Source organism: Trichomycterus rosablanca, chromosome 2 (assembly GCF_030014385.1).
Source record: "Trichomycterus rosablanca isolate fTriRos1 chromosome 2, fTriRos1.hap1, whole genome shotgun sequence".
Classification (NCBI taxonomy): Eukaryota; Metazoa; Chordata; class Actinopteri; order Siluriformes; family Trichomycteridae; genus Trichomycterus; species Trichomycterus rosablanca.
Window position 1 is genome coordinate 60,694,958 of NC_085989.1, and position 64,564 is coordinate 60,759,521.

Consider the following 64,564-nt stretch of genomic DNA (forward strand, 5'->3'; position numbering starts at 1 on the left):
GCATCATAAAGTGGTTAGTGACAGTTACTTCAGGTTTTCTTGCTCAAAACCTATTTGCAGACTGCATAAGTGTTCTAAAAGCAAAATACTTTATAGGACAAAAGCAGTACAACGGAGAAATAACGCTTTTGCTCTGAGAGCAGGATTTTTGGACATGGCTGAGGATGCAGTAACAACCCATACTGTGCATTTTAAGGCTGTTTTGCCTCCGGATTTCACTGGGGATGGCAATGAAAGCTTTTCTCAGTGGGCTAGACGGTTCCAAGTGTGCTGTGAGACCTCAGGTATGGATAAGGCTCAGCTTGCAAAAGTACTTCCATCTAGACTGTCAGGAGCGGCTTTCAGCTATTGGGATAGTCTCTCAGACGAAGTTAAAGCTGATTATGACAGAACATGTAACCAGATGCAAGCTGTTTTTGGTCAGAAACAACAAATAAGGACTTTTCAAACGTACTTGAATGCACGGCCTCGTCTTGCCAATGAGCCCTTAGAGGTCTATGCTGCTGAATTACGCCGTCTCGTGCACCAAGCATTTCCAGATTATGGAGAGTCTGCTATTACAGGAGAAATTCTTAGACGTTTCGTTACAGGACTTGACTCTGGGTTGCAAGCTAAGCTGTACGAGTTTGGTGTTACCACTCTTAAGGAAGCTATTAAAGTAGCCGGTCAGTGTGAAAGAGCACGTTCAACAGTCCATGAACTTTGTTCACCATCTGTGCTCTCACCACTGCAGCCTATTTCTATCCATAGCTTCGCAACCACACCTACTGACATGCTTGCAGCCCAACTTAACGAACTAACTTTAAAGGTTGACAAACTCCAGTCGGCTGTAGCAACACTGACTCAAACACGGTCACGTCAGACTGGTCCTGCTCAATCTCCTGAACGCAGTGTTTCACATCATTGGAGACCACCTTCGGCAGAGAGGGGCAATGATGATTCTTACACCACACGTCCCAGTTATCAACGTTCCAGTGTGCCTGATGAATACTACACCAGAGGGCGACCTTCCTCACGTTTCCGTGAAAGCCGCAGCCATTTCTTGCGGAGCCCCAGTCCAAGGCATTTTCAACGACAGAGCTACGAGAAATCTTCACGGAGAGATCACGTTGATCGCTGCATTAGTCCTCAAAGAGGATCCAGTAAATATGATGACTCTGAGTCATCCCAACATACCCCGGGTCATTACTCTAGGCGTGATAGCAGCCCGAATATCAGATATGATCAACAGGGGGCTGAGCGGTATTACAAACATCGCTCTCCTAGTCCACAGCCTACCCATTCGCGCCATGTACACTTTGCTGACAGTCAGCATTCGGGAAACGAATGGTAGCTGAAGATAAGGGCCAATCTTCAGCTGAGTATACTGCGGTCCAACTTCACACTGAAAGTTCTAAATTTGAGACAATAACATTGACACCATACATTAGAGGACTCATTGAGGATCAGGAAGTTAGTATTTTTTTGGACACTGGTGCTGGCTTGTCACTCATCAGTGAATCATTATGTCAGCACATTCCTGCATTAAAACATCGTCCCTTGCTAAAGAACTTTCAAATGGCGCATACACTCACAGGTCAGCCATTAGACATCTTGGGTTCTGTGTCTGTCCAACTGCGCCTTGGTTCTCATATCCTAACTGTGGACATGTATGTTGTTAGGGACTCTAGACAGGATGCCCTCCTAGGGTGGGATTTTTTTAAGACACACAGGGCATTAATTGACACAGCTTCAGGTGCCTTCATGTTTCGGCATGAAAGGATTCCCCTACTTAGCTCCTCTCAATCTCTGCCCTTCTGCTCCAATGTGTCCCTACTGTCACCAGTCTCAGTACCCCCTTTGACTGAAATTGTGGTGCCTGCCTCAGTTACATGCCCCAATGATATTGGAGGTCAGCTCCATGGATTCCAGGGCATTCTTGAACCCAATGTGCCCTTGGACAAGGACTTAGCCATTGCACGTAGCTTCTCTATGGTTGAGAATGGTCTCACAGTAGTTCATTTACTTAACCCCACTCATAGGGATGTTGAGCTACCCAAAAACACTCAAATAGGTCAGTTCTACTCTGTGCGTAATATGCCATCTGATTTCTTTGTGCCAATTGAATGCTCTGTTTCTCAGGTTAGTCTGTCTTCTCCCACATGCAGCTTAGCAGGGATTAACATTGATAGGGACACTCTTACTCCTGATCAGTTGAAACAAGTACAATCTCTCCTAAGTGCTAATCAAGATATTTTCAGCACTCATCCCACTGATCTGGGAAGAACAGATCTGATTAAGCACAGCATACGTACTACTTCCACATCGCCAGTGCGCCAAAGAGCTTATCGCACATCGCCTATAGTCAGGGATGAAATCAACAAACAGGTTCAAACACTTCTGGATGCAGATTTGATTGAACCTAGTCATAGTCCATGGGCCTCTCCAGTTACACTGGTTCGTAAAAAAGATGGCTCACACAGGTTTTGTATTGATTACAGACGTTTGAATTCTGTCACCGTTAAAGATGCACATCCTTTGCCACGTGTAGACGACAGTCTAGATGCCCTTTCTGGAGCCACCTTGTTTAGCACATTAGATATGTCAAGTGGCTATTGGCAAATTGAAATGGAGGAGACTGATAAAGACAAAACAGCGTTCACAACAGGTGACTCACTATACCATTTCAAGGTGATGCCAATGGGGCTTACTAATGCACCCCCAACATTTCAACGCCTTATGGAGTTGGTTTTGCGTGGTCTCCATTGGTCTAAAACTCTAGTGTACTTAGATGACATTATTGTCTTTAGTAAGACTTTTAATGATCATCTCAGTGAAGTTTTTAGCAGGCTGCGCCAAGCGGGTCTGAAACTTCATCCTCTAAAATGTCAGCTGTTCCATTAATCTGTACTGTTTTTAGGACATGTGGTGTCGAAGGATGGCATCAGGCCTGATCGTAAACTAACTGAAAAAGTGCTGAATTGGCCTCGTCCTACTACAGCCACTTAAGTTAGAGCTTTCATAGGCCTTTGTTCATATTACCGTCGTTTTATCAAAGGTTTTGCAGAGAAGGCAGCCCCATTACATAGACTGACTCAAAAACACACCAAGTTCTCTTGGACTGACCAGTGTGAAGAGGCTTTCCATAACTTTCGCTTTGCTCTCTCATCACCTCCCATTCTCACCTACCCTGATTTTACACAACCCTTTATACTCTATACTGACGCATCTCATGACGCAATTGGCTCTGTCCTCGCCCAGAAGCAACATGGTGTTGAGAAAGTAGTAGCCTATGCCAGCCATGTATTAAATGCCACTGAAAGGAACTGGTCCACCTTTGACAGAGAGTGGTGGGCAATTGTTTGGTCAGTTCGACATTTTCTCACATTATCTACAAGGGCATCCATTTGTAATAGTCACAGACCACCGTCCCTTACTCAGTCTCAAGAAGATGCCTATTGACCGAGACCCCACAGGACGCAGAACACGTTGGGCTCTGGAGCTTGACGTATATGACTGGGTCATCAAGCACCAAGATGGTCTAAGACATGGAAATGCAGACTCTCTTTCTAGGCGTCCAGACAACGATTACCCACGTTCCACATCTGAGGTGGGCTTCCCGGGCTCTGCCAATGCAATGATCACACAGCCTCCTAAGTCTGAAGTTGCAGTAACAGCTAACTCTATCCTAGACTTTTCGCAGATATTCTCAGTGGACATCCTTCAAAATCAAAAAGATGATGCCACACTGAGTGTAGTGTGACAGTGGTTAGAGGAAGGAGAAAGACCCCCAGTAGGGACTTTAAGAAAAGGTTCACCTGAGTTAAAAGTTTACTGGCGACAGTTCAACAGACTGTGTTTGCAAAGTGGCACAATCTATCGCCTTTCTTCCAACAAGCCAGGTGAATTGCCCACTCTTCACATTGTCCTTCCATCCAAACTCATTCCTGAAGCGCTACGATTTCTGCATGGACACCTGTCAGTGGGTCATCTTGGTCACAAAAAGAGCCTTTCTAGAGCCAGAGAAAATTTTTATTGGCCATTTATGGCTAGGGACATTGAGAATTATTGTCAGCAATGCGTTGCATGTCAGTCTAGGTCGATGCCTGTGCCTCACAATCTAGCTCCCCTTCAGACTGTTCCTGCTGATCGCCCATTTCAAAAAGTGGCTGCAGACATCACAGAGCTTCCTTTGACACCTTCAGGGTATAGATATGTGTTAGTTATCCAGGACTATTTTACTAAGTATGTGAACTTGTATTCAATGAAAGACCAAAGAGCTGTAACTGTTGCACAGTGTATTTTTGAGTCCTACATCACCGAACACGGTGTTCCTGAATGTCTTCACACGGATCAGGGAAGGCAGTTTGAAGCTGACTTAATCAAGGAGCTTTGTTCCAAGTTAGGTGTGACCAAATCCAGGACCTCCCCTTATCATCCAGAGGGGGATGGTTTAATAGAACGATTTAATCGCAGCTTGAAAGATCAACTTGCCAAGTGCCTGTATCAGCAAAATGAACCATGGGACACAATGTTGCGGTCCATTCAGTTTTCGTACAACACTAGCGTTCACACAAGCACTGGATATACTCCATTCTTTTTGGTACATGGTCGTGAAGCAAGATTGCCAGTTCATCTGCTCTTCCCTGCCCCTGTGGAGACACCATATGCTTCCCCGGGTACCCCAGCAGAATATGCCAGATCTATCTGCAGGAAGCTGCTGATTGTCCATAAGACGAGTCAAGAACAACGTGCTCATGCTCAACAAAAAGCACAGTATGACAAAAAGGTGAAATACACATCCTACAAGGTTGGGGATTTTGTGTGGCTGAATGATCCTGCACATTCCAGATGTAAGCTAGCACCACGCTGGAAAGGACCTTATGTTGTAAAGCAAGCAATTCAGCCTGCTGAAGGCCATGGCGTACTTTATGCCATTCAACAAAGGTACTCTTCAAATGGCAATGCACAGATTGTTCATCACAATCGTCTTAAACCATACCTGACACCTACATATCCAGAGAGTCAGATGGAAAAAGAGGCACCTCACCTCCCGTTACAGGCAACAAAGGAGGTATTGTCTCATCATGGTCCTTCAGACTCATCTACACCAGCTACTCCTGTACACTCACCGTCAATTGTTTTTGCCGGTAGTAGACAACATCGTGATCTAGCTGGGAGTCATGTTCAAAGACAGTCTTCCCCACAAGAACTGCCCGGTGTTGAGCCTGATATAGCAGACTCAGCAGTATCAGGGGTGGACTGTGTTCCTAGTTCATCACAGGACACTGTTCGGGTCCCTGGGTCTATAGGTCGCAGGCCAGTTAAATTGCCTGCTCGGTTTAAAGACTTTGTTGTGCCATAAGAACTTGTTTTAGTTAACTGTGCAGAATGTGTTTATGTACGTATTTCTTGATATGTTTTGTGTATGTTACTTCCATAGTTTGGTTTTACAGTTTTACTGCTGTGTTGTTCATTTACAGTAATGTAGAAACATGGAAGTTTCTATTTTTTCGCGATGAGAGTAATGTGAGACGTAAACTTCAGTTCTAATCCATATGGTAGGACTTTTATTTTGACCTTAGAGATAGCAGGTTGTGGCTGGTGGAGCAGGGGTTGTTTTAGCGCGCTGGCCCGTTCTCGCTGATGAGTGGGGTCGTCTGAATAAAAGTTTATAGTCCAGTCCATTGTTTCAGACTGAGTTTCTTTGAGTTTGTTTCATTTATACGAAGACCACGACTACCCACGCATACCACGCCTTACACTACGATTTAAATAGACGTTTCTGTGACCACGTACTGAAGCCTCTCTCCACATTGTGCCGCTCTCTGTCGTCGTCCCGCGAATGAAACACTTTTCCTCCCAATCATTGTGAAAATATTAAGTTCTCTTTTGCTTTCTTGTGTGTGTTTTCATTATTATTTTTTCGGGGTAAAACCCGCATCTCGCTCCCCCCATAGTAGCTGCGCTCGCTCGCTCGTCTCAGCGTTCTGCGCCCGATATAAAACTCCGCACCCAGACCAGATCAAAGCTCATATAAACATCAAACAGTTTTGTTCTTGAAATGTTATATTCAGTATTGTCATTTTCAAATCTACATCAATGCAAGTGTTATAGATTCAAAGAGATCAACAACGAAAATATCATTTTTAGACGGAGCTCTGTAGTCACTAGAGCTGTTTAGAACATGCCCTGCGGGGGAGTCACGTGGTGGGGGAGGGAGGGGGGGAGTTGTGTTCAGTGAGGGAGAGGGGCGGGGCAGTGAGGGAGAGGGGCGGGGCAGTGAGGGAGAGGGGCGGGGCAGTGTTGGAGAAGGGCGGTGTGAGTTGTGTTCAGTGAGGGAGAGGGGTGGGGCAGTGAGGGAGAGGGGCGGGGCGAGTTGTGTTCAGTGAGGGAGAGGGGTGGGGCAGTGAGGAAGAGGGGCGGGGCAGTGAGGGAGAGGGGCGGGGCGAGTTGTGTTCAGTGAGGGAGAGGGGTGGGGCAGTGTTGGAGAAGGGCGGTGTGAGTTGTGTTCAGTGAGGGAGAGGGGTGGGGCAGTGAGGAAGAGGGGCGGGGCAGTGAGGGAGAGGGGTGGGGCGAGTTGTGTTCAGTGAGGGAGAGGGGTGGGGCAGTGAGGAAGAGGGGCGGGGCAGTGAGGGAGAAGGGCGGTGTGAGTTGTGTTCAGTGAGGGAGAGGGGTGGGGCAGTGAGGGAGAGGGGCGGGGCAGTGAGGGAGAGGGGCGGGGCAAGTGAACATGTGCAGAGACACACTGGGAGAAGAGAAAGACGAACTGTCGGATCTAATTGGAACGCAACATCTATATCGATATAAGCGATATTGTCTTATCTTATATCGCGTATGAAAATATATCGATATTTTATAAAATCTCGATATATCGCCCAGCCCTACTCTACAGTAACGAAAATTTCACAAATAGCGTACACAACACCGCAGATGAAACACTACGCACACGCGACAGTCAGATGCTAACGTGAAATGGTTACTGAGCCAATCAGCGACTGGTATACAGAGCAGCATTTTCTGGTTGGTTGCGTTCCATCAGTCAACCAATCATGTGTTGTTTACAATCTCACGTCGGCAAGTAGCGTCTCAAGCGGCCGCTGGGTAGGTCCTACTTTGTGTTTATGGTGTGTACAGTATTCATCCTACGCATGTGAAGAACGAGTACCGCAAAAAACAGCGAAAATACCGCGCTAAATATTTTACACTAATATTTAAGTGAAAACCCGCGAAACAGCGAGTCCGTGAAAAGTGAACCGCGAAGTAGCAAGGGACCACTGTATAGGTGAATAGCGCCAGCGCCCTCTGCTGTTTAAATCGATTCATTTTACATGTCATGTCGATTTAAATAGTGGAATTTTTTATTCGGTTATTAACTGTATTAAGGTGAATCATTACATCCCTGTTTAAAACATTCAGTAAGTTTATTGAATTTTAGACTTAAGGTTTGCACACATGCACCAGATTTACTTCTACTGAAGCGACTGTATAGCAACACACAACCACAGCAGCAGCATTATATAGTGAGTATGTGTGTATGTATTATTTTAACTATAAAATATATTACAGAACTGTAAAGATATTTAAATAATAAAATATTTTGTTATTACAAATTTCTAGAGCTGTACCTAACAATTGTTTTATATTTTTTATCAATTAAGCTAACAATTTTTTTTTTGTTTTTTTTTGATTAGTTGATTAGTTGAACAACTAATCCAGTGGTTTCCAACCGGGGGGTCACCACAGGTTTTGATTTAACAACCATTAAATCATAAAAAGTACTTCATAATGTGACATGTATGCTTACTTAATTACCAAACCTCCGGAAGTTGTGTACGCGGAAGTTGTGTCTGCGTGTTTTCTTGTGGGACTCGATGCGTAAATCAGACGACAATATTACATTTTGTTATTTATTTAAAGTTAATTCAAAAGTCGGAACAAACGATTGCTTGTACATTTTAATTGCATACGCTGTCATGGAAATGAACACCAATGGAGAAAAAACTTAATTATTCGGATACTCGGATACCAACGCTGGCTGCCAAAATGTAGAGCCAAACATCACATTAAAGATGGTTAACAATTAATGATTAGTGATGATTACTCATCAATAATTCTGATAAATATTTGTTTAATTAATATTAGTTCTGTTACAGTTTCATATTTGTTTAAACTGTTACATTAAAGAATTGTATTTTGAAAAGACCTAAGAAGGCAAAATTTGTTAGGGTGCCTGCAGTAGCTGGCGAACTTACCCCGGGTTCCCGGCGAAGCAGGCGTTACAGACCCAAACCCAGCAAGGCCTCAAGTAGGAGGGCGGCTAATTAGGGCGATTGCCTGCAGTTGCGCCTGGCCTATTTAATCCGCCAGTGTGCAGCAGCGGGCGTCGCACCTTTTGTTTGTGTTGGCCTGTGTAGCCCGGTGGCGAGAACGTCCTCTCGTCCCCATTTTGCAGGGAAAGACGGTAGCCCGGACGGTTTTTAGGCCGTTCGGGATTGTAAGCGCTGTGCTGAGGTATAGTCCTTTGATTTCCTTCATTCTAGGGAAAGTGGTGCGATTTCACTCAGCCCTCGCGCTGTCTGTTTGTTTATAGCTTTGTGCTAGCTCCCCTGTTGCTAATAGCAGGATTTCAGTGTCTGGTGCCACGTCTCGTCCAAACGCTTATCTTTAGCTTGTGCCTAGTGGCTCTCTATCCTCTCTTTGGCGAGACTGCAGCGCGAACACCCAGCACCGGAGCGATCGGGGTTCGCGCCTCGCATTTATTCATTATTTTGCTTTTTCTTTTTCAGTCCCCCAGCACCTTTTTAAGTGCTTTTGGCAGAACTGTTGACATCCTCCAGTTGGCGAGACTGTAGCGTGATCGCCCAGCACCGGAGCGACCGGGCTTCGTGTCTCGCATTCATTTATTATTTTGCATTTTTTTATTATTTGCCTGCTGAGTCTGCGGCGCAATCAGGGTTCTCCCGATTGCTTTTTTGTTGTTCTGGTCTCTGTCTTTTGCTTTGTTTTTTGTTTCAAAAAATTTTATTTTTGTTAGAATCTGCACCTTGGGTCCTTTCTGCCTCATAACAAAATTACTCTAAGTCTATGTTATTCGCGATAACACACTCCCTCTCATGTTCTATTGCTTAAATGTTTCACTGTTATTATATTTAAATCAGTAAATAAACAATGATTGTTCAATTATTTGCTTGCAGGCAGTTTTAGGCTGAGAATTATTACTTATTATATGTGTAACTATTGTGCATTATAGTAAAGCTATTATAATAATGAACCAAGCGTGCCTGCTGTCTGACTCCTGAAAGTGAAAGTGTGAATCATACTAAACACAAGTGCTGTTCAACTGTTGTTAGGTCCAGTTTCTGATGACTTTAATTTATCTGCTTTGATTCCTCCTGGAAGCTGGGATTTTAAAAAAGAATGGCAACACACAAGATTGTATTTTGATACAAGATCAAGTTTTATTACAAGAACAAAGTGTGTAAATGAAGTAAAAAGTAGGTGGTGGTGGTGCAACCGGTGCAGACAGGTCCAATAAAAATGTTGGTTACAGCAGACAGACAGACAGACAGACAGACAGACAGAAACATGGCAGGTAAATGTGAGGGGTGAAACGTCCATGTCTGTGTGCAGTATAGAATATTTTTAAGCAGAAATATAAAACTGAATCTATGAGGTCAGGGTTTACAATCATTTACTGACTCTGTAACTAAAATTATTATTATTTACTACAAATAAAATAGATGAATAAGAATAATGAGCCGACACGCCCAGTGTAGTGATCATGTTTATAACCTCATGCTAGATAACTTCTGCTGTGTGATGATGAATGTGTGATTGTTGTATTCAGTAGAAGATAAAAGTTCAGAACTGTGGAGTCAGTTTAATAAAAATTAATATTAGATTTTAATGTAAGGATTTAATAGCCTACAGATCATATTAATATTAGATACTGTTTATATTAATATTATTATACATTATACAACAGTTAGTTCCGACCGTACAATCTGATTGGTTGAGAAGCCTTCTAACCGTGCTGATATTCGTGACAACAGCACGGGCTTTTCACACCACGACGGTATTACTCCACTGACGCGTTGCCAGTAACGACAAGCTGCATGCACACTGCTGTGCCTTTAAGACGTTAAAGGGTTAACACAGAATACGGAGTTATGCTTGATGCCGTATACGCATGCGTGGGTTCAGTTTAAGGATGCAATAAAACAAAGCTCTACTGAACAGTTTATCTCCTGTATTTCTTTCCAATAATACTTCACACACAAACGTGCATGCAGGCGACACAGCTCCCGATCACGTTTTAAATCCGTGATCTGATATACAATCTATCGCACTGTATAGGGAACATAACCAATTGTCTAATTCACTATCTAGTGCACTGTGTAGGGAACATAAATCCATGATTTGATACACAATCTAGTGCACTATGTAGGGAACTTTAATGTGTTTGTAACGCGAACAGTTAGCATAATAGCCCAGTTAGCAGCTTCTAAGAGTTATCACCCATAATCCTCTGGTGTGTGCAAGAGGTTTTTTTATTTCTTTTTTTCCCTTCGGAGGTTCTTACCTTTTTCTTCTTGTTCTTCTTACCTCCCTGAAATGAGTTTTTGCAACTTGGGATGTCTGCTTTGTAGTGTTAAACTTTATATTGGTTGTGGAACTACTTTTTGGTGGAAGGTATTGTCAATATTAAAGCATATTTATTATGAAATTCAGGGCTTCTTTGATTTATTTTCTTTCTTTATTTTGTAAAAACTGTTGTATAAAAGCAATAGAACACTCGAGGTCGTGTGTTATCGTGAATAACATCACGGCTGTGATGATCTACTCACCTTCGGCTCGTGCCTGCGACCGAATCACAGCCGTGATGTTATTCACGATAACACACTCCCTCTCGTGTTCTATTGCTTAAATAACACATAAACACGTCCAATAAAATCACGTCTACAGTCTACAAGGACATTAATACACTAAACTGGTTACATCTCATGAAATAAAACCAGCTTTAAAATATATTTTAAATAAAATTGTAGGAAACAGGAAACACAGTAAACTGTAAACAGAAATAAAACGTATTAAATATTACAAAAGTATCAAGTTATTACAAGTTTTAACAGAAAGATTTAAACTCGTATCAGTGTTTGTTTGTGAGATGATTATTAACATTTGTGATATTAAAACTTTCACCTCCTGCTGCTGCTCCTACTGAAGCACCACAAACCTTCATCAATCCCATCAATCCCACTTCCTACATCAATCCCACTTCCTACATCAATCCCATCAATCCCACTTCCTACATCAATCCCACTTCCTACATCAATCCCACTTCCTACACCAATCCCACCTCCTACATCAATCCCATCAATCCCACTTCCTACATCAATCCCACTTCCTACATCAATCCCATCAATCCCACTTCGTACATCAATCCCACGTCCTACATCAATCCCACGTCCTACACCAATACCACGTCCTACACCAATCCCACCTCCTACATCAATCCCATCAATCCCACTTCCTACATCAATCCCACTTCCTACATCAATCCCACCTCCTACATCAATCCCACGTCCTCCATCAATCCCATCAATCCCACTTCCTACATCAATCCCACGTCCTACATCAATCCCATCAATCCCACTTCCTACATCAATCCCACGTCCTACATCAATCCCATCAATCCCACTTCCTACATCAATCCCACGTCCTACATCAATCCCATCAATCCCACTTCCTACATCAATCCCATCAATCCCACTTCCTACATCAATCCCACGTCCTACATCAATCCCACGTCCTACACCAATACCACGTCCTACACCAATCCCACCTCCTACATCAATCCCATCAATCCCACTTCCTACATCAATCCCACCTCCTACATCAATCCCACGTCCTCCATCAATCCCATCAATCCCACTTCCTACATCAATCCCACGTCCTACATCAATCCCATCAATCCCACTTCCTACATCAATCCCACGTCCTACATCAATCCCATCAATCCCACGTTCTACATCAATCCCACTTCCTGCATCAATCCCACTTCCTACATCAATCCCATCAATCCCACTTCCTACATCAATCCCATCAATCCCACTTCCTACATCAATCCCATCAATCCCACTTCCTACATCAATCCCACGTCCTCCATCAATCCCATCAATCCCACTTCCTACATCAATCCCACGTCCTACATCAATCCCATCAATCCCACTTCCTACATCAATCCCACTTCCTACATCAATCCCATCAATCCCACTTCCTACATCAATCCCATCAATCCCACCTCCTACATCAATCCCATCAATCCCACTTCCTACATCAATCCCACTTCCTACATCAATCCCATCAATCTCACTTCCTACATCAATCCCACTTCCTACATCAATCCCATCAATCCCACTTCCTACATCAATCCCATTAATCCCACTTCCTACATCAATCCCATCAATCCCACTTCCTACATCAATCCCATCAATCCCACTTCCTACATCAATCCCACGTCCTCCATCAATCCCATCAATCCCACTTCCTACATCAATCCCACGTCCTACATCAATCCCATCAATCCCACTTCCTACATCAATCCCACGTTCTACATCAATCCCACTTCCTGCATCAATCCCACGTCCTACATCCATCCCACTTCCTGCATCAATCCCACGTCCTACATAAATCCAACTTCCTACATAAATCTCATCAATCCCACTTCCTACATCATTCCCACTTCCTACATCAATCCCACATCCTGCATCAATCCCACTTCCTGAATCAATCCCACTTCCTGCATCAGTCCCACTTCCTACATCAATCCCACTTCGTACATCCCACTTCCTAATTGAATCCCACTTCCTGCATCAATCCCACTTCCTACCTGAATCCTACTTCCTGCATAAATTCCACTTCCTACATCCCAGTTACCACCTAAATAATCCTGCTACCCACCCTGACACCAGTCCTATAATATCTGCTGCTGGCTGGAAATCCTCCTTGAATTCATGCCTGGTTAAGCTCTGTGCTCCCTTAAACATTTACATTTACATTTTCTGCATTTAGCAGACGCTCTTATCCAGAGCGACTTACAGAAGAGCTTCCATAGTAAACATTTCATTTCTCTAGTCTAAGTAACAACAGTCCAAGAACACACATCTGCTGAAACCTGTTAGAACCAGAGTGGTTTTCTTTTTTTCTTCTTTAAATGGAAAAGAAATTTTAGTAAATAAGTACAAGTCAGCTTAAGTGCTTAGTAAAAAGGTGATGAAGGTTTTTAATTGTTTTTTAAAGACAGCAAGAGACTCAGATGTTCGGACAGACAGAGGACCACTTGGGTGCTAGAACAGAGAAGAGCCTTGATGCTTGTCTTCCTTTAGTCCTGGGTGGAGGCTCAAGTCGAGCGAGACTAGTGGCTTGGAGGTTGCGTGGTACAGAGCGGGGTTTGATTAGACCCCGAAGGTAGCTTGGGGCTGGTCCTTTTTTGGCTTTGTAGGCGAGCGTCAGTGTTTTAAACTGAATGCGTGCAGCTACAGGAAGCCAGTGAAGAGAACGCAGCAGTGGGGTGATGATGAGGCAGCAGTGGGGTGATGATGTACAGTAGTGAGGTGAGGATGTACAGCAGTGAGGTGATGATGTACAGCAGTGGGGTGATGATGAGGCAGCAGTGGGGTGATGATGTGGCAGCAGTGGGGTGATGATGTGGCAGCAGTGGGGTGATGTACAGCAGTGGGGTGTTGATGTGGCAGCAGTGGGGTGATGTACAGCAGTGGGGTGATGATGTGGCAGCAGTGGACTGATGATATAGCAGCAGTGGGGTGATGATGTGGCAGTAGTGGGTGATGAGGCAGCAGTGGGGTGATGAGGCAGCAGTGGGGTGATGTGGCAGCAGTGGGGTGATGAGGCCGCAGTGGGGTGATGATGTGGCAGCAGTAGGGTGATGATATAGCAGCAGTGGGGTGATGATGTGGCAGTAGTGGGGTGATGAGGCAGCAGTGGGGTGATGAGGCAGCAGTGGGGTGATGATGTGGCAGCAGTGGGGTGATGTGGCAGTAGTGGGGTGATGTGGCAGCAGTGGGGTGATTATGTGGCAGTAGTGGGGTGATGATGTGGCAGCAGTGGGGTGATGTGGCAGCAGTGGGGTGATGATGTGGCAGCAGTGGGGTGATAATGTGGCAGCAGTGGGGTGATGATGTGGCAGCAGTGGGGTGATGAGGCCGCAGTGGGGTGATGTGGCAGCAGTGGGGTGATGATGTGGCAGCAGTAGGGTGATGATGTGGCAGTAGTGGGGAGATGAGGCAGCAGTGGGGTGATGATGTGGCAGCAGTGGGGTGATGAGGCAGCAGTGAGGTGATGTGGCAGCAGTGGGGTGATGTGGCAGCAGTGGGGCGATGATGAGGCAGTGGGGTGATGTGGCAGTGTTTGGGCTGGTTAAAAAACAGACGGGCAGCTGCATTTTGAATGAGCTGTAAGGGTTTAATCGTGGACATGGGAGCTCCAGCCAGAAGGGAGTTGCAGTCGTCCAACCGTGAGATTACAAGTGATTGCACCAGAATCTGGGGAGCTTCCCTGGAGAGAAATGGTCGAATCTTCCTGATGTTGTACAGGAGGAACCGGCACGATCTCGTCATGTTGGCTATATAAGGAGAGAAGGTCAACTGGTTATCCAGGACAACACCAAGGCTTCTTACCTTATCAGATGGTCTGATCTGGAAGTCATCAAGAGAAATGAGAAGGTCCTGGGTTGGAGACTGATCTCTGGGAATGAGCAACATCTCTGTCTTGCTGGGATTAAGTTTTAGATGATGAGCTGACATCCATTGTGAGATATCTCGCAGACATGCTGAGATGCGAGCTGAGACTTGTGTGTCTGAAGGAGGAAATGACAGAACTAGCTGAGTGTCATCTGCATAGGAGTGGTAGGAGAAGCCATGGGAGGCTATGACCTCACCCAGAGAGTAGATAGAGAAAAGAAGTGGGCCAAGTACAGAGCCCTGAGGAACACCGGTTGAGAGAGTGCATGGGGGAGTTATGGATCCCCTCCATGACACTTGGTAGGAGCGCCCTTCCAGGTAGGAGGCCATCCATTGCCATGCTGAACCTGTTACTCCAAGGTTGGAGAGAGTGGACAAGAGAATGCCGTGATTCACTGTGTCGAAGGCTGCAGAAAGGTCAAGAAGAATGAGGACCGATGACATGAAGCTTCTCAGTAACAGCTACAAGAGCTGTTTCTGTAGAATGTGCTGCCTTGAAGCCAGACTGGTACGGATCGTGGAGATCATTCTGAGTAAGAAAGGCAGATAGTTGGTTATAGACAGCACGTTCAGGAATTTTGGATAGAAAAGAGAGGAGTGAGAAAGGTCTGTAGTTGTTAATGTCTATAGTGTCTAGTGTAGGTTTCTTAAGAAGGGGAATGACCTGAGCCTTCTTAAAAGCAGTAGGGACAACACCTGATGTCAGGGAGTTGTTGATGATGGGTGTGATGAAGGGGATCAGGTCCTGTGAGAGGTCTTTAAGGATGGTGGATGGTATAGGGACGAGTGCGCATGTAGTGGGATTGCTGGATGAGAGGAGCTGTGTAACCTCATCCATGGTGAGTGGGGTTAAACACTCCATTAGTGCAGAATCCTCTATTCTGCTGCGCCATCCTGTCTATCTTCTGCAGAAGTTCAGTGACCTGCTGTCTGTTCTGTGGTTCTGCATTATTAAAGATGTGAAATCTTCCTCCACACTGATCTAAAATCCATCTGAGACGGTCATTTCTAATTCTTTCCTGATGTATAATTTTCTCTCCTACACCATCTCCATGTGTGAAAAGAATAATCATGTGATTAATAATCTGTTCACCAAAAACCTTCTGTAACCTCTTAGTTATTCAGAGAAGAGCTGGGTCACAATGCTGATATATAAAGGATCTCTCCCATTTAAAGCAAAGTATATTTAATTAGGCTCAGATTCTGCTTTTAAAGTACCACTAAAATGTACAGTGTTATTAATTTGTACCTTCATGTACCTGTCAGTCCAGTACACAGAGACCTTAATCTTTATACATAAGCAGTCTGGGCGTGTCTCTGTTTGTTTTGATTATTAAAACTACGTCAGCTGCTATAACTATTATTATGGCTTAACTTTGTGCGTGTTTATGTAAATATTCCGTTTTAAATCTTACTCACTCTTACTGTATATGATGTACGGTACAAACTTCACAGTTTTCATCACTTCCTTTTATAATCTGTTGTACTGCTGTCACTGTTCTCTTCCTAAACAACAAACTGTTATTAACTTTATATACAGAGAGCAGCAGCTTATAAAATAATAACATACTAGTTCAAGCATATACATATACAGTGTATCACAAAAGTGAGTACACCCCTCACATTTCTGCAGATATTTAAGTATATCTTTTCATGGGACAACACTGACAAAATGACACTTTGACACAATGAAAAGTAGTCTGTGTGCAGCTTATATAACAGTGTAAATTTATTCTTCCCTCAAAATAACTCAATATACAGCCATTAATGTCTAAACCACCTGCAACAAAAGTGAGTACACCCCTAAGAGACTACACCCCTAAATGTCCAAATTGAGCACTGCTTGTCATTTTCCCTCCAAAATGTCATGTGACTTGTTAGTGTTACTAGGTCTCAGGTGTGCATAGGGAGCAGGTGTGTTCAATTTAGTAGTACAGCTCTCACACTCTCTCATACTGGTCACTGAAAGTTCCAACATGGCACCTCATGGCAAATAACTCTCTGAGGATCTTAAAAGACGAATTGTTGCGCTACATGAAGATGGCCAAGGCTACAAGAAGATTGCCAACACCCTGAAACTGAGCTGCAGCACAGTGGCCAAGATCATCCAGCGTTTTAAAAGAGCAGGGTCCACTCAGAACAGACCTCGTGTTGGTCGTCCAAAGAAGCTGAGTGCACGTGCTCAGCGTCACATCCAACTGCTGTCTTTGAAAGATAGGCGCAGGAGTGCTGTCAGCATTGCTGCAGAGATTAAAAAGGTGGGGGGTCAGCCTGTCAGTGCTCAGACCATACGCCGCACACTACATCAAATTGGTCTGCATGGCTGTCACCCCAGAAGGAAGCCTCTTCTGAAGTCTCTACACAAGAAAGCCTGCAAACAGTTTGCTGAAGACATGTCAACAAAGGACATGGATTACTGGAACCATGTCCTATGGTCTGATGAGACCAAGATTAATTTGTTTGGTTCAGATGGTCTCAAGCATGTGTGGCGGCAATCAGGTGAGGAGTACAAAGATAAGTGTGTCATGCCTACAGTCAAGCATGGTGGTGGGAATGCCATGGTCTGGGGCTGCATGAGTGCAGCAGGTGTTGGGGAGTTACATTTCATTGAGGGACACATGAACTCCAATATGTACTGTGAAATACTGAAGCAGAGCATGATCCCCTCCCTTCGGAAACTGGGTCGCAGGGCAGTGTTCCAGCATGATAATGACCCCAAACACACCTCTAAGACGACCACTGCTTTATTGAAGAGGCTGAGGGTAAAGGTGATGGACTGGCCAAGCATGTCTCCAGACCTAAACCCAATAGAACATCTTTGGGGCATCCTCAAGCGGAAGGTGGAGGAGCGCAAAGTCTCGAATATCCGCCAGCTCCGTGATGTCGTCATGGAGGAGTGGAAAAGCATTCCAGTGGCAACCTGTGAAGCTCTGGTAAACTCCATGCCCAGGAGAGTTAAGGCAGTTCTGGGAAATAATGGTGGCCACACAAAATATTGACACTTCAGGAACTTTTACTAAGGGGTGTACTCACTTTTGTTGCCGGTGGTTTAGACATTAATGGCTGTATATTGAGTTATTTTGAGGGAAGAATAAATTTACACTGTTATATAAGCTGCACACAGACTACTTTTCATTGTGTCAAAGTGTCATTTTGTCAGTGTTGTCCCATGAAAAGATATACTTAAATATCTGCAGAAATGTGAGGGGTGTACTCACTTTTGTGATACACTGTATACTGTATATATATATATATATATATATATATATATATATATATATATATATATATATATATATATATATACAGTACAGGCCAAAAGTTTGGACACACCTTCTCATTCCTGTGGTTTTTCTTAATTTTTTTTTTTATTTTCTACATTGTAGATTAATACTAAAGACGTCCAAACTATGAAGGAACACATATGGAATTATGTAGTAAACAAAAAAGTGTTAAACAAACCAGAATATGTTTTATATTTTAGATTCTTTAAAGTAGCCATCTTTTGCTTTAATGACAGATTTGCACACTCTTTGAAATTTTCTCAACCAGCTTTATTAGGTTTCCACCTGGAATGGTTTTCAATGAATGTTTGTGCCTTGTCTAGAGTGAATTTTTGGAATTTGTTGCTTTTTTAATGTGTTTGAGACCATCAGTTGGGTTGTGCAGAGGTAGAGTTGGTAAAATATAAAACATATTCTGGTTTGTTTAACACTTTTTGGTTCACTACATAATTCTTCATAGTTTGGATGTCTTCAGTATTAATCTACAATGTAGAAAATAAAAATAATCAAGAAAAAACATTGAAGAGAAGGTGTGTCCAAACTTTTGGCTGGTGTGTCCAAACTTTTGGCCTGTACTGTATATCATGGTTACATTAAATAAGTAAATGTTAAAGCATAAATACTTTGTCTTGTGTTTAAAACTAAAGTGTAAAGGTTACACTCTGGATATAGTTTCTACCACTGGTCTCTGATGTAATGCTGCTCTGGGTTTAAATAGAGGGTTGAAGAGAACTGAAAAGAAGAGAAGAACACAACAGGTAACTAATTTATATAGAACAGTTTATATTTTATTGTAACTCTAGGAATATTTGTATGGGTCTGATAACACAAAGTAATATTTATGTATTTTTCCTCAGTCATGGTGGATCCAGCACTTGAGTGGAACTTGAGTGGCTCAAGACAGAAATCCAGACTGAACAGAGCAGCAATCCATCTCAGATCACCAGTTCATTTACTTTATACAACAGGTAATTACAATCCTGCAATGTATCATATTTAAATCATGTTATTGTTACGTGGGGGGAAAAAGGAGGACCCAAGATGCAGAGTTAAGTAACAGAAAAGTTTATTAATAAAAGTAAACAAATAATAATCAGGGATATAACGTTTCAACAAAGGAAAATGAAACCGAGTCGCGAATCCCCATCGCGGCTTGCGAGGCCGTCGTGACCGGCATTGCAGGACAGGAGCTTCTCCATAGAAAAAATTAGAACAGGTGGCTCTGTCACTAGTCGCACCATGCCGTCACCAGGCAGAAGCTCACATATAGGAAACAAGAGAATGATCCGGACCTGCGTCAGCGCAGTCAGAGGAAACCGGTGGCTCTGTCAATAGTCGCACCATGCTGTCACCAGGCAGAAGCTCACCTATAGGAAACAAGAGAATGATCCGGACCTGCGTCAGCGCAGTCCGAGGAAACCGGTGGCTCTGTCACTAGTCGCACCATGCCGTCACCAGGCAGAAGCTCACCTATAGGAAACAAGAGAATGATCCGGACCCGTGTCAGCGCAGTCCGAGGAAACCGGTGGCTCTGTCACTAGTCGCACCATGCCGTCACCAGGCAGAAGCTCACCTATAGGAAACAAGAGAATGATCTGGACCTGCGTCAGCACAGTCAGAGGAAACCGGTGGCTCTGTCACTAGTCGCACCATGCTGTCACCAGGCAGAAGCTCACCTATAGGAAACAAGAGAATGATCCGGACCCGCGTCAGTGCAGTCCGAGGAAACCGGTGGCTCTGTCACTAGTCGCACCATGCCGTCACCAGGCAGAAGCTCACCTATAGGAAACAAGAGAATGATCCGGACCTGCATCAGTGCAGTCCGAGGAAACCGGTGGCTCTGTCACTAGTCGCACCATGCCGTCACCAGGCAGAAGCTCACCTATAGGAAACAAGAGAATGATCTGGACCTGCGTCAGCACAGTCAGAAGAAACCGGTGGCTCTGTCACTAGTCGCACCATGCTGTCACCAGGCAGAAGCTCACCTATAGGAAACAAGAGAATGATCTGGACCTGCATCAGCACAGTCAGAGGAAACCGGTGGCTCTGTCACTAGTCGCACCATGCTGTCACCAGGCAGAAGCTCACCTATAGGAAACAAGAAACACACCAAACTCGCCGTCGCGATGTTCGGGGAAACAGATGGCTTGATCGTCAGCCGCAGCTGGAATGCAACCAAACCGTTTAGCGCAAGGAATACACCGAACTCGCCGTCGCGTCGTTCGGAGCGATGGCTGTATTCCCAAAGACCGCTTAAGCGGCGGGGGAAAAACAGCCAACCCGGAGCGCTTGCATAACGGGTTCGCAGGCTGAATTCCCAAAGACCGCATAAGCGGCGGGGGAGAACAGCCAACCCGTATAGTGCAAGGAACACGCCGAACTCGCCGTCGCGATGTTCGGGGAATCGGATGGTTTGTCACCAAGCCGAAGCTGGAATGAAACCAACCCGTATTGTGCAAGGAACACGCTGAACTCGCTGTCGCAAAGTTCGGGGACAGGTGGCCATGTCACCGACCGAGCCTCAGCACGATCGGGAAGCCGCACACCTGTTTAGCACACGGGACACCCCGAAATCGCCGTCGCGAAATCCGGGGAACACGTGTGCTAAATCACCAGCCACTCCTTGCTGTGACTAAAAAAAAAAAAAAAAAGCCGACTTCAATCTAAAAGAACCAAACCAAACCAAACGAAACAGGGACAAAGGCATGACAACCTGTGGCTGTAAATAAGCAGGTGCAGCTGCAGGTCGTCAGACTTAATTAGGAGACCTCTAATTTAAGGCCTTTGTTCCTGAGGATCTGTAATTCCTGCAACGCCGGGGACCAAGATAGGTTAACCCCAACGCCACAGGAAACCTTACAGTTATATAGCTGATAACTACACTTGATAACAGAAATGTTTATACTAGCTCTCATTAACTTCATGCTCTGTAATTGTATGATAAACACAACTAAAACAGCTTATACAGCTTTATTTAATGAGCTTTTATGTTTTAATTACAGGGATATAATAAATATATAATATATAACATATAATAAAACAACAAAGAGGCAGCAAAAGCAGTATTAACAGAAACAATCAGTGCTATGAAAAGTATTCACCCTTTTCCAATTTCTTCTGTTTTGGCATTTTTCTCACACTTTTATGTTTTAGATCATTAAACTGCTTAAAATCCTTCAAGCAGACCCAATACTTCTCCAAAAATGATTTCATTTCAAGAAAAAAAAAATGCTACCTGGTCCTATATGAAAAAATCATTCCCCCCTTAGCGACTCCTTAGCAACTGGGATGAATTTGACTAACCACACCCATGTATGAGTACTGCCAGATCTTCACTGCCAGATGCCTTCAGAAGCTTGACTTATGCTTAGTTTTGCCCTGAACTCGGCTCTCAATCACTATGTGTGAACTACCCAACAACTCAATCCAAGCGGCTCAATGGTCCAGCATGTCAAATATCTGGATCTAAGTCATGCGACTGGCAATGAGTGCTATGTCGAACAGTCAATAAGAATGCAGGATACGGTGTGACAGGAAACACATGGGAGGAGTGTAAAAAGGTGGTACAGGGGCGTAATATAGTTTATATCAGAATACATCAGCACACACACAAGTTTTACAGTATTTCTGACCTGATCGTGAGGCAAGCAGTAGCCTAGGTACTGGACTAGTAACCAGAAGATTGCTGGTTCAAGCCCCACCACTGTCAGGTTGCTGCTGTTGGGCCCTTGAGCAAGGCCCTTAACCCTCAATTGCTCAGACTGTATACTGTAACTATACTGTAAGTCGCTTTGGATAAAGGCATCTGTTAAATGCTGAAAATGTAAATGATTGTTCTCTACAAAACACCCACGCTGCAATATTTATTAACCCCATGGTGGTCTTTAGCCCGTGAACGGGCTATGAATTTTTATGTTTGTGTTTCTCTGTATACTGCTACACCGTCAAAATATCATTGTTGGTAAACAAGGAACCTTCTGATAGCTTAAAATATCTAGTTTTTAGCAACGTAAACATTGAGCTTATTTTGTTTATAAGTTCTTTTAAAAACACAAAAGAATTGTAGGTCTGAAAAATTTCTGCCAGAAGTACAGCGTTTATATTTTGTAATATTATACTGCGGTACTTACTTTCATACCGACAACATTTATACCAAACAAGCCAGCACAACTTCACCATCACATTTCTGCTGTTTGTTTTACTTCAAATAAATCAGCATAAACAATATCCCAGAAATGATTCATATCTAAAAAAGCTCTGCCATCATTGCATAGCATGCAATGCATCAAAGCACTCGGTAAACAACACCACTGCGACAAATGTATATCAAACAAAAGCATGAGAGCTAAACCAGCACATACCTGGATCTTTTATCTTCAATCTGAGTCCAAATTTATGTTCATTAGTCCTTCCATTCCAGATAAAATCCACTTTTTGTAAATGTTTACAAACACCGGCGGCCATTTTGGATTATTGCAAGCATGTTGTATAAGTTTATAAAGTCAATAACACGCGAATATCAGCTCGTATTATAATGAGAAAGCGCTCACAGTACTCAGAAAACCCCCCTCTAACTGATAGCGCTCAGAGTTTGGCTGTTAGATTGCGCAATACCTTTACAGCCAATGTAGAGACAGTATCCATCTCACCACCTAATACTTGTTTTTCATTAAAGAAATGCAAAAATATTAGCATATTTTGCTTTTGATTGGAGGACCAGCTTATATCCCGCCCCGCTTTTTGCTTTTAGCCTCTCGGATTAGTCTAAACAGCTGTATTTCACCAGCCGTCACCATGGATACACATTACGCACGCTGAAACTTGTGCTTCTGAGTCAGTAAAGTGAGTCAAACTTCCCTATTAGTGCTGATAATACAGTGTGAATCTATTTAAACGACTCAGTTCGTGAAAAGTTCAACCAGCTGCCTGTATCATGTTACAAAAGTAGCGGTTTGTATATGTGTGTGCGCGCTGGGGGAAGGGAGCGCTGACTGACTGCCTGTGAGAGTTCATCACTCCAAAAAACACTCAAATGTTATAAATAATGACTTTATAAAGTATAAATAATGCATTTTACACATTTTATTTGCAGTATAATCTGTTTATTTTGAATTAGAAAGCTATGGAAAGCTTTGGAGAGCAGTAAAGTGTGATGCCACTCCAGATGCAATAACTCAAAATCAGAATGAGTTAGAGGTCTAAAATTTGGGCCTGTGACAGAAAACCCCTTTGGCTACAACTCTATAGTGTTGTGTAGGTGGTCTGCAGACCTGCAGTCCTACTTATACTCACTGAAACTTTGGATTAAAAAAAAAAAGTAAAAAGCGCCTACATTTTGGGGGGTTTTTGTCATCATTTGATCATTGTAACATAACATCATGGCATTTGGCTGTGTTTTTCTGATACTTTAAAGGGTTTTCTATAACACTGAAGTATAATTTTTGTGTTATCTTATAAACTTTCTGAATGAGAAGCCTTAGAAACTAGGTATGTCTTTCAGGCGGAAAATGCACAAAAATAGGCCGGACTACCAAGAGTCAGGACTGTAACTCGGCCCCTCCTAACCTATAATGTAGTTTTTTTGAGCCTTTCAGAGGAGGACTTGCTTGAGTGCTTCAGATCTTCATCAATCTGCTGCAGAACCCAAATGCACCTGAACTTTAGGACAAACTGACAGGCGGACATTCTCCTTCAGGATGTTCTGGACGAGAAGAGAATTCACGGTTCCATTTATGATAGTTATGACAAGTTGTCCAGGGGGGGCGGACGGAGCGGCGCCATGTGAAGACGTGTTTTAGTTGAGCTCCTCACTGAAACTTTTTATATACATATATAAAGCAGCTGTTTTATATTGGAACTTTCCGAAAGCGTATCAGATAAGTTAAATCTGATTATTAGACATAAAATTTCCGTTCGGGTGTCGAAATATTGACAATCTCTTGAGCAATGCCTGATACACGTGCTAAAGCTAACCCCGATAGCAATGCTGCATTGGACCGGAGACCGGAGAAAGATGTGTTAGGTTTTTCAGAACATAAAAACGTACATTTAATATGGGAAGTTTTACGGCATTTTCCAAGTTTTACGACATCCATGCCGCATGGTCTTTTGTTCAACATGGCGCCGGCTAGGCTCCCTCACTGACTCCTACCGAGGGGGGGAGGCAGAGCCCTGGGCTTGTTAGCACACTTCATTGGCTCCACCAGCAGTAAAGGAGGAGGAGCCTAGCTGAGTTTAAAAACCGGCGGGGAGAGAGGCTCGCTCTCTTTCTTACGTGGTTGTGTTTCTATACTGCAGGAGAAAGGAGCGTCGGTCGGCTTAGCTCTGACATATATTCACAGATCATTTTTACACTTAATAAAGTGTTTTAAAGAGTACTTTCTGGACTTCCCGACTGCTTTCTTCAGGACCTTTTGAACTAAAAGATTCATCCTAACAAATGGTAGCAGGAGGATGGTTCAAGAGGTCTGAGGTGGCATCGAATCGATTCAGCTGATCAAGGTAAGACCTGGAATTCTGAAAATCTTTTGTACTCAGTACAAGGCGCGCGCCTACTTAAGGTAAACAGACGTTCTCTGTATATATATTAGCTGCATTTATTATTTAGCGTACTGAGTGTGAAAGTGAATCTCAGAATCCGTAAGTGTCTGATTAAATTACTAAAGTATCATTAGATAGTTTAAAACTGTGAATATATGTTGGAGCTGATTGCGGAGTTCGAACCAGACCGGTTGATATAAATGTTAAAGGGAGTCATTGTGTTTGGCAGGGCTCCACCCGGAACACCATTGGAGCGAAACGTGTCTGTCTGTTTCAAAAGCAGGGGCGCGTGATTCGAATGATCTAAGTTTTAACGAGTCTGGGACTGAGTTAATTCTATAGATCTCAAATTTTCGAGCGTTGGATCTAGAAGTCTGGCAGTTTAAAAAACGGGATTCTATGATTCGAGCGTTGGAAATATTAGGATCTGGCAGTTTAAAAAACGGGATTCTATAATTCGAGCGTTGTAAAACCTCGAATCTGGCTGCTCAAAGAGCGGGATTCTATGAATGAGCGAGCGTTGGAAATCTAAGAGTCTGGCGGTTCAAAGGACGGGATTCTATGATTTGAGCGTGGAAATCTTAAGGATCTGGCAGTTCAAAGAACAGGGTTCTATGAATAAGTTTGTCCTAAAATTCGGACTTGACTGTTATGGAAGCGGAGTTCGGTTAATTAGACTACTTTAAATTCTAAATTCGGTTCAAAAATAGTACATCAGGAGTTTGTTTGTCAGTGTTTCTGTGTGTATTTGTATGTAACCTTTTGTCTGTCCGCCATTTTGGCTCTGTCTGTCCGCCATTTTGGCTCTGGGTTGCGCAGCGTGGTTTCTTTTGTTCGGCGGCCATTTTGGACCAGAGAGCGCAGCGTGGTTTTCTGTCTATCCGCCATTTTGGCTCTTGGGAACGCAGCGTGCTTTCCCGTCTATCCGCCATTTTGTTTTCTGTCTGTCCGCCATTTTGGCTCTTGGGAACGCAGCGTGGCTTCCCGTCTGTCCGCCATTTCGGCTCTTTATGCGCAGCGCATTTCTGTCGGATATCTTTGTCTTTGTATGCCTGGATTGGGTAAGTGCTGCAGTTAATTTTATAATCAAATTTATTTTTATAATCTTAAGATAACTGTGAGTTAAGACAAGTATTTGTTATGGTACCTTATTAAGTGTGTTTTAATCTAGGTAGCGTCATACATCAGTGCATGATGACGTACGCCACATACACGAAGCCAGTGTTCAGTGTTGCCGCTCTGATTACACTGGCTACTGTAACAGAGTAGTTTTTAAAGCACATCACACAGACTGTAATTTTACTTTTACTTGAGTATGTTTTGTATTAGTAATTGCTACATTTTAAATAACATCTGTTACTGAGCAATATAAAAACGGTAAAGAAATCGCGGCTGGGGAACTGCTGCAGTGAATTTTACGACGGGGAGTCGATTCGTTTGTCTCGGTTCCTTTTAAAGAGCCGTTTATTCGCATAACAACTCCCGGAAGAGTCGGTTCCTTTGTTTCGGTTAGAAGAGCCGGTTCATAGATTCGAATCATTTTACGACACATCGCTAGTGGTTATACAGTTTGAAAAAGTTTTATGTCATTTGAAATGACGCATTACACATCCCTAACTGTTTTAAGTGTTGCATCAACATGTTTCTTCTATTGCATTTGAGTTAAGGACAACGTTTCTTCTATTGCATTTGAATTAAAAACTACTGTTGAGGTTTGTATCCACTCCTGTTTACATTACACAGAGGAGACCCCCTGCTGTTTACTCGGTGAGTACATTTTAAATGAGTTACTTTCTACTTTTTGCTTGAGTGGATTTTCAGAGTAGTAACTTTACTTGTAATTAAGTAAAGATTAATTAAAGTAATAGTACTTTTACTTGAATACACTTTTTGGTACTCTTTCCACCTCTGATTAAGACATGTGTTTATATATTAGATTATATATTGTCAAAGCTTGTGTTTAATTGAGAGTGATGTCGTGTTTTTTCTCTGTGTACAAATGCTGAATACAAGTAAAAGGTAAAAGCTAATATGTTACTGTTTCTAAAATATTGTGTAGTTGTAAAGAGTGAGATTTCATAGACTGTTGCAGGGTTCAGAAGTTTACAGGATACAAAGTCAACAAAGCCAAACTGCAGATATGCCGACCTGTCGTGACATTTCTAGGATGGAGGGTTTCCAGCAAGGGTCAATATCTGACTGCTGACACCAGAGTTTGCATCCTGAATCACCCGAAGCCAACTACCGTGAGTCACCTTCTGTCTTTTCTTGGCTTGACAGGTTATTCCAGGAACTACATCCCTAATTACTCAGGCTTGGTTGCACCTTTGAGGGCTGAAATTACCAGGTTAGGTCAAAGAAACCTAACAACCTAAGTAGAGTGGGCCAAGCCCCTTGAGGCTGCTTTTATTGAATTAAAACAGCAACTGACCTTAGCCAGTGACCTACAACAACCGAAATACTCTGACCCTTTCTATTTGGATGTTTCTGAAAAGAATGGCATTATAAATGCAGTTTTTTTTTTTCAGAAAAGGGGGGAGTGGAGAGCTGTACCCTTGTACCATAGCTCAAACAGCACATTTGGTCATGTCATCCTCTTATTGTCAATACAAGTCATGGTGTGACTGCATTTTTGATTTCCACAGCCTTTACCCTGTCAAGAGCGAGAAAAGACAGAATCAATAGTATTCTCACTCAACCTCATATCTCATACACTACAGGGAAGATGGTGAACATCATGACTGTATTACTCTATCTATTTTTTCTGGGCCTGATAGGAATCCTGAATTGGAAATGTTTGTGAAAGGATTTGCATCCAGAGATGCTGCAACAGACAGGAAACAAGTGGGCTTAGTTAAAATTTTAGCAAATGATACTTTGTGTCATTGTCCCTCCTATTCAATTTATTGGCTTAAACTGTTGAACTACATGCTCTAATAACAGCCTCTAGACTGGCTGAAAGCAAAACTGCTTACATGTTTATGAACTAAAAACTTTCACATATGGAATCGAACAATTGGTTGTATTTGGTGGGAGAGTGTCTTGTTTTGACTAATTTAAATTTGGAAATCGCCCACCATACCTTGTTGCACAGCTTGTGGATGCAATTCTGCTGCCCAAACAGAGAGCCATTTTGTAAATTGTGCATATTCTAAAGTTTTGTTCCAATTTTACAGGACAATGCCAGAGGTGAAACGGCCGACAAAGCTGTTGTACACCTTCCACTGCTCACTAACGACATTATTTGTTTACAGGTCCAGCTAACACCAGACTTTGATTGAACTAACTTTAAAATTCTGTGCTTTCCAACAGGATAAAAGTAGACAGTTAACTAAGTGGAACTATTTAAGTAGAGTTTAATGTGATTCAAGAAAGCCAAAGTGGATTAAAGCGCTGGTGATGATGAGCATGAGGGATTGGCTGACTAGGAGCAGGAGATGGTCATGTGAGAGTCTGTTGGATTGTGGGAAATGGAGTCTGTATTGTTAGAAGCAGGAGGTGTGTTAGTACCAGTGACCAAAAGTTGGGATAAAAATCTGAATGAATAAATATAAGTCAGGGGTTTGTAGGACTGATGGAAGTTGATATAGCAGAGCTGTTGTTATTTTAAGTATGGCAGAGTAAATAATAAATAGTGGATTGGTGATTTTGTATTGGGAAAAATGTGATTTAGAAAATTTGAAGGCTCTCTAGCATGCGGCGATGATGAAGTAGAATAAGTGTAGAAAATGTTAGATGTAATGTGTATGCACCTTCTGCTCTGATCAGTTTGAACTGTTTGAAGTGGAATTGAGTTGTCTTAAGGGACAAAGTAGTTTGGCAGTTCGACAATACGACTGCAGCAGGTTGGAACAAGTCCAGACAGTATTGTTGTACTGTGGGGATTGATGGCGGTGTTATGTTTAGAAAACAAAGGAATGACCAAGACAGGGACAAGGAGATCGTCTGTAGATAAGGAAGAGATGATGGTAATAGTCAAATCAGAAATGGCATGAAGGGACCAATTGACTATAGAAACAGGTTATGACGACACAAATACCTGACTGGAATGGGTCAAGTACTCAGTATCTTCAGTGAAGATAGATAACTGCTTTGTTTGCGCAGCTGCAAAACCTAATTTGGCCACACATCCAGTAACTTCAGGAAATTGGACATGCCTACTCTCATTGTTCAATGAGATTGAGCCAGTAGGGTGTAAGAATTTATCCATGAACCAACCCCAACTAACATCAAAGCCTATAAAGGCAATTACACCTGTTTCAGGAGCAACAAACCAGGACCGATAAACAGGGGACATTTTTCAGAGGGATGGTGTAAGGAAACCATTATCTTGAATAGTGATGGGAATTATACAGGCAGCCAGCTGAATGCACAAAAATTCAGTAGGGAGGATTTAGTATGGTTGTGTGGAGATATGAGAATCCGGCGAAGGTTGCATGGGAATTGGTCTGGTGAGTGTGCGTTGGTCTTTCTGATTATGCCTTTTAGAATTTACAAGCAACACGGAGTGGAGGATGCCGGGGACGTCCTGACCAATCACCACAGCCATCGAAGAGACACCCGAGAGGTCAAACCTGGCGGATCCTTCAACAAGACCGTGTGGATTGATGGTATAGGGGTCCCAAGGGGGGTCCCAGATGAATTTAAGGCTAGGAACCAGATTGCTGCAGGGTTTGAAAGTGCACTCTTTTGGTGGGTAACTATCAATAAGAATGTAGACTGGATAAACTATCTCTATTACAATCAGCAGAGATTTGTTAATTTCAGTGTTCAGGCCATTGAGAGACCAGCGAGACCAGACTTCACTTATGACCTTACAGAATAGAATGGCATTAGACATGTTGTTAGCAGAGAAAGGTGGAGTTTGCCAGATTGTGGGGTCATCGTGTTGCACCTTCATCCCCAATAATACTGCACCCGATGGTAGTGTGACACGAGCTTTGGAAGGATTAAGGGCTTTGTCACGAGAATGGAAGGAAAATTCAGGGATAAACAATGAATGAATGGATGTCTGTCTGTCCCTAAACCACTGAATGAACTGCCAAAGGCAGCTCACTTGCGGCCCTGACGCTATCCTTCCTGCTCGCCGGCGCCACATTGGTGTCAGAAGTGGGATTGTGGCATTTGGGTGGCTCTGGTGGTTCGGTGGGCCAATATGCCCGGTCTGTCTGAGTGCGCTAGCCCAGGTGGCTGTAGGGGCAGGGTGCCCGGTCCAGCAGTGGGTGGAAGAGCGACTCGGCAGTGTAATGGGGTGCGGTCCGGACATGGAGCCACCCAGTGGACGCTGGTGAGTGGGTCACCGGGACGGTTGACCATTAGGGAGGGGGCAGTGTAGTGTCGCCACTGGGTCTGGCACGGGCTTTACCCAGAAAGCCTTGCGGCAGTGGTGTCTAAGCTCACCGTGGCCGTGTATCCCATTGTTGGGAGTGGGGTGGCTGCGGTGAGGGCTGGGTAAGTAGCTTATGTTTGTCTGTTGTATGATTGTATGTGTGTATGAATGGGTTAAGTGGCTAGAAGGGATGTTTGGGCCATGGAAGGAAGTTATTACGAGTTTGGTGATGTCAGTATGTGTAGGATTGGTAATCTTAGGGATATGTTGTTGTTGTGGTATCCCGTGCATCAGGGAATTAATAGAAAAATTTGTGATAGAAGTAGTGTGTAGAGGAAGCAGAGGGGGGCAGGATACACCAGTTATCCAGATGATGTTGGCTGATTTGTCTAGATATCATGTAGATGATGATGAGGAGGATTCCCTTGAAGGTGACTACTAACTCTGCTTAATTAAAGGTAAAACCGTCCAGAGAAAATGAGGAGAGAGGACCAACACTACGGATCATACACCGAGAGGAAGGAAGGAGACTTGGAAGGACTGGCAGAGGCAGACACTGAGGGGACTGGAAGACCCACTCCAAGGGACAGAAGTGCCACTAACTGGACCTGCCTACAGGGAACAAATCACAGCAGAAACGCCCAGTGAAACCAACCATGCGGAAGAAGAGTCCAGAGGAGCCCCCGGAACAAGAAGAAGAGAAAGGATTTGGTTAGACTAGGAGGGGAAAACATAAACATATAGTTCGCAGACATGCAGATCATCCTTGAAAACATTAGTTAAGTACAACACACATAGTTTAGCTAAAAAACGCAAGGGGTTAGCTCAGGATTGTGTACGATGTATATAGGTTTGGTACTCTGCTATTTTTAGAAAAGATATTCTCTGAGTTTCATCGTTTAAATGTTTGTGCCGCTGCGGAAACAGGTAAGACCGACAGGGTAGAATCCATGGGACAGTAGGAGCCATGCAGAGAAACAGGAGCTATGGGCCCCTTCTGAATATCTGCAGCTCCATCCGGTGGAGGACAACCTGAACGGACTTCCTGTAGAAGCCACGCACCCATTGTTTTTTATTTTATTTTTCTCGTTTTTGATTTCCTATTTTTAAATTGCTTTATTTTGTTTTCCTATTCTTATTTTATTTACTATTTTTGTTTGTTTGTTTGGTTTAAGGGTAGGAGCTGTTGCGATAGGTACGGTACCTTTAGTTTAACTGGTAGCCTTTTATTTTTTAGATACCTTTTATTGTAAAAATTCAGCCAAGTGGCCATGTAAGTCAGAAGGGGTTAAATTGGGGGGTTGCTGACAGCTATCCTTATCTCCTGGAATCTAGAAAACACCTAACCTATAGTTAAAAGTTGATGTGAAAGCATTAAGATGCTTTCAAGGGGGGTTTGTTAGGTTTTTCAGAACATAAAAACGTACATTTAATATGGGAAGTTTTACGGCATTTTCCAAGTTTTACGACATCCATGCCGCATGGTCTTTTGTTCAACATGGCGCCGGCTAGGCTCCCTCCCTGACTCCTACCGAGGGGGGGAGGCAGAGCCCTGGGCTTGTTAGCACACTTCATTGGCTCCACCAGCAGTAAAGGAGGAGGAGCCTAGCTGAGTTTAAAAACCGGCGGGGAGAGAGGCTCGCTCTCTTTCTTACGTGGTTGTGTTTCTATACTGCAGGAGAAAGGAGCGTCGGTCGGCTTAGCTCTGACATATATTCACAGATCATTTTTAAACTTAATAAAGTGTTTTAAAGAATACTTTCTGGACTTCCCGACTGCTTTCTTCAGGACCTTTTGAACTAAAAGATTCATCCTAACAGATGCTATTCTCCAAGCGATCGCAGAACTGAGGGCTGAACTACTCGCTAAAGCAGAGGCACAGTCAACTGAGATTAGGAATCAGGTTGACCAACTTAGAGCAGAAATCAAACTTGCCAATGATAATGCAAACGCTAAAAACGAGGCTCTGGAAAAACGAGTGGTCGACCCCGAGTCCACAGCCGGTGGGTTTTCCGATCAGATTACTGCGTTGGAACGAGACATGGTAACTGTGCAAAGAGAACTGGACATTTTAAAGGCACGAAACGAGGATCTGGAGGCACGGTCACGCCGGTGTAACCTACGTATTATCGGGATAAAGGAGAAGCGAGAAAATGGAAAACGCCCGACGGACTTTGTCTCTCAGTGCTTGATGGAAACACTTGGCCTCGACAAGCTTCCCCTACTCGACCGGGCTCATCGCACGCTGCGTGATCCGCTGGTCATCACTTCCCATCTCGTTAGCGGGAAGGATTAACTCAGTCAAGATGATAATTGCGCCTAGGTTTATGTTTCTACTTCAAACAGTGCCGACCTTCATCCCAAAGTCTTTTTTTAAGGAATTAGATAAGTCCATATCAACCTTTATTTGGAATAAGACTGTTCCACGGATAAGAAGGGCGTATTTAGAAAGACAGAAAGAGGATGGAGGTTTGGCACTTCCTAATTTTTTACAATATTATTGGGCAGCGAATATTCATAAATTAATACACTCGGTCTCTGCATCTGGGGAGGAGGGCGGATTGGCATGGACAGAGATGGAACGGCATTCGGCACATCCTGTGTCTCTGACGTCTTTGGTATGTGCGCCATTACCACTGAGTAAAAGAAGATATACAAATAACCCCATAGTGAGTAACTCACTTAGAACTTGGTCTCAGTTTAGGACTCATTTCAAGCTCAGACATACTGTACTTTGCTTCATAGTCCAATTGTTGCAAATGCACTTTTTCCTCCTTCACTCATGGATGCAGCGTTCCGGGTGTGGCTGGGGAGCGGTCTAGGATGGGTAAAGGATTTTTATAGGGATGGGGTGTTTATGACTTTTGAACAACTAGTGAGGGAGTTCAATATACCTCGCTGTCATTTTTTCAGGTACTTACAGGTACGGGCCTTTGTTAAGAAGCACATCCTTTCTTTTCCATTATCCCCACCAAATAGCTGGATAGATGAATGGTTGGATTTAGATCCAGCTCAAAAGGGAATAATGAGTAGACTATATTATGATATTCAGAAGTTGGCGTCCCCATCACTTGAACACATTACAGCAGCCTGGAAGGAGGACTTGGGTTATGACATATCTGAGGATTTCTGGTTACAGGCAATTAAAAAGATACATTCAACCTCTATCAGTGTCAGACATGGTCTACTCCAGTTTAAAGTGCTGCATAGGCTCCATATGTCTAAGAGTAGATTGGCCAAGATTTACCCAGGTGTTGACCCTGCTTGTTCTCGATGCCATCAGAGCCCGGCCACCCTCTATCACATGTTCTGGTCATGTCCACGGCTAGTATGATTCTGGTCCTCTATTTTTGAGACTTTTTCCCATACTTACAACATAGTGATCAGCCCTGGCCCTGAAATAGCTATTTTTGGTGTGGTCCCTGAAGAGGTGGTGGTGACAGCTGCCCAGTCAGAGGCCGTGGCCTTTATGTCCCTTCTGGCAAGGCGACTTATTTTATTAAACTGGAAATCGGCTGCTCCTCCTACACATAGACAGTGGGTGATGGAGGTAATGGCCCACTTAAAGCTTGAGAAGCTAAAATACTCGATTAAAGGATCTACCCAAAGGTTTCGTGTGGCGGCCATTTCTGGACTATTTTAACTTGGCGTTTCCGGCTGGAGACAATGGTAACTAGAACTAATAACTAACGGAATACAACTGTCTATCTCTGTGATTTTTTTTTTTTTTTCCTGTGTTTGGAATTGATTCCACACTTGACTGTGGGTATGATGCTCGTATGGTTGAATGTGGTGTTAGCTTTACACTGTGTTCCAAAAAGTTCCACCTAAAAGTATTGATGGTCATCTAGATGTTTTTTGGCAAATGAAAGATGAGCTTTTGTATTCTTTTTGGTCATCAATGGTTTGCGCCTTGCAGCTCTCCCAATGATACCATTTTTTGCCCAGTGTCTTTATTATTGTGGAATCATAGAGGTAATTGAGGCCTGCAGTTCTTTAGATGTTCCTCTGGGTTCTGTTGTGATTTTTTTTTATCACAAATCATCACTTCTTTCTTGGTAACATTTTCGAGGGCCAGCCACACCCTGCATCTAATTAGCCCAGGGAGAGATGGCAGTAAATTCACTTTTCTACAATCGTTTGTAACTATAAAGAAAAACAATCTCAGCCCTGCAGAGAAGATGTAAATATCACATTTGAATTTTCCATCATGAGACGACAATGTAAAGCAGCAGAACTCCACTCCCTACAATGTTTTACCTCCCAACTCCCAAAATATTTACATGTTCAGGTAAAACCTTTACCACCCCAAATCAGAAAAAGTTGAGACAGGATGGAAAATGTAAATAATAATAAAAACACAGAGTTTCTGACATTGACTTTGACTTTTATTTGATGTCAGACAGGATGAAGCTGAGATATTTCATCTTTTATCTGCTCAACTTCATTTCATTTATTAAAAAACATTCCTGCATTTCAGACCTGCAACACATTCCAAAAAAAGTTGGGACGGGGTAATTTAGAGCTAGTAATGAGGTGATAAACTAAATAATGATGTGATGTTTAACAGGTGATGTGAACAGGTGATTGTGATCATGGTTTGGTACAAAAGCAGCATCCAGGAAAGGCTGAGAGTCTCTGATGAGTAAAGATGATCAGAGGATCCAGTTTGTCCACAAATGTGTGAGAAAATGATTGAAATGTTTAAAAACAATGAACCTCAAAGAAAAATTGGAAGGGATTTGCATGTTCTCCCTCTACAGTGCAGAATATCATTAAGGGTGGAGGGTGCAGCTTAATCTGAACGCTCGTGATCTTCCATCCCTCAGACGCCATCAAGAACCTCCACTCAACACTAGCTGATATAAGCACATGGGTGAGGGATTAGTTTATCAAACCTTTATCAGCTCTACAATACAGAGTTACTGCACTAATCATACTGAACACTTTACTGTGCAAAAAAAGAAGCCTTATGTTAACCATGTCTAGAAGCGGCATCCACTTCTCTGGGCTCAGAGACATCTAGGATGGACCATCACACAGTGGAAATGTCGTGAACGCTGTATGATCTGGACCAAAGACAAAAATGATCCCGACTGTTATCAACAACACGTCCCAACTTTTTCTGATTTGGGGTTGTATATGAGCTGAATTTTCCATAAATGATAGAACAGATATAAAGTTTATTATTGAGCTCTTTCAGTCACTTTATTATTTCACTGTAACTAAACACTTTCTATCATTTGATCTGAATCTCTCGTGTTACTGTAGAGGAATTGAAGCTCCACTTTTATCTCCCACTTTCAAGTCTAGTCAGAACTTTTACTAGGTAACATCAAAACCTTCACTCAGTTCCATTGTTTAGGTGTTACTGTGTTCTTTTTTATTGGTGTAACTGTAGTAAGTGGGTAAATCTGGGTAAATGAACACAGGATAAATATAAACATGCAGCTTTTTACATCTTCTTCTGCTGTTATTTTATTTGTCACTAAGCTTTTGTGTACGTGTCAGCAGGCTGGTCAGAGTAAAATGTTCCAAGGTTCCTCTAGTATGAAATCTCTTACTGTGGTTTGGTAAAGACTCTGTGGCTCTGTAATCCTTTAAAGACTAATATTTGATCTATTAATTGTAATTTTTAGTTGGTGGCATGGTGTCCAAGGAGAAACTTATAGGTGCTGTTTGATTTTGTTAGGTCCAGTTTCTGATGACTTTAACTTAAGTTTTATTACAAGAACAAAGTGTGTAAATGAAGTAAAAAGTAGGTGGTGGTGACAAGTAAAATAAAAATGTTAGTTACAGCAGACAAAAGAAGTGGATTGATAGACTGCAGTAACAGACACATAAAAACACGGCCAATAAAATTAATTCTACTGTCTTCAAGATCTTTAATGAATTAATAAAAGGGTTCACTTTCATTTTATTAAATAAAACCATTGTGTAAATAATTAAATTATAAATAAAAATGCAGGAAACATTCCCATGTAAGCAGTAAAACAAATGATTAAATGATTGTCAGATTAAAGTGTGATTACATTTTCAGCATTTAGCAGACTTTTTTATCCAAAGCGACTTACACAATGAGCTGAACACGATGCGCAGTTGAGGGTTAAGGGCCTTGCTCAGGGACCCAAGGGTGGCAACTTGGTGGTGGTGGGGTTTGAACCGGCAACCTTCTGCTTACTAATCCAGTACCTTAACCACTGAGCTATCACTGTTTAAAAGCTTCAACAAAATAAGTATTTAAACTAGTAACAATGTTTGTTAGTATGACCGTTTATATTTGTAATATTTAATCATTTAATCACATATTTATGAGTGTTGTTCACCTCCTGTTGCTGCTCCCAATGAAGCACCACAAACCACTTCCTTCCTAAATCCCAGTTACCACCTTAATGATCCCATTATCACTGACACCACTCCTATAATAACTGCTGCTGCTACTACTGGTATCATCACAGATCCAGATCCAGCTAGAACATCAGCTGCAGTGGAAAAGTATAATCTGAATAATGCTGCCACCCCCTTCATAACTGCTGTTGGTGTCAGCACACCTATAGCTAGAGCAGTAGCTTTAATGAAAAAGGATAATTTGAATTTCTCCCATAATTCATCCCAGGTTAAGGTCTGTGCTCCCTCATACACCTCATTAGTGTAGAATCCTTCTCCATTCCACTGCACCACCCTGTCTATCTTCTGCAGAAGTTCAGTGACCTGCTGTCTGTTCTGTGGTTCTGCATTATTAAAGATGTGAAATCTTCCTCCACACTGATCTAAAACCCTTCTGAGATCTTTATTCCTGCTTATTTCCTGATGTATAATTTCCTCTCTTACACCCTCAGCATGAGTAAACAAAATGATCATGTGATCTGTAACCTGCTCACCAAAAACCTTCTGTAAGCGCCTAATTATTTCTATTTCCTGTTTTGTGAAATGATCAAACCTGAAAACCAGAATGAAAGCATGAACTCCTGGTTGTGAGAGATAAACAGTCCTGTACAACTCCACCGCTAACTGATCTAGTGTCAGTGATCTTGTGTCAAAGAATCCTGGTGTATCAACCACACGTACACGGTTTCCTATCACAGCTTCTGCACTTTCACTGTGTTTTGTTACAGAATCTAAAAATCGTTCTGATCTGAATGCATTAATTCCCAGGATGGTGTTTCCTGTTGAGCTCTTCCCAACACCAGTCCTCCCCAGCAGCACGATCCTCCGTTCCTCCTGGTTCATCTCAGCAGATCTGATCTCTGGATCTCTTACTGGATCTGTTAGTACCACAGAAAACCAGTTACACACTTTTAACTTCACACACACACACAATTTAATCTATTATTATAACATAATTTTGGGGATAAATTTCACTAATCACCACTTAAATGGGTCTTTTTAATTATAAAAATAGATATAATTTAATAAACTGTGTTTAATTTTAACAGAATTTATAAGTTTATTGTTCTACATGAACCTAAAGTACAATAATGAATCAGAATGTTTTCACTCAGCACTAAAACAGTAAAACAGAGTTTATAGACTCAGGAATGTAACTTCATGCTGCTGTTTAAGTTTATATCGTCTCTTAACACTTTAGTGATTAATAGAGTTAAAATAATGTTGTGTATGTTTGGTTGTTATGCTGTTGGCACTTAGCCTCAGTTTGTTAGCACAGCAACAGTCATGCACAATATTAATAAAATAAATATTTAAAAGTGGTAACAAACACAAACTATCACATGTGTACAACCATCAGAGCAGTATAGCGTTAATATATTTACATTAATGACAGAATATAAAGATATGAAAAGTAAAACATATTTACAAAGACTTGGAGCATTTTGGCTTTTTAGCGTTTAATTTAAAGTAATAAAAACTGAACTACCACCATATATATTATTATTTATGTGCTTTATATGTTTACATGTAATATTTATTCTTATGATTTTTATATTACAAACTGTAAAACTGAATTTATTTAGGATTAAAACTCAATATCATTTTTATTATTAATGTTAATTCCTCTGCATCTCCAGTTCTTTTATTTATACTTATATATGTATAAATGTATACAATTATATCTAAATATATAAAACATATATCTTTATTTTATTAGAATAAAGAAAAAAAAAAATATATATGTGATACATAAACTAGATAAACGTTTATCTTTTATTCCTCAAGTGCATTATGGTTATATAATGTATATAATGTATATGTACAATAATGTGTTTGTGTTTGTAAAATACATTTAAAGTAAAAGCTTAACAGCTACAGTTTTAAATAAAGGTAAATGTAAAATAAAATGTGATATAAATTTACTCACCTCTGACTGAGTTGTGTAGTTCAAGCCGTAGCCTAGTGGTTAAGGCACATGACTAGTTATCCAAAGGTTGCTGGTTCAAGCCCCACCACTGCTAGGTTGCTGCTGTTGGGCCCTAGATAAAGGTGTATGCTGAAAATGAAAATGTAATAAAATTTTCTGTCTCTCCTGAACTCCACCTACTGTAAACCACTGGACTACACATGACGAGAGACGGGCGGAGACACACACACACACACACACAGATGATCTAACATTTATTTTAAACAATAGACAACTAACACACAACCTAAGCTAAATGCTAATGTTAATCTAAATACACACAACATGACTAAACTATACTGAACAGGTACAAGACTAAACAAGACTTCTAACCAAGGAGTGTGACTGGAAATGTTATATTTTATTAGTTATTTGCATTAAACTCGTAAGTTTTTGCTTTCTTACACTGTAAGCCCGGACTTTATATCTAATCAAACATTTTTAGTACAACATACATAAATTATTTAAGTTTTGTACATGTACAAAAGATTTAAGTTTACTAAACAAAAAAAAAATACTTTTCTATCAGATTAACTTAAAAAAGTGAAGTTAAGGTAATTAAACAGAAAAACGCCCACCATTTACGTGTAAGTCGCCTTTTTTCAGCTTGCTGTTGGTGAATCAGGCAAAAATAATTTTCTTGTGTTCGGGTAGCCGTTTGTTTTAACTTTTGTTACCTGTTGCAAATTACTTTTTACTTTTCATTTAAGGCTTTTTGCAAAAGTAAACTTGTCTGAGAACATCTCAATAGATTTATATTATTATGAATTATAGGAAGCAGATCTCAATAGATCCATTGATCTGTATCTCAGACATTTATATTAAAATTATTTATTAGGATTTTATTGACATTTTATATTAGCCAGTATACAAAACTTTTTGTAGTAAATAATATGCTAAGCCTCTATGAGGAACATCTTCTAAGGTTTTGCCTCCATGATTTATCTTACCCTGTTGGATATAACCCCAATATGGGAACTATAGATCAAACAGATTTGATCTATAGCTACAAAAAACATGGAATAAGGAACAAATAATTAGAACTGAACTGACAAGCGAAAAGCAACAAAAACTAAGTACAAGATAAGGTAATAAATGCTGAACATCTTCACTCAGTAATGAACTTTATTACACAACCTTTACTGCACCAGTTGAACTGCTAAGAAAGCATTTTGTGTTGTCGTAATGTTTTTTGAACATTCTTTTAATTAAGGTGACAAAGACAGGACACAAATTAAACAACCACAGTGTAGCGTTTACATATTATTACAAAATTATTATAAGTTGCCACATCACAAAACCCCTCCCTGATTCCCAGTTGGACCTACTTCAACAGCCCCCCTCCTTTCACAAAAAGTGGACTTGAGAGAGTAGAAATAATAGATAAAAGAAATAAATGAATACATTAGAATAAAATAAATAAATAATAAAAATAACTAGAGATGTGCATTTCCTGCAGAAAATGCGAGTGTGATTGCAGTGCAGCGGGTAAGCAAGTGCACATGTCCCAATGCTTTATCCAAGTCAGGGTGTCATTAATAAGCTGTACCATATAAAGTTGGAATGGCGTTGATATCTCAAACTGTCAAAAAAGGAATGGAAGTGAATAGGGACAAAAACCGGGCTTGGCAGCCCAGGAAAAAATGTACTGTGAAGTTTTAAAGTAAAACTGTTAAGTTTACAGTTAAACCATAATAGTTCACAGTTCTACTGTCATTTTTACAGTTTGACCATGAATACAACTGTGAACTCTCATGTTACTATAAAGTTCATTCTAACCTTTTCAGTGTTTAATATTGACTGTGAAGTTTACAGTAAAACTGTTAAGTTTACAGTTGAACCTTAATAGTTCATAGTTCTACTGTCACCTTTACAGTTCGACCATGAATACAACTGTGAACTCTCATGTTACTATGAAGTTCATGGTAACCTTTCCCAGTGTTTAATAATATGGACTGTGAAGTTTACAGTTCAACTGTAAACATGATTTTGTTGAACTGTGAAATTGAGTTTTGATAGTTTTAGGCCTCTTGTGTATTAAGTTTACAATTTAACTCACCTCACCAGTCACCTATGATGTTTAATGTTTACAGTGAAGTTTACAATAAATTACAAGAAACAAATATGAAAGACAAAATAATATAAATGTATGAAATATTTATGTATTTATTTCTTTTTATTTATTGAAAGTATGTGAGTGAGGGATGTAAGTGTATGCAAGTTAATTACAAAACATGAATACAATGCTTAAATAAAAAAAAAATATTTATAAAAATTATTTAATGTATTTAAAATATTTTAAACAATACAGCACACCCTTATACCATCAGGCATAACATTATAACCCCGTTCATAACTGACTGGTCTGTGGCTATACAGCCCCATATGCAACAAACTGTTCTGCACTGTGTATTCTGACAGCTTTCCATCAGAACCAGCATGAACTTCTTCAGCAATTTAGCAAACTTTATTGTTTTTTTTTTTTTTGCAAATATTCACTCATTTTAAATTTGATGCCTGCAAAACGTTCCAAAGAAGTTGGGACAGGGGCAACAAAAGACTGGGAAAGTTGAGGAATGCTCAAAAAACACCTGTTTGGAACATTCCACAGGTGAACAGGTTAATTGGAAACAGCGCAAAATACGATGACGGAGACCCCGGACTGTTGAGCAACTGAAGTTGTACATCAAGCAAGAATGGGAAAGAATTCCACCTTCAAAGCTTCAACAATTAGTGTCCTCAGTTCCCAAACGCTTACTGAGTGTTGTTAAAAGGAAAGGTGATGTAACACAGTGGTAAACATGCCCCTGTCCCAACTTCTTTGGAACATGTTGCAGGCATCAAATTCAAAATGAGTGAATATTTGCAAAAAAACAATAAAGTTTATCCGTTTGAACATGAAATATCTTGTCTTTGTAGTGGATTCAACTGAATATGGGTTGAAAAGGATTTGCAAATCATCGTATTCTGTTTTTATTTATGTTTTACACAATGTCCCAACTTCATTGGAATTGGGGTTGTAACATTGGTGTCTAAAGAATCAAAATCTAATTAATTTCCTCATTTCTAATTAAAGAAGAAATGTACATGGAGTGTCCAACAGTAATCACTATTCCCTTGGCATCTATACTAGACAATCGAAATGCCACTGTACGATTTGATAGCGTAACTGACAATAAAAATCTTGACTGTTTTATGCCAGTCTCTGGATCAGTGAAAACTTTGTCTGAATTGATGGTGTACAATTTGGCAATGACAATCCCTTCACTTACTTGATCACATTGACACCCACCTTGCATTACCACAATGGCATGCATCCATTATGACAAGATCTGTCACTTTTCCATAACTGCCTTCTTTGGTATGCACAATAAAATTGTCACTCTTAAACTTTGAGCAGTATTCAGATGTCTGCAGAACCAGACCATTAACAATCATTTTTTTATAAAACACAGGACTTTCAGCAACAAATTCTTGCCCCAGAAGCTCCTCTAAGGCTAGCCTCTGTGTTACAGACAGATATCTTCACTTCCCTCTGCCAAGAGCAACCTCACCCCACACATAACGTGACAAGAGATTTTGCTGTTTGGATGAAAGAAGATTATCAAAATAATTTCTGACATGTTCACCTGCCATTTCCAAGTTACTGTTACTGGCCATGGTTGGAAGATTTTTCATAAGAAGAAATTTGTTAACAACTTGTGATGCAACATATCTGGTGCCACAAATCATGTTTTTTAGCTGACCATTATTGGACTCAAACACAAAGGCAGAAACACCAGTAAGAGGGCCAAAATCTTTAACTGAAGATACCAGATGTGTCAGTTGATGGACATTGGATGTACAGTTTTCTTTACCATACAGTTCCTCCATCTATATGACAAATTTGTTAAGGGCTACATCTATCAGTGGAAGCACATTTCTGTCTATCTTCTCCTGAACTAGGGTATTAATGCTGTAGCTCAGGAGAAAGAAGTGCTTCAGAAACCTCAGTGGCAGTATGCCAGACAGAACAGGTAATGAATAATACAACAAAAAACTTTGCCATTCTGCAGCCTTCCAGAAGCTTCGTTCCATCAGTGACCTAGGTGGTCTGGATATTTCCAGTGGACTTTTGATGGAAAGAAGCCGCTGATCAATTCTTGGAATGTCACGGCCAATGTACCAGGGCATACTGTGATTTGCTGAATCTAACCAAAGATTGACAATATACCGTGTCACTCCCAGCAACACAGAATGCATATAATCAGGAACAAATGACCTGACAATGTCAAAAGTAGGCATAAGACTTAACACAGAGAGAACTTTCACACCATTAACAACAGTCTGTGTTTGACTGGCAGTTAGTGCCTCCTCTATGTGGTTGCTGTTGTTCCTAATCTGCACCCTGGGCTGAAAAGGGTAACATCTCACATGCCCATCACCTTTTGGCACATACACTCCAGGATGCTTGCACCAATCACACCCAAACTTTCCATTAAATTGTGTACAGTTCCGAAGAACAGGTCGTGCAACTGCATCAGCTGTGCACACCAAGGGGTGAAATTTTGAAGTAGTGATCACACCCTCACTATTTCTCCAAGTCAAACCCTCTTCACTTAGACTGGAACACTCATTTACAAAAGGCTCAGTTAATGCTCTTATGTTGGGCTTTTCAGAACCAAGCCACATACCAAGAAGGAAAATATGCTTTCTCATACTTTTTGCCTCTGTGACGGCACACTGAATTGGAGTCATGGACAGTTTGCTTGATTTAAACAAAGGAACACCATCTATGTTAAAAAACAAAGTGAAATCCTGTGGTGTTATTTTTCCATTGTTCAAGTGTTCTAAATCTGAATTTGTGACATGAGTCACAACATCTCGTCTTGCCTTCTCTTCATCTCTGATAAATGTGACAGATGGGTTTTCCAAAAAATTCTGAAGTTGGTTTCGCAAGGGTGTGTATATGCAGAAGTTACCTTTGTCTAGGCACTCCTTTTGTGAGAATGGTCGCTGACATTCTTTACATGTCCCAGTGTTTTCTGGAATTCTGGCAATGCAAGACATGCAGCAGAAAACATATTTAAACTGTGATACTAGACCCTGCTTTTTCTCAAACAGGAATTTTGTTGATGGAAGAATTCCTGGTATCAAAAGATCAATTAGTGTCAATAAATCCTGCAGAGCAGTTCCAGCCAACTTGTGTCGTAAAGTAAAAGCGGTGATAAGACAGACTGCCTGTGCCCTGGTCAAATTTGCTCCTTCAAAAATGCATACAGCTGTTTTTAGAAGGGTATGAATATCATTTGTTTTGTGTTTAATTTTAAGGTAAATACGGGTATATTCATGGAATATGTATTTTGAGGTAGTAACTACTTATGAAATGGAGGACTATGAGAAGGTGGTGCATTACTAACCTGAGCAGCATCGTGACCACTTTGGCCTTCAAATGGTTCTGCAAGGTCTTCATCGGTATCAGATATCTATTATAAATAAATAAAAAATAAATAAAAACTTAGTGTAATTGAGAAAATGTTTTCTTGTAATGATGTTTATAAAGGTTTTTAAGGGCTTTTTCTCTCTCTTTTTCAAATTAACATTACATTATTATTGTTAAATAATAATGAAAATCAAGGTAGTGTGATACTAACCTGCGCATCATTATGTGCAATTTGGTCTGCAAGGTCTTCATCAGAATCAGACATCTGTATTGAAACAAAAATAAAAATGTGTACTTAAGGGAAGTCAAATTAATTTATATAGCGCTTTTTACAATAGACATTGTCTCAAAGCAACTTTACAGAATCCAGGACCAACAGACAAAAAAACCCTATTGAGCAAGCCGAGGGCGACTGTGGCAGGAAAAACTCTCTTAAAATTACAGGAAGAAACCTTGAGAGAGGACTCAGCAGGGCCCCGTCCTCCTTGGGTGGCCTGGAGGATACTTTAAATAAATAGAATTTACACAAATCATACAAACACAAAATTAAATTGAACTAAAAGTTCTATTTAGGAAGAATAATATAAAGATTTAGCTTTTATGAGTTCATGTTTATACTCGATTAGAGCAACTTTCCATGCCATCTTATACACTTCCAGTGCAGCTTTCTAGTTTTCGTGCTGCTTGTTTTAGCTCATGTGTGTGGTCACTTTAGTTTTAAAAATGCTTAAGAATAACTTCCAATCTTCCTTTTTAAATTAACAAAACTCTCTTATATTGCTCAATAATAATGAAAAACAATGTAGTGTGATACTAACTTGGGCATCATCATGAGCAGTTTGGCCTTCACGCAGATCTGCATCGTCATCATCAGAACCAGACATCTGTATTAAACAAAAAATTGAGAAAAACCAGACAATACTTAAGAAAACATGATGCTTTGAATAGCTAGCATAGCCTTGTAAAGCAGTGGTAATGGGTAGTTTGAAGCGGTACTTAGCTTTTTAAAGCTTCATTTAAAATCTCAATTTAAAATTCACGTTTGGTATTTTTAGATTAACATTATTTATAGTAAGTTTCAGTAAGGTTATTACATTTTAAAACTTATGAAGAACCTGAACCTAATTTAAATACCGTGCACTGTAAAATGTAATAAGTTGGCTTTACTTAAAAAAATATGCAAACTCGTTGCCTTAGAAAAATTAAGTAAGCTCAAGTACAGTAAACTTAAGATAAACAGTAAAAATAACTTATTTATTGTAAGTAAGCAATACTTAAACAACTTTATTAAGTGTAAAATACTTAAATTAACTTATTTATTGTAAGTAAGCAATACTTAAACAACTTAATTAATTTTGAGTGTAAAATACTTTATTGTATTTATTGTGAGTGTGCAACACCTAAATCAACTTGTTTATTGTTACGTAAAGTGCATCAACACAACTGAGAACACTCATAAGGTTGATGTAGCTATATTACATTTATTATTAAATGAATGAATAAAACATTACAGCAATATTGATGATCAAGCCAAGCTCAGGATTATCTTCACTCAGAATGGTCAGCACACCCACTGTAACAGATGCTAACATATTATCTCTCACCGTACCCTGCAAAGAAACATATGTTCATTTACCATGAATAGTCATCAAACCAGAAGTATATAGGTATATAAGTATATAGTATATATAACCTATAAAACAATCCATGCTGGTCGGGTTGCCAAATCCACTCAGATTCATTTATTTTTCCTCTTTGATATTACGCAGCATCAGCGCACAAACTTTGAACGCTCGCTACATGTTGATGTGCTTTTTTGGACGTGGTATCATTAAACCCCTCGTCACTTCTCACGTGTTTTTGTAAAAAAAAAAAAAAAACGTAGTTTGGGAGACTGTGATTCCAGTCAGTGATAGATGATGTACTGTAGTATGAAACCCAGATCAGAAAGTCGTGTAGTGTGAACTTGGCATTAACCATCCAATCAGAGGACTTAAAACGCCAGCGTAATTGAGCGCCTGGACATAGCCAGGCGCTTAGCAACCCCTTTAGCAACGCCAACTCAAAATCTGATTGGTTACTGTATCAATTTCATTGCCGTTTATTTTAGGCTCGAGGCGTCGCGCTACTGATTTTGAAGCCTTAAGGCAGATTTCTTTGACCCTGGCAACACCTGACGACTGAAATCTGATTGGATAATAGCTCTAGTATAAATATACACGCAACCAATAGAACATCTATGAAAGAAAGAAAACAGACTGTTTGGAATTAATTGATAAATCTTCATGGAAACATATATTAAAACATAAGTCATTCTGACAGTGTTTAGGCCAGCAGATAAGGCGTTTCTAATAAAAGTACCTGGGTGCTAAACATAACCATTCACCGTGATGGAACTGTACGCTAACTTTCTTCACAACTACAAAGCACATAAACCTGACGCTGACTACACAACGGTGCACCAGTTTACGATAAAATAATAATAAAATTTACTTACCAAATCAGTGTTCAACAAGTATCACGGTAATCCCCACAATTATATAAGCGACGTGCAGCGACTTGTCCAGAAATGTTCCAACTGCCGTTTAGTGACAGATAGATGTCCGAAGTGCGCATGTCCAAATTAGGTTAATACAGAAACGTGTTTTTTTAACTGAATTTAAATTAAGAATATTGAGTAAGAAAACGTTTTCAACCACAAATTACAGATAATTTATTTAAAACGAGTGTTAATAACAAGTTGATAAACTGAGTTAGGCACACTCATTATATCTAATTAAATGAAGTGTTAAGACTTACAGTGTGTAACTAAACAGAACAATTTCAAGCTTACCTTTTCACGTTCAGGATCTATGAACTCTGTGACCAGCTCATGTGGTCTCCCATCCATTGCATGCCGATCGTCTTCTTCAACATTTTCAATATCTTCCTCGTGCATGAAAATGGGACTGTGCGAGCCAAATTCTTTTTCCTCATGCGAAACCGTTCCAATGTCGCGGTCATCACTTGCCGCAACTTCAGCAGAGTTTGTTGCATCCATGGGCGAAATAGAATGACTATCGGTATATCTTCGTTTTGTAGTGCGTGGAATAGGCACATTATCATTCAGATATATAGCGCCTTGTATTACGCGTATTCTGTGCACACCCCTCTTCTTCAAACGCCATTTCAATTTTTACCTACGGTCTCCTCAGATTTTTGTTTGCACCTGGTCCGCGCATGCGCACTGGACTTGAGACCGTTAACTCAATCCATCGTCTCTGCCTCCACACAGATTTTACCTCAGTTTTTGCGCGCGAAATACAAATTGAGTGTTACAGTCTTCAGTTATTTTATCCTCCGACATGGGTTTGCCAAAGTATGCTCTAGTGTATTTTTTTGAAGATGATATTCCTGCCACCAGTGTAAATGAGTCCCAATTATTTGAAGGACACAAAAACCTTACCACAGATGATCCCATTGATGGCCAAATGGTTGTGGTAAACTGGAAAGTGAGGATTGGGAAAAAGATGTTTGTTAGGCAGGTGCCCTGCTAAGCCTTTGAAGTTCGATGGTAAGTCATGAACTCTTATAATAATACACAGGAATGCCAATAATATCCCTGAAATTTTATTTATAATGAGTGACCATTTCAGAAAGTTTAAAATAACCCAGGTCTTAGCATATTTTTACATGTTTTAGCTTTTTTTTTTACTTGTTTTAGCCAATTTGTTTACATGTTTTTTTTTTACGTTTTACATGTTTTAAATTGTATGTCAGTGTTTTAACATTATACTAGTGTTATTGTCAGTGTATAAGTGTCAAAAACAACCCCATTATTTTATATTAGCCTAAAATAATTTTCTTTATGTGAAAAAATACTCAACGTCTCTCCCAGAACCAATTGATGTCGTGTTTCAAGGCACCACTGTAATTAGTTTAACGTGCTGTTATAGTTCTGAACTGCACTGAATTAAACATATCATTTTAAATGTTTTTCCCCAGATGATAAAGCAAATTTAATAGTGGCAGAAGAAGCATATTTCCTTGGACAGGAAATTGAGGGTGGAAAGAGGCTGAGGAAGAAGCCAAAGCGATTATATGATGATGAAGACGTATGTCTGAAAATGCTGTATGAATTTAAATTGAAATGGAAGTATTTAAGTGAGGACCAGTCATATAGGATAGATTGATGTATATAAATAAAGGTAATATAAAGATACCTGACAGATGTCTAGAATTTAGTCTATGTGTAAATCACTAAAGTTAAGCACTTTTCTGTGGAGTTGTGCACAGCGTAGTAGCCATAACAACCCGAAAAATTATTGAGAAAGACGCTACAACGGTTTATGAGGTTTTACCAATAATGTAAAATAGGTTGTTGTTAAAATTAAGACGTTGAGTTAGTCCAATATTAACCCGACAGTGTTGTTAACCCAGTGGAGGTTCTAGACCAGGGGTCCTCAAACTTTTTAACCAAAGGGCCAGATTACTGTTCTTCAGTGTTCCGCAGGTGAAATTGTAAAAACACCCAAAAAGCTATTCACTATGTATACTAGATGTATTGTTTGTGCTTTGTATAATTGTAGTTCATAATAATAATGCAGAAATGTTATTTATTTTAATCATTTCCATTATCCTACCTCATACAGTGTTTCCTTAAAAAAATCAGTGTGAACTGTGAGCCTGCTTTTGCCTGATGAGACAGTAAGCGTCAGGTTCCATATCTGTTACTGCCAGTCATAATAGCTAATAAATGTTGATCAGTGAGTTTGGATCTGGTTGGAGATTTAAGGTGTTTCAACTTCGAAAAAGTCTGCTCACAGATGTAGATGCTCCCGAAAACGGTAGTTACTTTGAGTGCATGTTTTATTGAGATAGGGGAGCAATGGAAAGAGAAGCATAAAAATTAAACAATGTGCTTGAGTTTTGATTTTGGATGCATAAATGCGTTGATCTCCAGGAGCAGGTCGTTAAAACATTTCAAAACTCGCCCGACTCAGCCAGCGGATCTTAGTAAAGCACATCTTCAGTTCAGACAAGGATTCCTGAAACTGCCTGTAGTTTTAATGAAATTAACACAGGATACGAGGATTTTCATAATGAAATCCCACTTAACTGCTTTGCAACACAGTGCCGCATAATCTACTGAGACTCCGGGTGGCCAATTTTTGTTTTCACTGTTATTTTTCCCCCGTTATAATACTGTAAGTTCAAAGATGAACAGTGGCCAGACAACATGTATTGCTGCTGTCGTTAAAGGGGCCGGTCAAATAAAAGCATCGGGCCGTAGTTTGATGACCCCTGTTCTAGACCATGTGAGGTTGGGGGGGGCAGACAGGGGTCAGAGGCTATGTTAGAGGGGCCAATTACTTAATAAAATGTGGGTTACTTTAGTGTGCAGCTTTGTCGCTGTGTTTGCAAGTTCGCAATTAGGGGGGCAGTAGGGGGGCCAAGCTGGTTGTCACAGGGACACTGGCCCCCGCTGCCCCCCCCACCTCACATGGTCTAGAACAGGGGTCATCAAAATAAACCAGAACCCCCACCCAGAACCGCCACTGTGTTAACCACTCGCCAAGGTTACAAGGTTCATCTATTCAATATGTGTTGCAATGGTAACCGTCACGTTTTCCCGTATTCTAAAAATTACTAAACTGTAGGCTTGCGTGACATGGCAGAACCGCCTGTAAAAAAAAGGGTCGGAAACCACAAAGATTTCTTGACAGCTATCGGGAGAGATGGCCTTGCCTCAACGTGTCCAGGCTGCCTCATCACGCGTTCTGCACCGTGTGCAAGACTGACATCGACATCAGTCACCAAGGGGCAACAGGTAACGAACACAGTCCCACACACACAAATGTGTTTGACTCATGTTATTTATTATAATCTTACCTGCCAGGCTTAAATTCAATTCAATGTTGCTTTATTAGCATGGCCATTAGTACAGTGTTGCCAAAGCATAACAAGACAAACATATAAACTTGAAAAATATTAATAAATCTTGTGCTGTGGAAGTGGTTGCTCCAGGCCTATTTTAAAGATGTTTTAAATATCAAATTTTTTTTTTTTTTTTTTTTTTTTTTAATGTGGGGTGCATGTTGATGTGTGTCTATATATATGATGTATAATGTAATTTAGAATATATTTTAACAACATGCAGGAATATTACCTACTCATACAGTAGCCTATCATAGTCTCCCCCCTATGCCCCTACATTTTCAGATTGCAGACGCCATGTCAAAGGCATGAAACACAAAAAAATGATCTTAGTGGTGGAGTCACTTAAGTTCCTGGGCACCACCTTATCCAGGGACCTAAAGTGGGAAAAGAACACACTCTCCATCGCCAAGAGGGCTCAGCAGAGAATGTTCTTCCTGAGACGGCTGAAGAAATTCAACCTGCCACAGAGTCTGCTGATCCAGTTCTACACAGCAATAATAGAGTCCATCCTCACATCGTCCATCACCATCTGGTTTGGTTCCTCAACATCACATGAATGAGCCAAACTCCAGCGTATAATCAAGACAGCGGAGAGGATCATTGGATGTAGTCTGCCAACGCTTCAGGACATTTACAACAGCAGAGTGCTGAAGCGTGCCGGCAAAATTACAGCAGACCCCTCTCATCATGGACATCACCTTTTTCAAACTCTTCCATCCGGCAGAAGACTCAGGACAATAAAATTTTAATTGTCCATCCGGACAATAAAAACAAACACATCCAGACACGCTAACAGCTTTTTCCCCAGAGCTGTAACACTTTTTAACCACCGTTGTTCTCTTGGGTAAATGTTGGTAAATACTGGTTAACAGTCCGTGTGCTGTCGGGTCTGTTAAATATGTTCTATGTTACATGTCATACATGTGTTATTATCTGTACTATTATGTGTATTGTTTGTACTACTATGTGGACTATTGTGTGTATCACCAAAGCAAATTCCTCGTGTGTGTAACATACCTGGCGAAGTAAAGTGATTCTGATCTTCTCATTTGTTAAACAACCATGTGGAAAGACACGTCCTGTAATCGTGGAAAAGATGTTCATCTGTTTCAGAAGGGTCAAATTATTTTCCCGCATCAAGCAGAGAAAACATCTTAGGAGAAGCTGAAACTACTAAAATCAGGTTAAGAACTGTCGAACGCATTATTAAAAAGTGGAAGGACGGTTGGGGGGGCAGAAAGTGGAAGAAATGTGGTCGAAAAAAAATCTCGAATGATTGTGATCGGCAATCACTTAAACGTTTGGTGAAATCAGATGGTAGAAAAACTCCAGTAGAACTCAGGGATGTGTAATAGTGACAGTAAGAGCACATGCACAGTGCGAAGGGAACTCGAGGGATTGGGACTAAACAGCTGTGTAGCCTTAAGAAAACCACTCATCAGTGAGGCTAACCGGCAAAAACGGCTTCAATTTGCTAGGGAGCATAAAGATTGGACTCTGGAGCAGTGGAAGAAGGTCATGTGGTCTGATGAGTCCAGATTTACCTTGTTCCAGAGCGATGGGAGCATCAGGGTAAGAAGAGAGGCGGCTGAAGTGATGCACCCATCATGCCTAGTGCCTACCGTACAAGCCTGTGGGGGCAGTGCTATGATCTGGGGTCACTGCAGTCGGTCAGGGTCTAGGTTCAGCAACGTTATGTGCCCAAAGAATGAGGTCAGCTGACTACCTGAATATACTGAACCACCAGGTTATTCCATCAATGGATTTTTTCATCCCTGATGGCACGGGCGTATTGCAAGATGACGATGCCAGGATTCATCGGGCTCAGATTGTGAGAGAGAGGTTCAGGGAGCATGAGACATCATTCTCACACATGGATCGGCCACCACAGAGTCCAGACCTGAACCCCATTGAGAATCTTTGGGATGTGCTGGAGAAGACTTTGTGCAGTGGTCCAAATCTCCCATCATCAATACAAGATCTTGGGGGGAAAATTAATGCAACTCTGGACAGAAATAAATGTTGTGACATTGCAGAAGCTCGTGGAAACGATGCCACAGAGAATGTGTGTCATAATCAAAGCTAAAGGCGCTACAACAAAATATTAGAGGGTGTGAGCTTTTTTTTTGGCCAGGTAGTGTATTAGTATGTTGGGTTCCACTTTAAAATAAGGCTACCTTTATAAAGGGTTTATAAAGGGTTTATAAAGGGTTAATAAACTGTTTATTAAGGGTTATTAAAAAGGTTGTAAATGCCTTATAAGTCATTAATAAGCTGTTATAAAGCATGAATAGAAAGGGCAACCGGAGTGTCACTTGCCAAATAGTGATCCTACATCATTGCAAAATAGTGAACCCACATCAATCTGTAATGTTAACACTAGCTTGACTGAAAATCTGAGATTCTGAGGACAAACCCCTTCTTCTACACAACCATTAGAGCGCTATCAGTCCTCTTTTGTCATGCAAATGCTAGCAGATAACACACTATTCAACCCACCCCCAACGTTTATCCCAGCAAACCTGTGAGTTACCTTTTCCTAAGTAATTCCACTACAGGCAGGAAAGTCTCAGTATGGTTAGATTACATGTGCCACAAAGGTGGTGGGAAACTAAGCCTTGTTATGGTCTGACCAAACTCTGAACTTTGAATTTGTGAACTTGAACTTGTGATGTACAGGAGAAAAATGTACACAGGACAAAACGTAATGGGTTCTGAACATGTTTATTTAGCACAGGATGCGTTAGAGTTGATTTTTTGAAAACCCTGTTAATTTTTCCCATTGGAAATCGCGCTTAGACCCAGGTCTCCAAATATGGGCATAACGAGGACTACAGAATGACTTCAGAGGTCTATTGATCTAAGAAAGCAATAAACTAAAAAAGCAAATAACTAATAAAGTATAAAATTTCCTGTCACACTTGTTAGAGATCTCGGACTAACTACAGAATTTCTTTAATAATTTCTATATGAAATTGAGAAACCAAGGACACTAATTAGTGCATTTTTTCCAAGTAGAATTTTTCTGTTCTTGCTTGATACCAAATTTTAGCAGCTTAACAGTCACACACAGCACACACCGTCTATTTCTGCACTCTATTGTCTCTAAAGTCCCAATATGCACCCCTGCATCAATGGTAAACCAGACCAGTTGGCATTATCACTTTTTTGCACTCATGCATTTTATTCACAGATTTAAATATTACAAATCTTTAATGAGTTTAGTCCAAAAATTTATTTTTTTAACAATATTTGGCCTGCTGCATATGTATTACACAGAAGTGCCATACCTGTTTACACATGTTTGTATGCCACCTAATATAAGCTCAAAACAGCTCTGATTTGCGAATACATCAGCATTACAAGACATCTGATATATCAGTCTGTTATCTGTTAGCAGGACATTACCAGCAGGAACTTCTACCTCTGTATGTTGTGAAATCAATTGCTGTATGGTGCATTCCAGTACCATGTATTAAACAGAACAGCAATGCACACATTGTTTGAGCCATGAAGGTGTGTGTATAAATAAATATCTACACTGCACATGATGTCCCTGGTATCCCCTTGGCCATATACAGTGGGGTCAAAAAGTATTTAGTCAGCCACTGATTGTGCAAGTTCTCCTACTTAGAAAGATGAGAGAGGTCTGTAATTTTCATCATAGGTATACTTCAACTATGAGAGACAAAATGAGAAAAAAAAAATCCAGGAAATCACATTGTAGGAATTTTTAAAGACTGTATTTGTAAATTATGGTGGAAAATAAGTATTTGGTCACCCACAAACAAACAAGATCTCTGGCTCTCACAGACCTGTAACTCAGGCCTGTCTGTAAAATTAGGGCAGAGGGGGATGATGTGTGTGAGGTGTTTGTGTGTAGACAGGCTGTGGGTCATTACCATGATAATAGGTACTAAGTGGCTCACAACAGAGGAGCAGGGGATCGAGAGGCTAGAGTCCCTTGCGCAAAAAAGCGTAACTGTAGTCATTCTAGTGTGTCATACAGTCAAACCATCGACCAGGATGAATAATTGTTTGACCATATTTATGGTTTAGCTGGTCAACCAGCATCACCAGTTTAGATCAGAATAAATCCAGCTCAGCTAACATCATGATCTTCTCCATCAGTACTGATATCAGTTCTCACACTGCAGTCCAGTAGGTGGTGATAATGAACCTGAACGTTGTAGATCCACCAGCTCAACCCAAACATAGACAAGGAGAAGCTGCAGCAGCTGGTGTGTTTGTACTGAAGTGAATCATCTGTAAGTAAAATATTCATTTATTTCTTACATTTTAATTAATAATAAACTAGAGTTTATAAAAATAGCGCCGTGAGGATTTGAGGAGCTTTAACTCCCTTATCATGTAAACACACAAACTGCTAGCTGCTTCCGTTAGCATCACACATGATTCAGTACTGATGAACCGATTCATTTGATCCGATCTAGCAAAATCTAGTTTTTTCATGTATTAATGTAATCATTTTGTAGAAAAACATTTACGTTATTTTAGCTCTGTTTACGTGGTTTTTATATTTTGGTTGCTAAAACACTTTGTAAAAACTGGACTGAACAAATCACTGGTATTACAACCATAATCCGGTGTTCTGTCGATTTGTCCTACCCTATCGAAATGTATTCCTGTAGTAAATATTTAAGTTTTATTGATCTATTTTTATTAAAATTATGTTTATCTTATTACAAACTATAGGTAGCACATCTTGATAGCTCTGTATATTATTATAAACTATAGGTAGCACATCTCGATAGCTCTGTATATTATTATAAACTATAGGTAGCACATCTCGATAGCTCTGTATATTATTATAAACTATAGGTAGCACATCTCGATAGGTCTATATATTATTATAATTAGTGGTAGCACATCTTGATAGCTCTATATATTATTATAAACTATAGGTAGCACATCTCGATAGGTCTGCATCTTATTATAAACTATAGGTAGCACATCTTGATAGCTCTATATATTATTATAAACTATAGGTAGCACATCTCGATAGCTCTGTATATTATTATAATTAGTGGTAGCACATCTCGATAGATCTGTATATTATTATAAACTATAGGTAGCACATCTCGATAGGTCTATATATTATTATAATTAGTGGTAGCACATCTCGATAGATCTGTATATTATTATAAACTATAGGTAGCACATCTCGATAGGTCTATATATTATTATAATTAGTGGTAGCACATCTCGATAGCTCTGTATATTATTATAAACTATAGGTAGCACATCTCGATAGCTCTGTATATTATTATAAACTATAGGTAGCACATCTCGATAGATCTGTATATTATTATAAACTATAGGTAGCACATCTCGATAGCTCTGTATATTATTATAATTAGTGGTAGCACATCTCGATAGGTCTATATATTATTATAATTAGTGGTAGCACATCTCGATAGCTCTATATATTATTATAAACTATAGGTAGCACATCTCGATAGCTCTGTATATTATTATAAACTATAGGTAGCACATCTTGATAGCTCTGTAAATTATTATAAACTATAGGTAGCACATCTCGATAGGTCTGTATATCATTATAATTAGTGGTAGCACATCTTGATAGCTCTGTATATTATTATAAACTATAGGTAGCACATCTCGATAGGTCTGTATATCATTATAATTAGTGGTAGCACATCTTGATAGCTCTGTAAATTATTATAAACTATAGGTAGCACATCTCGATAGATCTGTATATTATTATAATTAGTGGTAGCACATCTTGATAGCTCTATATATTATTATAAACTATAGGTAGCACATCTCGATAGCTCTGTATATTATTATAAACTATAGGTAGCACATCTCGATAGATCTGTATATTATTATAAACTATAGGTAGCACATCTCGATAGCTCTGTATATTATTATAAACTATAGGTAGCACATCTCGATAGCTCTGTATATTATTATAATTAGTGGTAGCACATCTTGATAGCTCTATATATTATTATAAACTATAGGTAGCACATCTCGATAGCTCTGTATATTATTATAAACTATAGGTAGCACATCTCGATAGATCTGTATATTATTATAATTAGTGGTAGCACATCTTGATAGCTCTATATATTATTATAAACTATAGGTAGCACATCTCGATAGATCTGTATATTATTATAAACTATAGGTAGCACATCTCGATAGATCTGTATATTATTATAAACTATAGGTAGCACATCTCGATAGATCTGTATATTATTATAAACTATAGGTAGCACATCTCGATAGATCTGTATATTATTATAAACTATAGGTAGCACATCTCGATAGGTCTGTATATTATTATAAACTATAGGTAGCACATCTCGATAGATCTGTATATTATTATAAACTATAGGTAGCACATCTCGATAGCTCTGTATATTATTATAAACTATAGGTAGCACATCTCGATAGCTCTGTATATTATTATAAACTATAGGTAGCACATCTCGATAGATCTGTATATTATTATAAACTATAGGTAGCACATCTCGATAGGTCTGTATATCATTATAATTAGTGGTAGCACATCTCGATAGCTCTATATATTATTATAAACTATAGGTAGCACATCTCGATAGCTCTGTATATTATTATAAACTATAGGTAGCACATCTCGATAGATCTGTATATTATTATAAACTATAGGTAGCACATCTCGATAGATCTGTATATTATTATAATTAGTGGTAGCACATCTCGATAGCTCTGTATATTATTATAAACTATAGGTAGCACATCTCGATAGATCTGTATATTATTATAAACTATAGGTAGCACATCTCGATAGATCTGTATATCATTATAATTAGTGGTAGCACATCTTGATAGCTCTATATATTATTATAAACTATAGGTAGCACATCTCGATAGATCTGTATATTATTATAAACTATAGGTAGCACATCTCGATAGATCTGTATATTATTATAAACTATAGGTAGCACATCTCGATAGATCTGTATATTATTATAAACTATAGGTAGCACATCTCGATAGATCTGTATATTATTATAAACTATAGGTAGCACATCTTGATAGCTCTATATATTATTATAAACTATAGGTAGCACATCTTGATAGCTCTATATATTATTATAAACTATAGGTAGCACATCTTGATAGCTCTATATATTATTATAAACTATAGGTAGCACATCTCGATAGATCTGTATATTATTATAAACTATAGGTAGCACATCTTGATAGCTCTATATATTATTATAAACTATAGGTAGCACATCTTGATAGCTCTATATATTATTATAAACTATAGGTAGCACATCTTGATAGCTCTATATATTATTATAAACTATAGGTAGCACATCTCGATAGATCTGTATATTATTATAAACTATAGGTAGCACATCTCGATAGATCTGTATATTATTATAAACTATAGGTAGCACATCTCGATAGATCTGTATATTATTATAAACTATAGGTAGCACATCTCGATAGGTCTGTATATTATTATAAACTATAGGTAGCACATCTCGATAGATCTGTATATTATTATAAACTATAGGTAGCACATCTCGATAGCTCTGTATATTATTATAAACTATAGGTAGCACATCTCGATAGCTCTGTATATTATTATAAACTATAGGTAGCACATCTCGATAGCTCTGTATATTATTATAAACTATAGGTAGCACATCTCGATAGCTCTGTATATTATTATAAACTATAGGTAGCACATCTCGATAGATCTGTATCTTATTATAAACTATAGGTAGCACATCTCGATAGATCTGTATATTATTATAAACTATAGGTAGCACATCTCGATAGATCTGTATCTTATTATAATTAGTGGTAGCACATCTCGATAGCTCTATATATTATTATAAACTATAGGTAGCACATCTCGATAGATCTGTATATTATTATAAACTATAGGTAGCACATCTCGATAGATCTGTATATTATTATAAACTATAGGTAGCACATCTCGATAGATCTGTATCTTATTATAATTAGTGGTAGCACATCTCGATAGCTCTATATATTATTATAAACTATAGGTAGCACATCTCGATAGCTCTGTATATTATTATAAACTATAGGTAGCACATCTCGATAGCTCTGTATATTATTATAAACTATAGGTAGCACATCTCGATAGCTCTGTATATTATTATAAACTATAGGTAGCACATCTCGATAGGTCTGTATATCATTATAATTAGTGGTAGCACATCTCGATAGCTCTGTATATTATTATAAACTATAGGTAGCACATCTCGATAGATCTGTATATCATTATAATTAGTGGTAGCACATCTCGATAGCTCTGTATATTATTATAAACTATAGGTAGCACATCTCGATAGATCTGTATATTATTATAAACTATAGGTAGCACATCTCGATAGCTCTGTATATTATTATAAACTATAGGTAGCACATCTCGATAGCTCTGTATATTATTATAAACTATAGGTAGCACATCTCGATAGATCTGTATATCATTATAATTAGTGGTAGCACATCTCGATAGCTCTATATATTATTATAAACTATAGGTAGCACATCTCGATAGCTCTGTATATTATTATAAACTATAGGTAGCACATCTCGATAGATCTGTATATTATTATAAACTATAGGTAGCACATCTCGATAGATCTGTATATCATTATAATTAGTGGTAGCACATCTTGATAGCTCTATATATTATTATAAACTATAGGTAGCACATCTCGATAGATCTGTATATTATTATAAACTATAGGTAGCACATCTCGATAGATCTGTATATTATTATAAACTATAGGTAGCACATCTCGATAGATCTGTATATTATTATAAACTATAGGTAGCACATCTCGATAGATCTGTATATTATTATAAACTATAGGTAGCACATATCGATAGATCTATATCTTATTATAAACTATAGGTAGCACATCTCGATAGATCTGTATATTATTATAAACTATAGGTAGCACATCTCGATAGATCTGTATATTATTATAAACTATAGGTAGCACATCTCGATAGCTCTGTATATTATTATAAACTATAGGTAGCACATCTCGATAGATCTGTATATTATTATAAACTATAGGTAGCACATCTCGATAGATCTGTATCTTATTATAATTAGTGGTAGCACATCTCGATAGCTCTATATATTATTATAAACTATAGGTAGCACATCTCGATAGCTCTGTATATTATTATAAACTATAGGTAGCACATCTCGATAGCTCTGTATATTATTATAAACTATAGGTAGCACATCTCGATAGCTCTGTATATTATTATAAACTATAGGTAGCACATCTCGATAGGTCTGTATATCATTATAATTAGTGGTAGCACATCTCGATAGCTCTGTATATTATTATAAACTATAGGTAGCACATCTCGATAGATCTGTATATTATTATAAACTATAGGTAGCACATCTCGATAGATCTGTATATCATTATAATTAGTGGTAGCACATCTCGATAGCTCTGTATATTATTATAAACTATAGGTAGCACATCTCGATAGATCTGTATATTATTATAAACTATAGGTAGCACATCTCGATAGCTCTGTATATTATTATAAACTATAGGTAGCACATCTCGATAGCTCTGTATATTATTATAAACTATAGGTAGCACATCTCGATAGATCTGTATATCATTATAATTAGTGGTAGCACATCTCGATAGCTCTATATATTATTATAAACTATAGGTAGCACATCTCGATAGCTCTGTATATTATTATAAACTATAGGTAGCACATCTCGATAGATCTGTATATTATTATAAACTATAGGTAGCACATCTCGATAGATCTGTATATCATTATAATTAGTGGTAGCACATCTTGATAGCTCTATATATTATTATAAACTATAGGTAGCACATCTCGATAGATCTGTATATTATTATAAACTATAGGTAGCACATCTCGATAGATCTGTATATTATTATAAACTATAGGTAGCACATCTCGATAGATCTGTATATCATTATAATTAGTGGTAGCACATCTCGATAGCTCTATATATTATTATAAACTATAGGTAGCACATCTCGATAGATCTGTATATTATTATAAACTATAGGTAGCACATCTCGATAGATCTGTATATCATTATAATTAGTGGTAGCACATCTCGATAGCTCTATATATTATTATAAACTATAGGTAGCACATCTCGATAGATCTGTATATTATTATAAACTATAGGTAGCACATCTCGATAGATCTGTATATCATTATAATTAGTGGTAGCACATCTCGATAGATCTGTATATTATTATAAACTATAGGTAGCACATCTCGATAGATCTGTATATCATTATAATTAGTGGTAGCACATCTCGATAGCTCTATATATTATTATAAACTATAGGTAGCACATCTCGATAGCTCTGTATATTATTATAAACTATAGGTAGCACATCTCGATAGATCTGTATATTATTATAAACTATAGGTAGCACATCTCGATAGATCTGTATATCATTATAATTAGTGGTAGCACATCTTGATAGCTCTATATATTATTATAAACTATAGGTAGCACATCTCGATAGATCTGTATATTATTATAAACTATAGGTAGCACATCTCGATAGATCTGTATATTATTATAAACTATAGGTAGCACATCTCGATAGATCTGTATATTATTATAAACTATAGGTAGCACATCTTGATAGCTCTATATATTATTATAAACTATAGGTAGCACATCTTGATAGCTCTATATATTATTATAAACTATAGGTAGCACATCTTGATAGCTCTATATATTATTATAAACTATAGGTAGCACATCTCGATAGATCTGTATATTATTATAAACTATAGGTAGCACATCTTGATAGCTCTATATATTATTATAAACTATAGGTAGCACATCTTGATAGCTCTATATATTATTATAAACTATAGGTAGCACATCTTGATAGCTCTATATATTATTATAAACTATAGGTAGCACATCTCGATAGATCTGTATATTATTATAATTAGTGGTAGCACATCTCGATAGATCTGTATATTATTATAATTAGTGGTAGCACATCTCGATAGGTCTACATATTATTATAAACTATAGGTAGCACATCTCGATAGGTCTGTATATCATTATAATTAGTGGTAGCACATCTTGATAGCTCTATATATTATTATAAACTATAGGTAGCACATCTCGATAGGTCTATATATCATTATAATTAGTGGTAGCACATCTTGATAGCTCTATATATTATTATAAACTATAGGTAGCACATCTCGATAGATCTGTATATCATTATAATTAGTGGTAGCACATCTTGATAGCTCTACATATTATTATAAACTATAGGTAGCACATCTCGATAGATCTGTATATCATTATAATTAGTGGTAGCACATCTCGATAGGTCTATATATTATTATAAACTATAGGTAGCACATCTCGATAGCTCTATATATTATTATAAACTATAGGTAGCACATCTCGATAGATCTGTATATTATTATAATTAGTGGTAGCACATCTCGATAGCTCTATATATTATTATAAACTATAGGTAGCACATCTCGATAGATCTGTATATTATTATAAACTATAGGTAGCACATCTCGATAGGTCTGCATCTTATTATAAACTATAGGTAGCACATCTCGATAGCTCTATATATTATTATAAACTATAGGTAGCACATCTCGATAGATCTGTATATTATTATAAACTATAGGTAGCACATCTCGATAGATCTGTATATTATTATAATTAGTGGTAGCACATCTCGATAGCTCTGTATATTATTATAAACTATAGGTAGCACATCTCGATAGGTCTGTGTATTATTATAAACTACAGGTAGCACATCTCGATAGCTCTATATATTATTATAATTAGTGGTAGCACATCTCGATAGCTCTGTATATTATTATAAACTATAGGTAGCACATCTCGATAGCTCTATATATTATTATAATTAGTGGTAGCACATCTCGATAGCTCTGTATATTATTATAAACTATAGGTAGCACATCTCGATAGGTCTGTGTATTATTATAAACTATAGGTAGCACATCTCGATAGCTCTATATATTATTATAATTAGTGGTAGCACATCTCGATAGCTCTGTATCTTATTATAAACTATAGGTAGCACATCTCGATAGGTCTGTATATTATTATAATTAGTGGTAGCACATCTCGATAGGTCTGTATATTATTATAAACTATAGGTAGCACATCTCGATAGCTCTGTATATTATTATAAACTATAGGTAGCACATCTCGATAGATCTGTATATTATTATAATTAGTGGTAGCACATCTCGATAGGTCTGTATATTATTATAAACTATAGGTAGCACATCTCGATAGGTCTGTATATTATTATAAACTATAGGTAGCACATCTCGATAGCTCTGTATATTATTATAAACTATAGGTAGCACATCTCGATAGGTCTGTATATTATTATAATTAGTGGTAGCACATCTCGATAGGTCTGTATATTATTATAAACTATAGGTAGCACATCTCGATAGATCTGTATATTATTATAAACTATAGGTAGCACATCTCGATAGGTCTGTGTATTATTATAATTAGTGGTAGCACATCTCGATAGGTCTGTATATTATTATAAACTATAGGTAGCACATCTCGATAGGTCTGTATATTATTATAAACTATAGGTAGCACATCTCGATAGGTCTGTATATTATTATAAACTATAGGTAGCACATCTCGATAGCTCTGTATATTATTATAAACTATAGGTAGCACATCTCGATAGGTCTGTATATTATTATAATTAGTGGTAGCACATCTCGATAGGTCTGTATATTATTATAAACTATAGGTAGCACATCTCGATAGGTCTGTATATTATTATAAACTATAGGTAGCACATCTCGATAGCTCTGTATATTATTATAAACTATAGGTAGCACATCTCGATAGGTCTGTATATTATTATAATTAGTGGTAGCACATCTCGATAGGTCTGTATATTATTATAAACTATAGGTAGCACATCTCGATAGATCTGTATATTATTATAAACTATAGGTAGCACATCTCGATAGGTCTGTGTATTATTATAATTAGTGGTAGCACATCTCGATAGGTCTGTATATTATTATAAACTATAGGTAGCACATCTCGATAGCTCTGTATATTATTATAAACTATAGGTAGCACATCTCGATAGGTCTGTATATTATTATAATTAGTGGTAGCACATCTCGATAGGTCTGTATATTATTATAAACTATAGGTAGCACATCTCGATAGGTCTGTATATTATTATAAACTATAGGTAGCACATCTCGATAGCTCTGTATATTATTATAAACTATAGGTAGCACATCTCGATAGATCTGTATATTATTATAATTAGTGGTAGCACATCTCGATAGGTCTGTATATTATTATAAACTATAGGTAGCACATCTCGATAGCTCTGTATATTATTATAAACTATAGGTAGCACATCTCGATAGGTCTGTGTATTATTATAAACTATAGGTAGCACATCTCGATAGCTCTGTATATTATTATAAACTATAGGTAGCACATCTCGATAGGTCTGTGTATTATTATAAACTACAGGTAGCACATCTCGATAGCTCTATATATTATTATAATTAGTGGTAGCACATCTCGATAGCTCTGTATATTATTATAAACTATAGGTAGCACATCTCGATAGGTCTGTGTATTATTATAAACTATAGGTAGCACATCTCGATAGCTCTATATATTATTATAATTAGTGGTAGCACATCTCGATAGGTCTGTGTATTATTATAAACTACAGGTAGCACATCTCGATAGCTCTGTATCTTATTATAAACTATAGGTAGCACATCTCGATAGGTCTGTATATTATTATAATTAGTGGTAGCACATCTCGATAGGTCTGTATATTATTATAAACTATAGGTAGCACATCTCGATAGCTCTGTATATTATTATAAACTATAGGTAGCACATCTCGATAGATCTGTATATTATTATAAACTATAGGTAGCACATCTCGATAGGTCTGTATATTATTATAATTAGTGGTAGCACATCTCGATAGCTCTGTATATTATTATAAACTATAGGTAGCACATCTCGATAGCTCTGTATCTTATTATAAACTATAGGTAGCACATCTCGATAGGTCTGTATATTATTATAATTAGTGGTAGCACATCTCGATAGGTCTACATATTATTATAAACTACAGGTAGCACATCTCGATAGCTCTGTATATTATTATAAACTATAGGTAGCACATCTCGATAGGTCTGCATCTTATTATAAACTACAGGTAGCACATCTCGATAGCTCTATATATTATTATAATTAGTGGTAGCACATCTCGATAGCTCTGTATATTATTATAAACTATAGGTAGCACATCTCGATAGGTCTGTGTATTATTATAAACTACAGGTAGCACATCTCGATAGGCTTATATTTTATTACAAATGATGGGTAGCACACTTGATTTATTGACCTGTCTGTCAGACATTTATCTTAATTTTTAATTTATTTATTAGGATTTTAACATGGTTACATCCATTACAGGGCAGGTAGTTACTCATTACACATTTATTCACATCTATAGATTTATTAGTTCACAAATTTAAAATCAAACACAGTCATTTGCAGTTTTGTGTCTTCAATGCACCTCACTTGCATGTCTTTGGACTGTGGAAGAAAACTAGAGCACCCAGAAAAAACACACATAGACATGGGGAGAACATGCAAACTCCTCACAGAAAGAATCCACCTGTAAATGGAGCCCAGGACCTTCTTGCTGTGAATCAACAAGGCTACCCACTAAGCCACTATACAGCCCATACATCTCAAATAATTGTGTAATATTTAAACTAGTTTATTAACAACAACAACAAATTTTGGGTGTGATTTGTTAAATTCTGCACATTAAAATGTACCCATCTAATGTCACACTG

General features: G+C 39.2%; 1 protein-coding gene and 1 long non-coding RNA gene across 8 annotated transcripts; one reads left to right on the forward strand and one right to left on the reverse strand.

Moving 5' to 3' along the window:
* Positions 1 to 35,781: 35,781 nt before the first annotated feature.
* On the reverse strand, positions 35,782 to 46,810 carry LOC134309283 (GTPase IMAP family member 9-like). 7 transcript variants are annotated; one of them, XM_062990944.1, is made up of 7 exons: positions 46,509 to 46,810; positions 45,187 to 45,285; positions 44,494 to 44,559; positions 43,887 to 43,940; positions 43,653 to 43,718; positions 38,215 to 38,343; positions 35,782 to 37,162 (listed from the first exon to the last, which is right to left on the reverse strand). In XM_062990944.1, the coding sequence occupies exon 7, from the start codon at positions 37,125 to 37,127 to the stop codon at positions 36,279 to 36,281; it is 849 nt and encodes a 282-aa protein (XP_062847014.1). In that variant the 5' UTR covers positions 37,128 to 37,162; positions 38,215 to 38,343; positions 43,653 to 43,718; positions 43,887 to 43,940; positions 44,494 to 44,559; positions 45,187 to 45,285; positions 46,509 to 46,810; the 3' UTR covers positions 35,782 to 36,278. The 7 variants fall into 7 exon arrangements, with proteins under 7 accessions (XP_062847014.1, XP_062847012.1, XP_062847011.1 ...); XM_062990942.1 differs by lacking the exon at positions 46,509 to 46,810 and adding an exon at positions 46,173 to 46,262 and having other exon boundaries at positions 38,215 to 38,326; XM_062990941.1 differs by lacking the exon at positions 46,509 to 46,810 and adding an exon at positions 46,173 to 46,262.
* Positions 46,811 to 46,982: 172 nt separating this feature from the next.
* LOC134309284 (uncharacterized) lies at positions 46,983 to 47,876 on the forward strand. Its single transcript, XR_010011030.1, has 2 exons — positions 46,983 to 47,228; positions 47,660 to 47,876. It is a non-coding gene; the product is annotated as an uncharacterized LOC134309284 (long non-coding RNA).
* The last annotated feature ends 16,688 nt before the right edge of the window (positions 47,877 to 64,564 follow it).

Coding starts and splice junctions, on each gene's coding strand:
- LOC134309283 (XM_062990944.1), bottom strand. CDS start 37,127: ATGAACCAGGAGGAACGGAGGATCGTGCTGCTGGGGAGGACTGGTGTT.